Source organism: Sinohyriopsis cumingii, chromosome 10 (assembly GCF_028554795.1).
Source record: "Sinohyriopsis cumingii isolate HCF-2022 chromosome 10, ASM2855479v2, whole genome shotgun sequence".
NCBI classification, from domain to species: domain Eukaryota; kingdom Metazoa; phylum Mollusca; class Bivalvia; order Unionida; family Unionidae; genus Sinohyriopsis; species Sinohyriopsis cumingii.
Genome location: NC_142970.1, coordinates 113,776,015 through 113,847,293, shown reverse-complemented (window position 1 = coordinate 113,847,293; position 71,279 = coordinate 113,776,015). Strand labels below are relative to the sequence as shown.

General features: G+C 35.4%; 2 protein-coding genes across 6 annotated transcripts in view; one reads left to right on the top strand and one right to left on the bottom strand.

The window, feature by feature from the left end:
• The first annotated feature begins 14,155 nt into the window (after positions 1-14,155).
• LOC149791051 (pejvakin-like) lies at positions 14,156-55,920 on the top strand. 3 transcript variants are annotated; one of them, XM_089972960.1, is made up of 9 exons: positions 14,156-14,314; positions 26,953-27,140; positions 33,627-33,868; positions 37,743-37,893; positions 39,536-39,755; positions 43,546-43,679; positions 46,093-46,212; positions 46,996-47,145; positions 50,920-55,920. In XM_089972960.1, the coding sequence occupies exons 1-9, from the start codon at positions 14,296-14,298 to the stop codon at positions 51,118-51,120; spliced, it is 1,425 nt and encodes a 474-aa protein (XP_089829086.1). In that variant the 5' UTR covers positions 14,156-14,295; the 3' UTR covers positions 51,121-55,920. The 3 variants fall into 3 exon arrangements, with proteins under 3 accessions (XP_089829086.1, XP_089829087.1, XP_089829085.1); XM_089972961.1 differs by lacking the exon at positions 14,156-14,314 and adding an exon at positions 17,233-17,389; XM_089972959.1 differs by lacking the exon at positions 14,156-14,314 and adding an exon at positions 17,412-17,565.
• Positions 55,921-67,901: 11,981 nt separating this feature from the next.
• Positions 67,902-71,279, bottom strand: part of LOC149791050 (uncharacterized) — a 7,935-nt gene continuing 4,557 nt past the window's right edge. For all 3 annotated transcript variants that reach the window (XR_016423915.1, XR_016423916.1, XM_089972958.1), the window contains exon 2: positions 67,902-68,478. The gene's annotated coding sequence lies outside the window, so the exon portion shown is untranslated. The remainder of the gene's footprint in view (positions 68,479-71,279) is intronic.

Sequence of the window (71,279 nt, the reverse complement as noted above, 5' to 3'; positions counted from 1 at the left end):
CCTACGCTGGTTACATTACTTGTGCGACAAGGAAGACAAATGGATTCAGCATGCCCACAAAGGAGGAGGCGAAAAGACCATCGGAACGTATTCGGTCGATGGCTGGGACTTAGAAAACCCCAAGATCGTGTACGAGTTTAACGGTTGCTTATTTCACGGATGTCCCGTCTGTTACCCTGACCGTGACACTAAAAATCAGTTTTTACAACGAACCATGGAAGACTTGTACCAGGACACTTGTCAGCGGCGCCTAAAGTTAGAACAGCAAGGATACCAAGTGGTGGAAATGTGGGAACACGAGTACGATCACCGTATGAAAACCGATCCCGAGTTTAAACGCCTCGTGGAAAGTTACCAGTTCATGGAGCCGTTGAACCCGAGGGATAGTTTGTACGGAGGAAGGACCAATGCCACCTGTTTGCTGTACCAAGCTGACGAAGAGAAAGGAGAAGAAATCAAATACTTGGACGTGTGTTCGCTGTATCCATACGTGTGCAAATATTGTCGCTTTCCCGTAGGGCACCCGCAATTGCTGACGGAACACATCGACCTGAAAAACATTCGACAATACGAAGGCTTGATCAAGTGCAAAGTTTTGCCTCCCACGAACCTATACCATCCCGTCTTACCTCACCATTGTCAACGCAAACTGATGTTTCCCTTGTGCCGTACTTGTGCCGAAACGTGCAACCAGGACCAACCTTGCCATCACAGCCAGGAAGAACGTGCCTTGACGGGAACCTGGGTCAGCGTGGAATTGTTCAAAGCTCTGGACATGGGATACCAACTGTTAGAAGTGTACGAAATTTGCCACTTTCCCAAGACACAACAGTACCACAAGGGTGACCCTACTCAGAAAGGCATTTTCGCCGACTACGTGGATGCCTTTTTGAAACTGAAACAAGAAGCCAGCGGCTATCCTTCCTGGTGTCACACTCCCGAAGACCAAATACAATTCAAAGAGAAATACTACGAACAAGAATGCATCTCTTTAGACCACATCGAAAAAAACGAAGGCAGGCGATCGTTTGCCAAAGTGATGTTAAATTGCTTGTGGGGTAAAATGGCACAACGACCGTGTTTACCCAAGACGGAATATTTGACAGAACCTTCCCGCTACTTCCAGATGATTCACGACAAAACCAAATACATGAAACACGTGGACGTCGTTCGAGAGGATTTGATCTTGGTCAATTACGAAGAAGATCTGGACTTTGTACAAGACGACCCTTTTGGAAATGTCATCATTGCGGCTTACCTGACAGCTCATGCTCGCTTAAAATTATACGAAGCTTTAGAACTGTTAGAAGAACGCGCCCTGTACTTTGACACGGACAGTTGCATTTACATCCATCACCCGAGTCAACATCACCCTGACATCGAAGGAGACCGTTTAGGAGCCTGGACAGACGAGCATCCCGACGACAAGATTCTAAGTTTCGTCAGTGGCGGCCCCAAAAACTACGGCTACGAATACCGGGACAAACAAGGAGAAGTGCACACGACGTGCAAAGTGAAAGGACTGACTCTGAATCATCGTACCAGTCGAGTGGTCAACTTTGGGGTATTGAAAGAAGCCTTGCAATCGGGAGAGGATGGAAACTTTAAAGTGACCACCTATCAACCGAACAAGATTGTACGTTTACCCACTCACCACATCGTCAGTCGACCCTTGGAAAAAGTCTATCAAATTGTATACCAGAAGCGAGTGCGACTTCCCAATCACTTTACGTTGCCGTACGGTCACGTCGGTATTGGTCTGTATATGAAAAGGAACCCTAGGCAAGATCGATAGTTCATTGTTCATTGAAGTAACTTACCATGTCGTTGTCGAAGAAGAAACCAGACTGGTTAGGAGTCAAATGTTGGACATCACCGAGACCAGGGTTTTGAGGCTTGGACACAAGAGGTGGCCCAGTATGCACGAGAGTTATTCAAGGAAAAAAGTTACTTTTCAACCCGTGTTAGTGACGGTGCCAGAAGAACCCGTCACCCAGGACGGGACTGTCGTGGACAGGCCTGAAAGACCCTTTCGGGAGGACACTTGTGTGACTTTACCCCCTACTATAGAACTGGTTAGAACTTTACCCAAAACATGTGGTTGTTGTACAGACACTTGTGTTTATTCCACGTTCATGGTTATCATGTGCCTTTTATTCTTGTACTTAAGCCTTTGGCTTTTATGTATTTTTGTCTTTCGTATTCATGTTTGAAAAACATTCAATAAACGTGTTCTGAAAAAGTATATAAACTCTTGTCTTGTTTGTTTTTTCGTGTCACAAGTGACATTTCTCACACCATGGCTACCTCTGCTGTCTCTGCTCCCTCTTCCTCTACTGTCAAAGTCATCGACGAACACTTAGATCGTGCCAGTTGGGAGGCTTTGTATCTTCGCCATCCCTTTAACATGCTCATTGCTGGACCTAGCGGTTCAGGCAAAACCGAATTCGTCAAACGTTTGATCGAACATAAACATCATTTGATTGATCGGCCACCTCAGCGGATCGTGTGGTGTTACAAAGAGTGGCAATCGGCGTACAACCTCTTGCGAGAAAGTCAAGGCGATTCCATCGTGTTTGTGGAAGGCATTCCTAAAGAAGACGACGGCATCGTCTCTGACTCCCGTCAAACCCATTTGGTCATTTTCGACGACATGTTAGGAGAAGACGAAGAAGAAATTAAACTGTGGTTCACGCGCAAAGGGCATCACCGTAATGCCAGTGTCGTTTACATCACCCAAAATTTGTTTCAACGAAGTAAAGCCCATCGCACCATCAGTCTCAATGCGCATTACGTGGTCTTGTTTAAAAGCCCTCGAGATAAATCGCAAGTGCAAGTCTTAGCCAAACAGTTAGGAACGCCTTGGCTGACTCAGGCGTACGACGATGCCACTCAAACGCCACACGCCTATTTATTCGTCGATTTGAAACCTACGACTCCCGAGGATTTGCGATTTCGTACCCACTTGTTTCACCACTGGTGCCAAGACGGAGGGCCTGTCCTGTACACGTCTCCGTCCTCGACTTCATTTCACTCCCCATAAAAAAATCTATAAAAACCTCAGACCCTTTTTCGTCTGTCTCACTCTCAGTGCGAACATGACGTCCCTTCTGTCGCATCTTCCCGTCAAATTGATTCGTGCCTTGTATGGCATCAGTCGAGAAAAAGATCCACAAACACGAGCTCGTGTCTTAGAAGCTAGTCTCAAAGAAGTCTTACGATGGTTCACGGTGACGGCACGTCAATTACTCCAAGGAATCATTCAGATTCCTCATCAAACCAAACGCTTTTTCGATCGAAACAAAGTCACTTTGGTCCAACTGGCCGATCCCCGCATCGACACTTAAACCAAAAAACAAATCATTTTGAAACCTGGAGGGAGCGGTACTCTAGGAGGGGTCATCATTCGCTCACTCTTAAGATGGGATCCTAATGCCCCCAAAGTTATACCCAAGACAAAAGTCCAACGAAGCCCCAAGAAGAAAAAGACCAGGTCCCCACGGAGAACTTCTCCAGTGGCAGGACCCTCCTCTGACCAGACACCACCACCACCCCGGAAAAAGAAAAGAAGCCCCCAGAAAAAGAAACAGAGAAAAAGTCCCCAGAAAAAGAAAAGTCCACAGAAAACTAGTCGCAAGAGAGGCACTTCGGCCAGGACGCAACCTTACACTCGCAAACCACGATTTGCCACGGCAGTGACTGCGTCTCTGGCAGCCTCACGTTTGTCCACTTCTCCGTTGATGACACCAGGAACTGAAGAGTACTTGGAGACGTTGATCACACCATGAACTTCTCCGTTGATGACCCCCAAAAGAACTTCCCCAGTGGCAGGACCCTCCAATTTAGTGGCAGTGGCTGCTGCTCACAAAGTACCTTCTCCCAAAATCAAAGTTCAAGAAATATCGGGTATGTTACAAAGTTTACTGGATTTGTCCAAGCAAGAACTGGCTCGATTTAGTCCGTTACGTACCCCTGCACGACGTGTCATGCCTGTCCTCAAACTGATACGACGTAAAGACAATCAGTGGCGACGCGTTCCAGTATAAAAAAGGCCTGTGACCAAGTCGGGTATCAGTGTTTTTTTGGTGCTCCTGAAGACTCAAAGATGTCACCCTCCAGAAAACCCCAAGGAAAGAAAAGGAAAGGACTGCCGCCACGTTTAGCCAAACATGGGGACATGTTATCTGTCCTGTCCAAAGCTTCTCCACTCCTACGAAAAAAACTCATTCAAACAGCCTCCAAAGAGGTCATCGATACCGTGTGCGAATGTTGTTTGAACGTTTTGAAAGGCACGATCCCTTTGTCCAAACACCAGAAACAATGCTTAGGCAAACATCGTCACGTTCTTCGCCAAATGGTTCAAAAGAAAATTCCCATTCGTCAAAAAAAGAAGATGTTGGTCCAACGTGGAGGTATTTTACCTCTCTTGTTAGGCCCCATACTGAAAGGAGTCTTGGGAACCATGTTGGGAGGACTGGTGGGAGCAAGATAAAAAGGCCCTCGGAAGTCCCAAGATGTCAGAATCGACCCCTGACAACCCCATGGAAGGACGAAAACTAGCTTTAGTGCCTTACAAACGATGGATGGAATACCATCGGTGGCAAGAACAACGCACCCCGCATTTACCTCCCAATCCCCATTTGAGCGAGATGTCCCAGTTACAACACGAATTGCAGTCCTTGATGGATCGCCAAGATTTGTCCGAAACAGAAAAATCGCAAAAGTACGGTCAACTCTTGCAACGACTGCAACTCTTTCACCAGAAAGCTTTAGACGAAACAGCTCTACCCACTCTGAAAGATTTTAAGACCTTGATGAAAAGTCCAGCACCATCACCAGTACCACCACCACTACCAGTGACCAAGACAGAAAAAGGAGAAGAAGGGTTTCAAACTCCACCAGAAAAAGTACGCAAGTTAACAACACCACCTACCTCCAGAATTGGATGGATTAAAAAGATGATGGCCACCCCTTCTTCATCACAAGAGAAAAAGAAAGTGAAGACAGAAGTGAAACAAGAACCGATATCCCCCGCTCAGACATCCTTCTCTTCGACACCTGATGCCGGCCGCACACGCAAAGCATTGCAATCCAAGAAAGTACCCCAAGAGAAAAAGAGTAGCATCCTCCAAGAGTGGGTGTCTTATTAACACACCAACCAACACAAAAAATGGAAAAAGTCTTAGCCAGCATTTACTACGATCCCTCCCATCCTGCAGGTTACGCAGGAGTTCAAACATTGTATCGTGCTGCCAAAATGCGACTGAAAAGTCTCCGTTTACCTCAAGTGCAACGATGGTTACAAGAACAAGCTACCTACACTTTACACAAACCCATTCGACGCAAGTTTGCCAGAAGTCGCACCCTAGTGGAAGGCATCGATCATCAATGGCAAGCCGATTTAGCCGATGTCTCTCATTTGGCCAGCTACAATCGTGGCTACAAATATTTGTTTTGTGTCATCGACGTCTTTTCCAAATTTGCCTGGGTCGTGCCCTTGACTTCCAAATCGAACAGCAAGTTAGTGCGAGCCCTGCAACGGGTGTTGAAACAAAGCGGTCGTCACCCTCTTCGATGGCAAACGGACAAAGGCACCGAATTTCTGAACCAAGCTTTCCAAAAAGAATTAAAGAAACGTGACATTCATATTTTTACCACCGAGAATCCCGAAACCAAAGCCAGCATCGTGGAACGTTTTCAACGCACTTTGAAAGAACGCATGTGGAAATATTTTACGCATCACCACACTCTGAAGTACATCGACATCTTACCGCACCTGGTGCAAGCGTACAACCAATCTTACCATCGAAGCATCGGACGTGCCCCGCAAGAAGTGACTCCCGACAACGAAGTGCTGGTGTTTGAGCGTCTGTTTGGTACGTCCCCGACGAGGGCTGTCCCCAAGAAAAGTGGAGAGTTGGCCGTAGGAGATTGGGTGCGCATTGGCAAAACCAAACGCACTTTCGACAAAGGTTACTTACCTAACTGGACGACCGAACTGTTTCGCGTCACTGGACGAGTGCATGGCCGTCATCCTGCCGTCTATAAATTGGAAGACATGAACGGAGAAGTGCTCAAAGGAACGTTTTATTTGCCCGAGTTACAACGTGTCACCAAAAAAGAAGACGACGTGTACGACATCGAAAGCATTCTCGAACGCAGAACCCGTAAAGTGGGCAAACGACGTGTCAAAGAAGTCAAAGTACGTTGGAAAGGATATCCGCCCAGTTTTGATTCTTGGATCGACGCTTCGCAAGTCATCGACTATAAAAAGAAGTGACCATCATGCCTTTTCACACAGACGCAGCTACGTCGACCACTCCTCCTTCACCCAGTTCTTCTGTGCAAGATTTACAAAAACAACCCTTGTGGGTGTGGTGTGGAGAACGTGTGCCTAAAACGCAAATCGTCTTTTTCTGCCAAATCTTCGTGGTGTATTGTGTCATCGGGGCAGCCATCGCCAATTTGAGTTTGCAACAAGGAGACAAACAATTGTGGACCATTTTATTGAGCAGTTGCATCGGTTACCTGCTTCCTAATCCCTCCCTGAAATTCACCTCGAACGGGAACCACGGGAACCTTGTGTCCAGTGCCAGTGCCAGTCACCACTCCAACCACAACCAGAACCCCATTTTGGGCGGAGACACGCCTCTGACGTCCACTAACCCCTCGGACAGCCACAGAACTCTGGAATTATGAGTCACCAAAACCAATTTTACTTAACTTTACCCAGTGACAGTTCCATGGAGGTGTTTCCAAAGAACACGTTGTGCTGTTACACGGCCAAATTACCTCAAGCCATCCAGTTAGATCACGAAGCCCATTGGGAAGTGGCTTTAGTAGAAATGATTCACCCGACCCAAGTCCTCAATGTCCTTCCCAATCAAAATTTTTTTGATGTGGAAGTTCATGACGAGCAAATGCAACAGTGGATGGATAGCAATGTCAAATATGACAAGAAAACCCGTACACAAAAGTACACCACCTATCACTTGTTCATTCCCCCAGGCTATTATTTTAGTGGTCAACATTTGGTCAGCACCATAAGCTCTAGGTTTAATGTCGTGTTTCTGAAAGCTTTGGAGCATGTCAACAAAAGTGTCACCATGGAGTACCACAAAGCAGCTCGTCGCTTCTTGATGAAATTTGAACGAAGTAAAATCATGTCCATTTTATTTTGTCCTGAATTGTTTGACATGTTGGGCGGAGACATGGACATGAGAAAGACCATGATGAAGAAAAACGAATTACCCATCGTTTACGACAACGAGTCTTTTAGCAAGTTATTTCGTGCCCCCGGTAGAACTGAACCAAGGACTGAATTTGATGTTTGTGTACTCCGATGTGGTGGAGTATAACGTGGTGGGACACACCTCCGTATCGTTACTGCGTGTCATTCCTTTCAAAGTGGATTCTGCCACGAACGCTGACGAGGAAGGTGGAAACACTTACCACGTCCACCGCGAATTTGTCCATCCTCACTAATTGCCTGTCAGTAAGTCGTATTTGGACACAGTCAACATTGCTATAAAAGGAGATCTGGGACAAAATATTCCATTCACCAAAGGAAAAGTCACGGTGAAACTCCATTTTCGAAAACGGTTCTCTCACGACTCGTACGTAAGTCATGTATCCAGTGTACCGAGGGGTTGCTCGACAGCGAGGACACGTTTTAGGAGACATGTTAAAATCGGCCTTTCGTTCGGTGGCCCCGGTGTTGAAACCGATGGTGACACGCGGATTGCACGCCTTGAAAGATGCGGCACTGACGCAAGGCAAAGAATTTCTCCAAAATGTCATCATCGACAAACAAAACCCTAAAGAAGCCTTCATGAGGGCAGGCAAAAATGTCTTGCTGCAAACGGGCAAAGACATTTTAGGCCAACGAGAAACACCTATAAATGCCCTGCACGCTACCGAGTCAGGCATTCAGCAAGGACAAGGCAGAAAGAGACGACGAAGAAAACACCCTTTCACCAGACTTCAAGCGAGAAAGGCCAAGAAAAGAAGAACCGTTCGAGACTTAGACGTTTTCGATTATTGAGAAAAGAGACAAAAAAAAATGATGCACCGAGAATCTTGCGCTTGTTCCAAGACGGAACTGGATCTGTTTGCCATGCCCCCCACGATGATGACGATGCAAGAATCCCAGTGGGTGGAATTTCACCCTGTCTCCTCACTGACCGATTCCGCTCCCGTCGAGTTTGAAATCAAAGGACAGCCCGAAGATTACATCGATCTGAATAGCAGTTACTTGTACCTGAAAGTCAAAATTCTAGATAAGACTGGAGGTGCTATAGACGATGAAGCAGTAGCTCCCGTCAACAATTTCATGCATTCCTTGTTCAGTGGAGTGGACTTGTACTTGAATAACAAACTGGTCAGTAGCAGCATGGATACTTACCCTTATCGTGCCTACCTGGAAAATCTCTTGACGTACGGAATAGATGCCAAGAACACTCATCTCAATGCCTGTGTGGTATGGGAAACTGACGAACCTACCAAGTTTGAAATATTGGAAACTGATGAAAAGAAAGACAACAATGATGGATTTGTAGAACGAAGAAAGAGAATCACGGGAGCCGACACAAGTTTAGAACTGATGGATCGTTTGCATTTGGACATGTGGTTGCAAGAAAAGTATTTGCTGAACGGGGTGGATGTCCGCCTGAGACTGAATCGTAGCAGTGCCGCTTTCCATTTGATGGCTGATAGTGACGGTTACAAAACCAAAATCCTAGAAGCCAGACTCTACGTACGCCGTGTGGAAGTGTTAGCTAAAGTGGGAAACGACATCAGTCAGACGTTGAGCAGAACGACTGCCAAGTATCCCATACGACGCGTGGAAGTGAAAACCTTCACCATTCCCAAGGGACAGCGATCCATGATCGAAGATCATCTGTTCCAAGGACAGTTACCCAAACGTTTGATCGTTGGTATCGTCGAGAATACAGCCTTCAACGGAGCTGCCGAAAAAAATCCTTTCTACTTTCAACACTTTGGCGTGTCCAAAATCGAAGTCAGTCGTGATGGCAAGACCTTGTGTACCCGACCTTTCGAACCTGACTTTACCAAGAAGAATTACTTGAGATCGTACTTGTCCCTGTACGAAGCCACCGGACAGTTAGGAACCAATACCAGTCACGGTATTACGTACGAGGATTATGCAGGAGGCTACGCTTTGTGGGCTTTCGATTTCACTCCAGACCAAGGCAGCGACGAGGGACATTTCCACCCTATAAAATCCGGACAGATTCGTGTGGAAATTCAGTTTAAAGACCGAGACCCTGATGAAACGGTGAACGTCATCCTGTATGCAGAATTCGATAATACCATAGAAATCAACAGTTTGAGAGAAGTCATCCTAGATTACTAGAAACCATGGAAGACTGTTATCCCTCTTTACCTAGTGGAGAAACTTTTAGTGTTGGATTATTGTTAAAAATGTTAGAGTTGTTGTTGTTTAGTGTTAAGTGATTTTTGAATAAAAAATGTTGTGTTTTGAAAAAAATTGTTTGATGTTATATTGTTGGATTATTGTTAAAAATGTTAGAGTTGTTGTTTAGTGTTAAGTGATTTTTGAATAAAAAATGTTGTGTTTTGAAAAAAATGCCTTTGTCTTTTGTTTAGCTATAAGAATGTTGGATTGATGCTCTTTCATTTCTTACTATCCCTCTCATGACACTCACTAAACGTTGCGACTCAAAAACCGTGTGGGGGATGTTTTCCTTCACGTCCGGGCTTTGACTTTAAGAACCGGGTTGTTTCCAGTCTAACCATCCATTGTCGACTCATCCTCCTAAGAAGATGTGCTCCAAACTAGCTAAACTCAACGAAGCCTACGTGAATTTGCATAGGGTCAGACACAGTCTGATACCGAAGCCAGAAGAAATAGAGAATGTGAGAATGTTAAAAATCACTGAAGACCTGATAGAAGAGCTCTTCATAGAAGAAATGAACAGGGAAAAAGAAGAATGGACAGAGAAGTACAGACTTCAGAGACAGCAGCAACAACAACAACAAGAGCAGCAGCAGCAACCTGAAGCTGACAGAGGCTTTGTCGATTGTCGTATCGACACCAAAGAGTTCTTCTTCTCTTTCCGAAGAAGCAGACCTATCGCCAGAAAGTCTATCCTCAGAGGACATCGCATTCTTAGAAACTAAAAAGAATGCCATAGCAAACAAAAAAACAGCCCTTTTCAGGGCTACCCAATACTCTAGAAAAGAAATAACAATCGATTTGCCAATGTGTGTAGGTAGAGTAGTGTGAAAATAAACACTAACTCTTTTTTAAAAAAATGTGAGGGTATGTGTTTGTGTGTTTGTGTTTGTAAGTGGTTAAGTAAGTTGGTATGGATAGTAGATTAAAATGATGTCTTTTTTGGTGTTTGAGGTGTATATTTGGAGTTAGATTGGATTGCTTTGCGTATGTGGATAGTCTATTGAAGTGATTTATAAAAAATTTTAAAATAGTGATGGGTAGCATAAAAAAGTGAGTGAGTGTTTCTTTTAGGTCGGCGCGTTGTTTTATGGTCATGATCTAGGTAAGATCAATTTTATGTTTTTAGGGGGATGTTTTCGTTCACGTCCGCGCTTTCACTATAAATTGAAACTCGTTCGGCAGTCCAGCTACCCTTGTTGATTGATCAACACCAAAAATGAACACGAGACTGAAGAAACTGTTGGAACTTCATGTGCATCTGGAATATGCCAGGCGCATATTAAATGAACTGGCCGCGGAAGCCATTGTGGAGGAGGGAAGGATAAGAGAGGAGGAGGAAAGAAGAAACAAAGAAGAGGAGGAGAGAAGATATAAAGAAGAAGAGGAAAGAAGATACAAAGAGGAGGAGAGAAGATACAAAGAAGAGGAGGAGGAGGAGGAAAAGGAGAGAAGAAGAAGAAATTTCAGAATCCCAGAGAGCGAAAATTGGGATTCTGAAGCGACATATCCTGCCTCTGCTCTCTCCCCCCAAAAGGTAAAAAGTAACTGGGGGATAAGATGTGTATGCGGCGCCAGGCCTGGAAGGTGCCACCATTAGCCAGGTGTCCATGAAGTTCCAAACAAAAAAACAGCCCTTTTCAGGGCTACCCAATACTCTAGAAAAGAAATAACCATCGATTTGCCAATGTGTAGGTAGAGTAGTGTGAATATAAACACTAACTCTTTTTTAAGATAGTGTGAGGGTATGTGTTTGTGTGTTGGTGCTATTAAGAGCTAAGGTATGTTTGTGTGAATAGTAGATTATGGGTTTCTTTATTGTTTCTTAGCGTAGGTGAAGAGTATAGTTAGGGTTCTGTAAGCGCTCACGTACGATTGTGTGGATAGTAGATTATGGATTTTGTTTATTGTTTCTTAGCGTATGTGGAGAGTATAGTTAGGGTTTTGTAAGCGCTCACGTACGATTGTGTGGATAGTAGATTATGGATTTTGTTTATTGTTTCTTAGCGTATGTGGAGAGTATAGTTAGGGTTTTGTAAGCGCTCACGTAAGATTGTGTGGATAGTAGATTATGGATTTTGTTAATTGTTTCTTAGCGTATGTGGAGAGTATAGTTTGAATTTTATTTTATGAAATGAAAAAGTAGGGGATGTTTTCCTTCACGTCCGCGCTTTTCGTATAAGAACCCACAGTATTCGTCGTTCAAACCATTCTACAAAGAATAATCTAGACAAGATGACGCAAGTGACTGATTTATATAATCAATTGAGGCATATCTATTTCTGGATAATACATGCAGAATATGCTATAGAAAGGATACAAAAGGAATGGGAGTATGAAGATAAAGAACACTTGGTAACCAGTCAAGTCGAACGTATAAAGGCCGCCAGACATATAATAGAAGGAATGATAGAAGATGAAGTCAACAAATCAAGAGGATTTATTGACCCACCTTATGTAAGAGTGGGGAGTTTGAAGGAAGCACTGGATTATGTCATCCAAGTCCGGTGCTTCCTAGAACATATAGTGTATTGGACGGAGTTGTCATATATGAAGAGGGGACTGAACAGGTTGAAAAAAGGAGAAGAAATAATGAAACAAGTGATGACCCAAGAAGTAGAAAACATAAAGGAAAGGTGGACTAAAGAAAGAAAGGAAGAACAGAATAAGAAGAAGAAATTAGAATTCGACCAACTGAATAACAACTGGATGAAAATACAGGCCAAGTTCCGAGCCATGGGTCACCCGAACTGGATACCAGAAACAGAAAAGAAAAAGAAGAAAGGAATGATGGACAAAATAAGAGGATGGTGGAAAAAGTTAAGAAGTTAAAAGAAGAAGAAGAAAAAACCCAAAGGCCCTTTTCAGGGCCAGCCATATTTCTCGAAAAGAGATGGCCTTTCAATTGCCTACCCCTTTTTTTAAATTTAAATTTAAATTTAAATTAAAAAAAATTAAAAAAAAAAATCCCATATTCAATTCCCCTTGTCCCTAGACAGACCCAAACTCTATTCCCCATGTTCAATTCCCCTTGTCCCTAGAGTGACCCACGATTTTTCTCCATGTTCTATTCCCCTTGTCGCCAGAGTGACCCACGATTTTTCTCTATGTTAAATTTCCCTTGTCGCCAGAGTGACCCACGATTTTTCTCCATGTTAAATTTCCATTGTCGCTAGAGTGACCCAGGGGTCTCTGTAATGCTAATTCCCATTGTCGCTAGGGTGACCCCATTTACTACTGACATCGTAGCGATATGACTGAAAACTTGTTAAAGATACGTTAAAATTCCAAATCACACACACACAAACAACGATTCGACAAAAATAATGATAGAATTTATGAAGGAAAAAATTCGATTTAAATTAGCATTAGGTAACTCGGTATCCACAAATGCTGAATTTGAATAAAAATTTCAACATTTTATATAAATCAGAAGTCATTTAAACCCTTGAATGGATTGACGAGATGTTTAAAATTGCTGAAAATAAATTTCCAGTTTTTGATGGGTGTCTGTTTGCTTGTTGATAATTCATACAGACAATATTGCCAACGCAGAGTACTGTCTGGATCTTCTATACCGTTCTAAATGGCTTGGCGTCAAGGAATTTGCAGATCACGACATATAGTATTTAGGATATCTTTTCTGTAACTACAGTTACTTGCACAAATGCTAATCAATCGTGGGAACAGATTACTCGAAACATAATAAAATAAAAAAGACGAATGATTAAAAGAACAATCTGCCCACACAATAAACAAGCAAGTAAGAAAAAATACCTCCATACTGAAATGTACGTACACAGAAGTCTTGTGGATGATCAGAGGCCAGACGATATTACTAACATAAAATTTCACGTATTTGAAAAATACGATATATACAAATAGTTTTTTGACAGGGATATATATATATATATATATATATATATATATATATATATATATATATATATATATATATATATATATATATATATATATATATATATATATATATATATAATTTAAACATATGCTTGGGCCGAGAAAGTTAAAAAGAAAATTGGATATGTTATTATATTTTGGGAAACAATTCGACTATCCGTTGTTCTGTAACAGATTTCCATAACACCCTACCATCGATTTTGGTTATAACTTTGCAACGGAAAATGAATGTCATAAATTATATACTGACCTGCTAAATTACTTTAACTATATACTGAAGTACTGACCGAAGTATTCTTATAAATGCATTCCTGCTATATATATATATATATATATATATATATATATATATATATATATATATATATATATATATACCTTCCTTTGTTTCACGTGTACAATTGTTAATATTCACGCATGGGGGGGGGGGCTTCATTTATATGTGTTAGTGCTTAATACTTTGCCTTTATCACCTCACACGTGGGTCCTGATAGTGTTGAGTTCTTTTTGGTACTAATATTTAGATGCGATCTTTAGGTATCCGATTCGACTGGAATAATATGTATTTAACCTTCCCTCGCCTCTCACTATCTTATCAAGATTTAGACACTCGATGTGTAGAACGTATGTCACAGGTAAATCGGCGATATCACTAAAATTGTATTGAATATGACCTGATTAACACTGGAACCATGAGCTTATAATTGTATACTTCGTTTTGAAAAGTGTTAGATAAGTTATCGAATGAATTTATTGTGTCAGCATTAAGAATAAGTGCTATATTTATTGTGTATTTTGGACTAGATACACATCAGCTGAATGAATGAACATGTAGTCCTAGGTATAAAAGCCGAACATACGTTGCAGCTGTTGTGCAAATTGACCCACCATATTACAGAGATTACAGCTATTTTGCAACATTAATCTGAGAGAAAATGGGCGATTCCTTTAAAGGTAAGTACTTATTCAGGAAAAAGGTTATGCTGTTAACTGCTGTTGGACAAAAAAATCGCCTTCCTTGATGCCTCATAGTTTAGCTTAGGTGCGAAGGATAAAGGTAAGTACTGATTCAGTAAAAAGAATGTTGTTTATTGATGTTGGACTAAACAATCGCCTTCCTTAAGGCCTCATAGTTTAGCGTAGGTGCGAGCGATATTGGATACATTTCTTTGAACCCGTCAATATTTGAAATTGCGATTGATAGACATAAACAGCTTTCAATAAACTGATTTGCCGGGCATCTGCAGATATATGCATGTGAAGCAACATAGGTAAACAACTGTAACGAAGTATATAGCTGGGGTTTGGTGCAACCACTATTTGATCTAAACGAGTATAGAAGTCCCACCCAGGCTCTATTTTGTTGAAAGTTAAATTTAGTGAAAGATTTACAGCTACGCGCCCCCAGTCAGCAATGCCGACGGTTAGATGGTTGAAGATAACCCTAGTGCATCAATTGATTAGCAGTGTGATATTGATTTCCACCCTCCTTGTATTTCTACTCATCTGTTGTATCATTTTTCTCGCCTATTTCTCCCAATTCCTTCTGTCTCAGCTGCAGTCCCAATTCCGTCTCCAACTCTTGAAGACTTGGGACCCAATGGAACCGGAAGTTTTCTGTCCTCTAAAAAGCTTTCTGTGAAAATACAAGGACGGCACAATATTTTTTCTTAGCCCTCTCATCTTATACTGTACACAGCCTATTATCAGAAAACGGCTATTAAATTTTCGTTCACATCGAGATATCCATACGTTCTTGAATGGTAAAACAAACGTCATAATACAGCATGATATCAATAACTTCTTATACATACATCAATAAATTCCGTCACATCAGTACATATTCCTAATCCGGTTATACTCACATTAATCAGACGCATTTCTTTACCTTAAAACTCGGGGGCCCCGTGTGGTCTAAAGCGCTCACCGTTCCGGATCACTGCCATCTCACCTCTGTCTGCGTGGGTTCCAGTCCAAGGCTCGGCTAGCGTGGGTACGTGGGAAATCCTGCCAGTAGCTTCTCGTGGATCGGTACTTCTTCCCTGGGTTTTCCAGGGTTCTTCCTCCACTAGTTATACTGGCCGCCATGTATAGCCTATCTTGTGCTGAAAAATGGCGTTAAACCCTAGAACAACAACAACAACAATTACCTTAAAACTCATACATAACATAAATAAATGCACTGGTTTACTACGAATTAACCTAACGACGAATTACAAAATTAATTCTAACCACAAGCTACCAGTCTACATAATTCTCTATGTAACTCTCAAGACCATTTCTCCAATACGCATGAAAATGAAACACTGCAATGGTAACTATACATAAACGATCCTAGTAATTAAGTATACATACTACAAATAATTACAATTTATGATGCCGTAATAGTCTGCAAAATCGAGCAAATAACTTGCTGACCTTTTCGAAGTTTTGTCTTTCCTTAGAATCTACCTCTAAGTTCTGCCACCAGATTACGAGTAGCTTCTTTCTTGGTGTAAACCCTATTGATTTGCAGTCCTTCCAGGCGAATAGTACATTTCCTGTACGATTTCGGAAGGTATCATTCGGATCTGAATTTTAATCATGCCCTCTCTATCTCAATTTCAATTGGATATCGCTGTGAACCGATCCAATCAAACTTAGCGGACAATGTCCCTCTCGCTGTCTGTCAACGTGGGCACGGATATGAACACGCCTCGTTCATCCCGTGGACTTTTTCTTTGATCCTTAAATAACCTTTAACATATAGGTGTAATAACGGCAAGCCTTCGTTAAATGGCGCTTCAGGTGGCCTCGGCTGACTCAAATTTCCGGTCTCTGGCTGGTCATGGTAAACTTGAGTAAAAGTTCAACACTAACGCCGCGGTAATCTTTAGAGATCAAACACAAGGTCGGCAAGCCTCGAGTGGAGACAAATAATATAGCCACATGACTGGGATTTCCTTGTCTCGGTGCAAACCCCAACATAGATTATATTAATACATCTATCTACGTCCTGTGTGTATTGAACTTTGCCTTTTAGACACTTATTACGGTTGGCATTGAAATGTACCCATTTATGAACTCGTTTAATGTTATATGTGTACCTGTCAGCTTTAATTTTTTTATTTCGTTCTGGTAAAACACCCCGTCTACTGACGTTATATATATATTAAAAAAAAAAAAAAAAAAATTGTTGTATAATGCATCCTTATAAATTTCCATTTCTTGGTTAATATATATGTTGAGGACACGGCTTTACTGGCTTCATAAGAAGGCCTAACGAACTTTTGGAATGCAAGTGCTGAGCAATATTTTCTTCATCATTGAACAATATATCCAGATACGAGCGTTCTCCTGAAATGTACTTGTTTGTCAGCCCTGTTTATCAGGCCTATCTACAATAGTCACGTGTACGGACCTTCGGAACGATGTCCGGGTGGAAAAAATATTAGAGGGACTTAGCGTGGTCAGGGTATACAATTTGCTCAAATTCAGGTTTTCAAGAATAGACCAGACTATTTCACTTCATATCACATCTGTGTCATTATAACTTGCCAGATTGTTTAGCCTGAAATGAGTTCTTTGTCATTTTAACTGCCAGATTAGATTAGTAGAAATTGCTTCTGTGTACTTTGATTGCTCCGGATTATTTCACTTGAAATCATGTATGTATTACTTTAACCCGCCGGATGATTCCACTTAAATTTATTTATGCGACATTGTTTATTTTCGAGAACTTACGTGCTTCTTCTAGCTTATCGTCAAGACCATCACATGATTTCCGCTCTAGAATTTTGTTCTTTGACCCCAGTAATAAATTAGTTCCGTGGACAAAGAAAAAAAAAAAAAAGAGAGAGAGAGACTTACGGTAGACTGGTCCTTGGAGATTTCATTTTACTTGTCAACTCTATATCGAAAGATTCAAACGACCGGGAACTAGGTTATCTCCTCCCCGCTTCCTTAATTATCCAAACAAACAATGCTAGACTGGGAATCAAATGGTCTAATTTGAGATGCTTCAGCGGCTGCAGTAGCAGACAGACTCAGGTATGAAACAAAGATACGCGACAAACAACGTTCTTTTATGAACCACTATTTCCATATCTCACAATGTAACGGACACAACTGCTAGCCTATAACGAGGAATGACAGTGGCATTAAGCTTATGGACATGGCATTCTCTTTTTGCGAAGACTTGTACATGTTGCTTCCGCAGGATACATGTATGTACTAAACCCTCAATTTCAGTACATTAGTCATAAGTCAGTAAAAAAATCAGTTTGACGAATGACAACACCTTCGGGAAACATTGCGCCTGCGTGCAGTGAAAAAAAAAAAATAAAAGCATATGTACTGTATACAAATTAATTTCCTTATGCCCTGTGGTAGGGCCTAGAAAACGGATATGAAAACTAAAATACGGGTTACTAGAAACACCGAAAAACACTCAAAAACTGAAATAGACCTACTTTGACCATAATACACATTAAAATAAATGTAATGTGATTTACATGTATTTAAATAATGATTCCCAAAAAAGCAAAATAAAATTTTATTTCAATGATTTTTAGAGGAAGTAATACATTTTTTTTTTTTTAATGCTCCATTTGTGTAATGCAGTTGCTCAGTCGTACATGGTTTGACAGTTTTTACTCGTTTTATATGTCAGTTATCGCTTTAAAAGACATAGGTATATGTAGCCCTACAACGTAAGACACATCACCCAATATTTTTATTCTAGGGGGTGATGGGTCTTACAGCCTAACTAACGGCACTTTTTAGCTTGTTTTGATGTTGTCTAACAGTGTAACAAAAGTCAAATTTTCAGAAATGTCACACACAACTGGCAACCAAGAACAATTCTTTCCTACAAAGTAAAGTTATAATGTTTTTCTTCGACTTTTTTTACTTACCCTGATGTCTTTTCTCTAATAAATTCAAATTTTCACAAAAGAAATGGACCTGTTTTCAAGTTTTGTTGGCCTACATTTCCGTTAGCTGGAAACCGATGAAAGCTTGGGATGCTGAAATCGGGTTGAGTTGAAATATTCTTTAACGAAATGAATACATTATTCCCATTGGAACTGTAAAGCAACTTTTCATTTTGTTTAAGAAACATATCTGCCACATGAACCTACTTAAACATACTTTTGCATATGTCGACTACCATTGCATTGCAACAAATTCAAAAGTTTGTCAACAGTACAAGAAAATATGCCCATTTACTAGTGTCATATTTTCATTCCGCCAGGATAAAGACGGCACAGTAAGTATATTAATTAAACATAAATTAGTGGAAGAGTGTCAGTAAATGCTGCCAAATGTGTGAGATATTCCTGAAACTTTGACTACTCTTTCCGATGTCAGCCGACATTGGAACACGCTATACAAGACTGTTATTTGGATAGCAAGACATAGCACTTAAACAAAAACAACATGTGCTATGTATTACATTGTAAGACTACGGTATAATGAGATTTCCACTAAAAAATATGTAAATACATATTCTGGATTCTCACAATCATACTTCCTCATGTTCTAAACTCTGACCGATTCATCATTTATAATACCTATCCATTCGAATAAAATAACGTGCGACAGAGTAAAGTCATTACATGAATTCTGCTAGAAACTGGTAAAAAGTAAATAATGCATGTCAAAATCACTTAAATCTAAGTTTGTTTTGCTTATTATTATTATTATTATTATTATTAAAACAATTACAAATTATTATATTGGGGGGTGTACCAATATATACACATAAAACATGTAAATAATTGTGTATTTTGCTATTTTTGCATACTTCATTGTTTCTAGTAACTGCTAAAATACAGGTATTTTCAACAAAATCAAGCTATTTTTTGAGGAGATGCATCTCCAAGAGTGACAAAATTAAAGTTTGGGGCCCTGATTGGCCGAGTGGTCTAAAGCGCTCACTGTTGTGGATCATTGCCATCTCACCTCTGTCCACGTCGGTTCAAGTCTCTGGTTCGGCCAATGTGGGTATGTGAGAAAGCCTGCCATAGCTTCTCATGGGCCGTTAGTTCTTTCCGGAGTTTTCCCAGGTTCTTCCTCCACCATTTATACTGGCTGCCATGTATAGCCTATTTTGTGCTGAAAAATGTTAAACCCTACAACAACAACAGCAACAAAATTAAAGTTTACTTGGTTTCTCTGATGCTACTTGGCCTGATTTATGGAGGCATAAGGAGCAGATGTATGCAATTCTTAAAATGCATTTTGATTTTAGTTTTCAGGAAAACAAATTCCCACCTGATTGAATGAGAATGAATATTGTGTAAGTCTTGATAGTAGTAAACACACATATATATATAGCTTAAGTTTTAATTAGCACAAAGAATTAAAGCTATAGTAAGTGTTTGTTTATAAACTTATTTTAACATGTTTAAGTATTGCTACGCTTTAAAAATGAAAAAAAATTATTTATTCAGGGACCAAAATAAGTGGAAAATAATGGTCTCTCAAAGTCGGTTGTCACTCTGCAGACTGGGTCTCCAGCTCTACTCAACTTTCATGTTGGTACACTGTACCTTCAATGCAAAATAATGGTTTCTCAAAGTCAGTTGTCACTCTGCAGACTGGGTCTCCAGCTCTACTCAACTTTCATGTTGGTACACTGTACCTTCAATGCAAAATAATGGTCTCTCAAAGTCAGTTGTCACTCTGCAGACTGGGTCTCCAGCTCTACTCAACTTTCATGTTGGTACACTGTACCTTCAATGCAAAATAATGGTCTCTCAAAGTCAGTTGTCACTCTGCAGACTGGGTCTCCAGCTCTACTCAACTTTCATGTTGGTACACTGTACCTTCAATGCAAAATAAATATTGCACTGCTGGTTTGCATTTATTATTTTGTTTGGAATTTTGATTATATAAGGAAGAGTTTTGGTAGAGATGAATTTGATATAAATGAAAGAAACCATTTTTCTTTTTTCATTCTGTGTTATTTTGAATAGAGCTTTCTTAAACTTTGGAGGACATGCTTCATCCAGGTATAATCTTGCCATGACACTGTTTCAGTGAAAAAAATTAAATAAATTCCCAGAAAAGAATAATGAACATTATTTTGTTTTGTATACCAAATAGGACTCCTGAATTGAAATTTTGTATGGTTGAAACCAAATAGGACTCCTGAATTGAAATTTTATATGGTTGAAACCAAATAAGACTCCTAAATTGAAATTTTATATGGTTGAAACCAAATAGAACTCCTAAATTGTAATTTTATATGGTAAAAAATATTACTCAGCCATATGAAATATACATGGATACATTCAAAATGGTTTGCACCCAGAGACCTATGGTGTTTATGATTGTTGCCCCTTTAATATATTGAAGTTGTACAATTTTGAATGATTCTAAAAAAAATCTAGTTTTTCATCTACAGGCCACTTAGTGTCATAATCTTGTGTTCAAATCTTAATTCTGTGGAGTTCCAAAATTGTTACGTCCAAAAATCTCCAAATTTACAATACAAAATTAACCCTAAAAGAAGACCACCGTTCAGGAACCTAATTGGCTTGAGAAAATGGAAAGCAAACAGTTATCTCCCCTGAATATCTTTTACATGTCCCTACTTATGGTATCCTTGACATGCCATAGTTTGTTCCCACAACATGAATTTTAATGCTCATTGTACAGTATTACAAACTATTAAAATCACCATATAAACTGTTCAACGATGGTATTCACTCACCCTCCTTTTTCCTACTTGTTTGAATCCCCTGACAAAATTTGAATCAAAGGATATTAAGCATGCACAAAACTGAGTTACAGCATTCAACAGTTTATAATTTTAACTGGATTGTTGCCAGGAGGCGCCCCCCCCCCCCCCCCCCCAACTTGTCACTTTATTGGCAATTCAGACCAAACGGAAACTTCATGTAAACTGTTCACTGTCCTTTTCTGGTTTCTAGAATAGTAGCTTTCACTAAAAACTCTTGTCTGTATCACATATTTGCAATATCGAGTTTTAATATTTTTAAAACACATTAAACAAATAAAAAGGAGAATGTCTTGTATACATGTGGTCAAAGAGATGTAGCTATAAAATTTACAGACTGATTGAGATTATCAAAGTTGGTGAAATACATTACATCTTTTACTTGAAAACAGAGACCTGCTCATACAAATATAATATATTTGTATTACTAAAGAAACACCCATTTGATTAAAAATGCCAACAAGTTGACAGTGTTTGGGACCATAATAAATGAAGGATGTGTGAACACCGTAAACAAATATAATATATTTGTATTACTAAAGAAATGCCCATTTGATTAAAAATGCCAACAAGTTGACAGTGTTTGGGACCATAATAAATGAAGGATGTGTGAACACTGTAAACAAATATAATATATTTGTATTACTAAAGAAACACCCATTTGACTAAAAATGCCAACAAGTTGACAGTGTTTGGGACCATAATAAATGAAGGATGTGTGAACACCGTAAACAAATATAATATATTTGTATTACTAAAGAAATGCCCATTTGATTAAAAATGCCAACAAGTTGACAGTGTTTGGGACCATAATAAATGAAGGATGTGTGAACACTGTAAACAAATATATTTGTATTACTAAAGAAACGCCCATTTGACTAAAAATGCCAACAAGTTGACAGTGTTTGGGACCATAATAAATGAAGGATGTGTGAACACCGTAAACAAATATAATATATTTGTATTACTAAAGAAATGCCCATTTGACTAAAAATGCCAACAAGTTGACAGTGTTTGGGACCATAATAAATGAAGGATGTGTGAACACCATAAACAAATATAATATATTTGTATTACTAAAGAAATTCCCATTTGATTAAAAATGCCAACAAGTTGACAGTGTTTGGGACCATAATAAATGAAGGATGTGTGAACACCGTAAACAAATATAATATATTTGTGTTACTAAAGAAATGCCCATTTGACTGAAAATGCCAACAAGTTGACAGTGTTTGGGACCATAATAAATGAAGGATGTGTGAACACCGTAAACAAATATAATATATTTGTGTTACTAAAGAAATGCCCATTTGATTAAAAATGCCAACAAGTTGACAGTGTTTGGGACCATAATAAATGAAGGATGTGTGAACACCGTAAACAAATATAATATATTTGTATTACTAAAGAAATGCCCATTTGATTAAAAATGCCAACAAGTTGACAGTGTTTGGGACCATAATAAATGAAGGATGTGTGAACACCGTAAACAAATATAATATATTTGTGTTACTAAAGAAATGCCCATTTGATTAAAAAGCCAACAAGTTGACAGTGTTTGGGACCATAATAAATGAAGGATGTGTGAACACCGTAAGCAAATATAATATATTTGTATTACTAAAGAAATGCCCATTTGATTAAAAATGCCAACAAGTTGACAATGTTTGGGACCATAATAAATGAAGGATGTGTGAACACCGTAAACAAATATAATATATTTGTATTACTAAAGAAATGCCCATTTGATTAAAAATGCCAACAAGTTGACAGTGTTTGGGACCATAATAAATGAAGGATGTGTGAACACCGTAAACAAATATAATATATTTGTATTACTAAAGAAATGCCCATTTGATTAAAAATGCCAACAAGTTGACAATGTTTGGGACCATAATAAATGAAGGATGTGTGAACACCGTAAACAAATATAATATATTTGTATTACTAAAGATTTGCCCATTTGATTAAAAATGCCAACAAGTTGACAATGTTTGGGACCATAATAAATGAAGGATGTGTGAACACCGTAAACAAATATAATATATTTGTATTACTAAAGAAATGCCCATTTGACTAAAAATGCCAACAAGTTGACAGTGTTTGGGACCATAATAAATGAAGGATGTGTGAACACCGTAAACAAATATAATATATTTGTATTACTAAAGAAATGCCCATTTGATTAAAAATGCCAACAAGTTGACAGTGTTTGGGACCATAATAAATGAAGGATGTGTGAACACCGTAAACAAATATAATATATTTGTATTACTAAAGAAATGCCCATTTGATTAAAAATGCCAACAAGTTGACAGTGTTTGGGACCATAATAAATGAAGGATGTGTGAACACCGTAAACAAATATAATATATTTGTATTGCTAAAGAAATGCCCATTTGATTAAAAATGCCAACAAGTTGACAGTGTTTGGGACCATAATAAATGAAGGATGTGTGAACACCGTAAACAAATATAATATATTTGTATTACTAAAGAAATGCCCATTTGATTAAAAATGCCAACAAGTTGACAGTGTTTGGGACCATAATAAATGAAGGATGTGTGAACACCGTAAACAAATATAATATATTTGTATTACTAAAGAAATGCCCATTTGATTAAAAATGCCAACAAGTTGACAGTGTTTGGGACCATAATAAATGAAGGATGTGTGAACACCGTAAACAAATATAATATATTTGTATTACTAAAGAAATGCCCATTTGATTAAAAATGCCAACAAGTTGACAGTGTTTGGGACCATAATAAATGAAGGATGTGTGAACACCGTAAACAAATATAATATATTTGTATTACTAAAGAAATGCCCATTTGATTAAAAATGCCAACAAGTTGACAGTGTTTGGGACCATAATAAATGAAGGATGTGTGAACACCGTAAACAAATATAATATATTTGTATTACTAAAGAAATGCCCATTTGACTAAAAATGCCAACAAGTTGACAGTGTTTGGGACCATAATAAATGAAGGATGTGTGAACACCGTAAACAAATATAATATATTTGTATTACTAAAGAAATGCCCATTTGATTAAAAATGCCAACAAGTTGACAGTGTTTGGGACCATAATAAATGAAGGATGTGTGAACACCGTAAACAAATATAATATATTTGTATTACTAAAGAAATGCCCATTTGATTAAAAATGCCAACAAGTTGACAGTGTTTGGGACCATAATAAATGAAGGATGTGTGAACACCGTAAACAAATATAATATATTTGTATTACTAAAGAAATGCCCATTTGACTAAAAATGCCAACAAGTTGACAGTGTTTGGGACCATAATAAATGAAGGATGTGTGAACACCGTAAACAAATATAATATATTTGTATTACTAAAGAAATGCCCATTTGACTAAAAATGCCAACAAGTTGACAGTGTTTGTGACCATAATAAATGGAATGGTGTGTGCACACTGTATGTGTACTTCATTTATTCATCTTTGAAAACTATTTATAAACTGTCCAGATTCTTTGGAAGCAACCATTTCTTCCAGGTGTGTCAAAAATTTTATATTTCCAGAGTAAGCTCATAGTTCATTCCCCAGAAAATAAACACTGTCTGACAAGACAGTGTGTAGAAGTTGATTATTTATGAGGTCCCTGAATTATTTTCATCTGATTTATATTTCACTTCTTTCTAAAACCTATTGACTATACCAAAAACCCTTATAAGTCATGATGTCAAAGTTTTCAAAGAAAGAAGTATGCACTTTTTAATTTCATTTTTTTCTTCATATTTTTCGATAAAGTTATTATATTTTAATGATGTAATGAATAACTAAACGTTTTTCCTGCTATTTCATAACACATTTTTGTCCTTATATTAAAGAAAATATGATTAAGAGTTTCAAAATACATAGTTTTTTGTCAGTTTTAGTTTCTCCAACATGATACATGATGTGCATATTACGGTAACCAAGTTCATACATTGAATTTGCCATCTCACAAATTGAGATTTATTGTGGCTTTCTGCTAACAAAAATTAAAGAAACCAGCTTGTAAATAGTGCCTCTGACCTGAACAACTATTGTGAGTCACTCCAGGGCTACAAACTTGTCTCAAATATGGCATTAGTTAAATTTGACATTTTCATTTTTTTTTCTTTGATTTGAATGGTAGTATGTACTTAAATCTTATCTCATTTAATATGTCCTAATCGGTACTTACTGTTATGTCCTGGATTTCAGATTTGAAGGTATTTTTTAGTAACCAGTCTTGCATTACAGAAGAAGACTTAGACCATATTTATCACAGGCATTATGGATTACAATGCCAGTTACTGGCAAGTACTTTAGTTAGTTAGTGGCATGTACTTTAATTAGTGGCAAAGTACTTTAATTAGTGGCAAGTACTTTAGTTAGTTAGTGGCAAGTACTTTAGTTAGTTAGTGGCAAGTACTTTAATTTGGTTTACAAGTATTAAATCAGGGTCATTGGCGCTTATGTTATGTTTTTGCAATGTGATTATTCATAGTAAAGTCAAAAACATATTTGGCCAGAAATATTATTGCTGGTCACGTTCTTCAGATGTCATTTACAACAGTGAGTTTATGTAATAAATTATTGTTGATATCAATGTTGTTATGCAGTTAAGAGTATGATTTCTTATGAACAATAAAATAGTTACCATGTGAATAGCTTTTATCCGTCTGCACGAAAATGTTTGTGATATTTATGAGTCAAGAAATATTATATTGACTAGATCAGATTTTTTAGCTGCTACTAGAAATGGGACGTTATGTTTGGCTTTTAAAGTTAGCATATAATGTCTCGGCACATGCAACTTTATCCATAATTGATGCAGATTCCATGGATTTCGGTGTTTTCACAGTTATTATACATTTATGAGATGGGGTTTATTCATGACATTTGATGCCATTCTTGCTACATGCTTATTCATGTTACTATGAACTTCATTCCAAATTCCCATTTTCAATCATCAGTGAATTTTGTGTGATGTTTTAGTTGCTTGGGTTTTGTTATTTGGCATTGGTACACTAAGACATCTTGACAAAACTTAAACAACAAATTCAAACCAACCCAGTATTACACCACATGGGCACTTGAGTAAACCGGCCATAATCAGTTAACATCCTGTCCAGAATTCTGTTGTTGCAACTCTGTTCTTTTTGTAATATCAAGCATTTTTATCCATGATGTATCTGGCTTATTTTTGATTTTCTTTTGTGGAATATTTTTCCGTACTTTGAAATGTGGCACTTCTAAATATAATCAAGTTGTTTTCCACTGATTGTTACTACTTGCTTCAAGGTACATAACCATGGGAGACTGATTGTCTCTACTTGCCTCAAGGTACGTAACCATGGGAGACTGATTGTCTCTACTTGCCTTATGGTACGTAACCATGGGAGACTGATTGTTTGACTTTTAATATGCTAATCATATTCTGATGATGTTCAGTGTCATAGATAGATTTTGTATATATACAGTCTCAGATTTAAATCCATTGTCTTGGTGTTGTAGTCCCAAAGTAACATTACCTCAGATTCTTATGTAAATATGTATTCCACAACGCCACTTAGGTTATAATGGGATTCATAGTGGTGTTGAAGGAGGGATAGGGCCACCATACGCACCACTCCACTATCATTAACTTATAGTCCGTTTTGTCCATCAGCCTTTATATTCATACAAGAATGTTGTATATTTGGATCTATATAAAGCTGCAAATTATAACCTTCAAATTTACACCTTATTCATATATCTGAAATAATTGATACAAAATTATATGATGTATTATTAGTTATTGTAAACTTTAAAATTGTCATGGAATTTTTTTCCTTCTGGACTGCATTGCCTTTTGCTTCATTTTAGTGCCTGGTAGCGTCATGTTCTCCGCAGCCTGTCACCAGTTGGTAAATTCCGTGGGAAAGGACACACTGATACCCGTCCCAAGTCTAGATGAACAGGACAAGGTGAAGCCGCTACAGCTTGTTGTCATGAAGAAAAAACGAAAATTCTTTTTCTCCACCAAGTGCTCTTATCATCCAACAGAATTTCAGGTAGAAAGTATAACAGATTCATATACAAACTTACTGGGGGTCAGGGGGTAACATTTGATATACACTGTCACTCAAACATTTGTATAGTGACCCATGGAGGGAGCAATACAAATAATGACCACTTCAAAGGAAAAAAATAAGATTTTTTTCTTATTTGAAAGTACAAACTTTGTGTTATTTACTGGAAAGTTTATTTGCCAATCAAGTATTTCTAGTTGATGCGCATAGGAATTATTTTTTCTGATGACTCCTTAGTCTAATAGGACCATCTGGAAATAATTTTTAAGAGAAGGTGGTCTTTATATACAGATAGGTGTACTATATGGATTACTGTATAAACATGACCAGTAGAGCTTAATCTGCATACACAGTTAGTCCTTTTATCCCGATGGTCACTAAAGCAGATTTGACTATGTGTTAGTTGCGAAACAGAATTTTTTTTCTTACTCTGCATTATGTTAAAAATAAAACCGTCACATCAAGATGAAATATTTATCATAACATAATCTTCTTCTTTAAGATTACAAAATCTATACCCAAATAGTCCTTACCCTCATTATAATCTTCATTAGCATTACAAAATCTATACCATAATAGTTGTTACCATCATCATAATCTTAATCAGCATTATTAAATATATACCATAATATTTGTTACCATTATCTTCATCAGCATTACAAAATCTATACCATACTGTATTTAATATAATTTTTTGTACACAAAAAAAATAATTATTAATTTCAGTGTACGAAAGATTTCATGTAAAAAAAAATAATTATCATTTTATGATACTGACTGTGTACGATAAATAGAGGGATCATACCTGAACAGGTTCTCCAGAACACACGCTACTCAACAACCCAACAGTACAAATGTACAAAACTAACATATTTTCTGTCTCATTCTGCTCTCAAGTCAAGAATCCAAATACAATAAATATAAAAGTACTCAAAAAGATTTTTCTCTTGTTTTTAGAGAAAGATAGGGACAGAGAGACCATAATGTCTCAGTGTGCAAGCTTGTCTGCATTTAGGGCATACTTCCTTGAATCTGTTATGTTGTGTAATGTTGGCAAAATGGTTACGATGGGCTGGACATTTAAGGGTATTATTTATTGGTTAATTGTATGCAATGATTAGACTAACAAGTAGGTCTGCGCAACAATCTGAGACCATGTTGTCAAGAAACTTAGTGCAATTTGTATTCTTAAAGCAACAACCTCGTTTTCAATTTTCAATTTACAATAAAAAATATAAAGAACTTAAAAACATATTTTAGTTAATACACACGAGCATGTGTGTGTGAGAGAGAGAGAAAATTTGTCAATGTACAATATCATATTCATGGCAGTTTTTAATTGTAACTTTTGCAAAGAGAAAAAAGACTATTTCCATTTACCTGACAGTTGTGATAATCCTCATATATTAGGACACAATTATATTCCATTATTAATAAAAACATCTAAATCGACAATTCATTCTTGTTTTAGTTACGTTATACATTGTTATTTTAACTGCATGGATATGCAGTGTTATTTACACTTAAATATGCTTAGAGCTTTCGTTAGTCAAGTTGAAACCAGATATAGGGCAAGATTAGACAGAAGAGGTCAAATCAGTGGGGCTGCAAGTAGGGAAATGAAGCTTTTAGGGAAATGAAAATCTGTCAATGTCCTATCGAGGCCTGTGTCCATACAGCAGATGTTGTTAAGACCTGCGATCATGCGCATTACTTGTTATTCGAACTTGCCAATAAAGATAACAGTAGAAGGGTATATAGTGGAATAGATTTGTAACAAAATGTTAATTGTACCCAAGTCAAAACAATGCAAGCATTTAAAAGATTGTATGTGTACGAATCAATTTAATGGAGCTATGACTTTCAAATTGACAAAAGAAAATGACGGGTTTTATAATTTATTTGTGTATGACTATAATGAAACAATAAGACTAGTTCATAATTGGTCTGTGGTGTTAACTTTAGCATGTACTCAGACATAATTTTTGTTGTATAAGAAAACATCACAGGGCTTCTGAACTCATTTTAAAATGCATGTGGTGTTTTGTTACGGTGATGGACTTAAAAAGAAGAACTAATTATCGATAATTAAAGATTATGTTCTGTGAAGGCCTTTGTCCAGTTATTAATAACACCAGTAGATATTTCAATGGCAATATGAGAGCTTATGCATCAATCAGGGATGGTCCTGGCTTTTAAAAAGCTGTCGCCAAAAAAATCGCCAACCTCAATATTTGTCGCCAATTTTCAAAAAGTGTCGCCAAAACAAGTAGTGTACATTTTTCCAAGTGTTAATTTAGTCTATTAATGTAACAGGCAATGAAAATTACAAAAGATGGGTTAGTTAATACTTTAATTACAACAAGCATTAACAAAATGTTACAAAGTGTTGCATGAAGATCCGTCACGATTTTAGAGCTGCCCACTTGTTGAATGCAGTTTCAAAGTCTAATTTTTCACATCTGTACATGCTTATTTCTGATGTCAGTTTTTATGAGGTTCATCTTACGGAATCCACGTTCACAGTCCACAGTGCTGACAGATGACACCAGTAGTCTCTCAGCAGGCCCCCCCCCCTTTATGGCTAGCTTCACAAAGCTTGTAGTGAATTGCTTCCTAAATCCCAAGAATGATCACTGAATGCTGTATAACTTTTCTCGACAAGAAAAATAGGATCTCCATTCCCACGAATGAAACTTACACGGGTGAACACCTGGCAATATTGGACCGTATATATAAGCATAAATTCACACACAATTTAGGGATTCTTTCACTCATGTATTTTGAGAAATAAATAATTATTATTAATTATGCAAACCTGTTTTTTTTTTTGTTGCTATTTCTTGTTGCGGAGTTTAAGTCTCTGCAGCCATAACACGGGACTGATGGCAAAAGGAAAAGATCAATGAGTAAAATGCTGCACTGGCGACAGATGTAATTGTGATTGAGATTTTTTCCATTTGCTTTGTATTTATACACAGTCGGTACTTCAGAGGTTATCAGTTTTCTATGAAGGTTCAGCAAAACTGTTGTATTGGTATATGTATAAAAAAAAAACGGATTAGCCATGCAATTAATTGTATCTGTTCTATTCGCGTCTTCAGAAGTCGGTCAGTTGAAGGTATAGTGCGGTAGCATGATTGACTGTATCACAGCATACAGTACTCAGCCCAGATGTCAGCATAAGCAGATTATGATGTAACAATGCACTGTAAAGATGGGGTTGTCAATAAGCAAAGGATCGTTTGTGTAACAGATTGATTCCAATGCATTGCTTAGTCAAGTTTGTGGCTTCCTTTCGTTCTGCCTTTTAATTTATCCAGTCCAAATCCATGATTGTATGTACAAATTAAATAACCAAAAAGTATGTCACCAAAAAAATCGCCAGATGGGATATTTTTGTCGCCAATAAGGAAAAAAAATCGCAATTTGCGACATTGGCGAAGCCCAGGACGATCCCTGATCAATCTTTGTATTTTCTCAGCAACAATTAATTATTAAATTTTGTAAAAACGAAATGGTTATACAGTATCTTCGATTTTTTTTGCAAACATAAATCTTCTTAGTAGAAATGTTATATTCGATAATTTAATGGATTTTTTTGAAAAATGCAAAGTGATATGTACGAAAAAATATGATCCATTTAAATAATTATTGGTTTGATACTAGATTGTTGACAAAAAAATTAAAGGGTACGAGAAAATACATGAAATACAGTAATAGTCATTATCATCATCATAATCTTTGTTAACATTACAAAATCCAAACCACACCTCTCCGATGGTCTAGTGATAAGAGCATCCACCTCGGATGCAGGAGGTCGTGCATTTGATCCCTGGGTAAGTCATACCAAAGACTTACAAAAATGGTACTAACAGTAGCCTCGCTTGGCGCTCAGCATTAAGAGATTAGTGTTAGGACTGGTTGGCCTGGTGTCAGGATAATGTGATTGGGTGGGACATCATACTACATGTCTGCAGCATGATGCCCCAGTGCTAGGCATCACTATAAACTGCCACACTGCAGACATTGTAGCGATATGACTGGAAAATTGTTAAAGCTACATTAAAAATCCAAAATCACACACTCATACAAAATCCAAACCATAATAGTTGTTGTCATCATCATACTTTTCATTAACATTACAAAATTTATAGCATAATAGTCGTTACCATCATCATTACAACATTACAAAAACTGTACTATAACCATATTCATTATTATCGTATTACAGATGTCAAAATTTTTGGAAATTTCTACTGGGTACCCATCAGTCCTAACGATCGGTTACCTGGGTACCCAATCAAAGGGAAATTGTATTAAATGTGAACCTGTGCTGCTTTGTTGTAGGTTCACACATGCCGACCACCAAGAGAGGTATAAGCATAATTATTACTAATGTCAGTAATCTGAGCATAAAAAGAGCAATCTTTTGTATTACATGCCATCATTACAAAAAACTATGAAAAATATACAAATTTATTTTATTGAACATGCATTTATATTTACTACTTACTGGATCTGCCCTTAATTTTTTCTTCACAAATCAGCTAAAGCCATGTGGATTGTTGTTGTTGTATGGTTTAACGTCATTTTTCAGCACACGAAAGGTTATACATGGCGGCCAGTATTAATGGTGGAGGAAGAACTGGGGAAAACCCCGGAAAGAACCACCGGCCCACGAGAAGCTACTGGCAAGCTTTCTCACATACCCACATTAGCCAAATCCGAGACTCGAACCCACGTAGACAGAGGTGAGATGGCAGTGATCCGTAACAGAGCACTTTAGACCACTCGGCTGTGTGGATTAGTAGTTTGTACAAGAGTACAGACACAAAAGAAATTGATAAATTTTATTTATGCATAACACTTTTAACTAGTCTAATTGTCTACAGTAACTTCTGCGAATATTCATAAAGTCCACAATTCATGACTGTTGTACTATCCTCGGCCTGCCATGGTTTGTCTCTTAACGATGGTCTGGTGCAACATGTTTGTAAGTTGAACAAAATCCCTCTCTAACATTTTTCAATCATATAACATCAGTCACACCTATTCCACCCATTTTTATGATATCTGGCACCATTTATTTTCAGCTTAGACTGGTCCGCTACATATGTAGCATCAAAATAGAATGAATCCATGACAAGTGGTTTCACATTATAGAATCCTGTCTGTTTTCTTAGAACAGTTTCATGTAAAATTCATGCAAAACTTACCATATTTACACACGTAAAGTTTTATTATATTTTTTTCTTCAGTTATTAAATATAAAGATTTTTTTCCCTTATATTTAAATATTTCAGTGAAAAGTTTCATTCTGTACAGTTGTCCATTTTGTTAATTTTTTTCCTAACATGGTATAAGAAGTATATGTTACCGTAGTCAAGTTTTTGCGTTGCCTTTGCCATGACAAAAATGTCTGTCTTGGGTTTTCCGCTAATAAAAAAAAAGGACCAGTAAACAAATGTGGCTCTGACTTGAACAGCTAACACTCACTGCCATCACCATCATTTACCACTGACACCACCATGGTAATTTTGATAAAACTAATGTACCGTTAGTGGTTTAAATATATATTGATGTATAAGTATTCATAAGTAAACTACACTATCACAATTTATGTTGTTACAAATTCTTCATTATCTGTATTTTATTCTAATTGACAATTGGTTAGACCAGTGTTTTCCAAACTTGTATCATTCGCATACCCCATTTGGGACATGGTCTTATCGGCATACTTTCCCCAGTGCTCTGGTGGGGATTTTGAGTGCAAGTTTTTATTTTCTCCTACGTATTCACAGAAACCGAACCAAATATTCCAGGTGGTATGAGTACCACACTTTTGGAAACAATGAGTTAGACTGGTTGTGGAACTAGTTTTGTTTACTTCAAATATTTCTTGGTATTATAAAATTACACAGTAACCAGCTGAAACCCTGGTTTAGTAATAAGTGACAGTCATTCACTATTGAATAAACCTGAACCAGACTTTATACTCAGTAACAGGCAATGAACACTGATTGGAATCACTTTGACTTTAGATGTAAGGAAGATTGTGAAATTAAGAAGCCATTAGCAATATTCAGTAGTATGTCTTTGAGCAGTTCTAGAAGGACACATGTATATATGACATATCCATCTGTGAAAGTTAATATTATCTTCAAGCTGAAAGCTCTCATCTCTTAACTGGTTAAACACACAAACATCGTGGGGTTTTTTTCTCCCCAGAATAAAGAAAAATACAGGTGGTTGATGCTGTTTATTATCATAGTAACTTGGAGGCTCAGAAATCATGTTGACAGTATCATGTGGGTCAGTGGTTCAAATTGGTCAGTTTGGTAGCAGTATATATCAGTCCATACTCCAATATAAGCATTTTTATTATTATATATCAATATCAACAAAAAAATTTAGAGGACAAAACTCACTCCTGTGTACCAATTTTGTATTTTGCTTTCCATTAAGCTGACAGAAGTATTACAGGACAGTTCTCCAATCTCTGTGGCAGTGGAGGAGGAAGTCCTGAGTTCCGACTACCAAAGGACAACCAAGTTTTCATTGAAAGGAAAGTTTGGCTTTGACTTGGTTCAAGACATCATGGATGTTGATCTAGAAACCTCTGACACTGTGGCAATACAGGTCAAGTTTGGGAAAGTGGCCAAGTCTGAGGTCGACAAATCGGTGCTAATGCAGGAACTCATGAAGAGGTGATGTATCAAGATGGTTATATTAGACTGGTTTTCCATTTGTCCATTATGTAGATGTCAGCAGATAATGAATGTAAAAATAAGTGTCATCTAATTGAGCACGAAGAGAGCAAAAACAGTGATTAGTATTTGTCTGCATGTGTGATAGGTAATAAAAATGATGAGGGATGCATGTGGCAGAAATGCCCCTGACTTCAGGCGATGAATTCTTTTAGTGGGTGTACGTGATGAATGATATAGCAGGTATTGGTGGTCTGTTGTTTCCTATTTGAACGGTTGATGTAATGAACTTATAATCCAGATAAGTAATTTTAGACCATGGCAATTTTTAGTGTTTGATTGTGTAAATCAGGTGACTGAGCAAACATAGTTGCTGTTTATTGTTTGAATTTACACACTTAGAGAACAGTGATTTTTGTTATTTTACTAATAACCCATGCAACATTATTAGTGTTGCATGAAGAGGTCTCATAGCACTTCACACCACATATGTCTATTTCTATGTTGGCAGCTGTTTACACATCTGGGTACTTTTGCTTGACCTGAAGGGATGTTAAGCTAAATTCGATTCACATATTAGGCCGTGGAACAAGCATTCTGTTATAGTTTTAACCTTGCATTCATCAAGGAAGTTTTACAAATGTTATAAATAGGGGCTGCTTAGAAAACTGACTCCCAGTGTGGTTCTGCAAATACTGTCTAATAATAGGCATGGTGTCAATGATTTGTTTTAAAGTTTTGAAGTAAATTTGATGATTGGAGCTGAAAAATCAGTACTGGAAATAGCAGTGAGTTATTTTGAACCTAAACTGATCTTGAATATATGTAAGGTGTACATGCTGGATGGACAAAAACAGACTGCATGCTGGTCAACCCGTCACCATTCAGCAGTATTTCAAAATTTGTTTTTTCTCTCACTCCATATTTTTGCATATTTTGTCCCTTATGCACGAGAAGGGAGGTGGGAAGAGAAAAAAGGATTCTGATGAAAATGTTTACCATTTTAATTTCATTTAGAAAACAGGGACTATTAATACATTTTATTGTTATTTTCAAATTTCATGTCATTTATGATGAATGAGTAGAAATTCATCATTGGTCTATAGGCCTGCAGTTGAAAGAATGTTTATATATTCATATTATTGTGCCATGGGCAGATCACAATTTATTATGCCAATAGTTTTGGTATATCAAATTGTGACCCACCCATGGTGCAATAATACACGTATACATTCTTGCAATAGTGCCCTTGCAACTGTTTGCTGTCAACTCATTAATCATTAGTGACATATGAAAATAAAGATAAAAAGTATTAATAATCCCCATTTTCTAAATTAATTTAATATGGTAACAATTTCATTGCAATTTGGGCTGGATGAAAACCTTGAAATTGAACTTACACCAGGTAACCTACAAGAATATGGTTCATAGTAACGGTATGTGTATGCATTCCTTAGGATTTATCTACAGTGTTCACAATACAATGATACAAGATTGCAAACCCTGTTGACATTATATGTTAAATTTCTTGGTTATGTGGTACACACACTGTGATGTATTTAATGCTTTTGTTGTTTCATAAACCTATTATAATGTTCCAAAAATTAATTATTATTAATTAAATATAAAATGTCCAAAGGCTACCCCACCTATCTCTATCTGTCTCACTCCCCCTCTCTCTCTCTGGACTATCGTAGAAAGATATGGGTGAAAATCTATGAAAACATGAGCCTAGAGGATTTTTGCTTCTGTCATCCCATGATATCTTGACTTATGAATGATGGTAAAAGTTTAGTCAAACTGACCAAAGGATGAGAGAGAGTTTTAAAGTCAAACTGACCAAAGGATGGAGAGAGAGATTTAAAGTCAAATTGACCATAGGGAGAGAGAGTGTGTTTTATGGTCAGTAGAACTGTTACTAAAGCAGAATAATGACTTAGATCAACTGTAAATATATTAAAATATTTTATTTACCTCTTGTTGGTTATACCACTCCGGTGTCCTAGTGGTTAGTGTCCACCTCGGATGCGGGAGGTCGTGGGTTCAATCCCTGGCCAAGTCATACCAAAGATTTATAAAAATGGTACTAACAGCTGCCTTGCTTGGCACTCAGCATTAAGAGGCGAGGACTGGTTGGTTGTCAGGATAATGTGACTGGGTGGGACATCATGCTATATGTCTGCGGCATGATGCCTCAGTGTTATACATCACTATAAACTGCCACACTGCAGACATTGTAGTGATATGACTGAAAAATTGTTAAAGCTACGTTAAAAATCCAAATCACACACACACACACCTTGTTGGTTCATCATTTTGCTTAGTTTCTATTCCACATTAAATCCGTGCCCCGGTACGTGAATGGCAGAACTAACCATGTATTTGTAGTGATCTACTTTCTTCATTAAAACCATCTTTCATGTTTAAATCATAAGTGTGTCTTATATTGATTTAATTATTGTGAATTAAAATAGAAACTCAAAAAAGAAAACAACTTATCAATATGCAGAGGTGATTGCAAATAGCAACAAAAGGCACTGAACTACATTTTGTAGCAGAAACACTCGAAAGGGATGTGAGGAGTTCATTCACTCAGCCAATACACAGTTGCCCATAGTCAATCTTACACTCCATTCAAAGGGCAAATACATGTATTTGTATACGATATAAATAAAATATATGTACATTATGTATGCAGCATCAATGATATACCACTCGTTCTATAAATTTTTTATTAATAGAAAACCCGGCAAGCCTCGTTTCGTTTTAATGAAAAATGTATGCATCTAGGGGTATGTAATTGATACAGCATACATACTTATATATATATATATAGTAATCAAAATTAATTTTCCCTACTTTGGTCTAGTTCATTTCTTGAGTGCATAGGAACAGCCAATTTCAATTTTCTGTCATTGTTATTTGGCACATTATTTTCCTAAGATGTAAAAGTAGAAGTCTTTTTTTATCGATGATCTCTCAATTGTATCTGTTGCAAATACAACCAGCTTCATCTTACAACTGTCCCTGTTTCAAAAGTAGCTGATAGCTGACTGGAAAGGAAAGCTGAAACTACCAGAATATGTGTGTCAAGCACTTTTAGCTTGTCACTTTGGAACTGAAGAATTGATCAGGTTAGTTATTTTCATCCATGACTTACTTTTCATCATGGGGCCCTGAGTGATCTAAAGCACTCTCCATTACGGATCACTGCCATCTCACCTCTGTCTGTGTGGGTTCAAGTCTCAGATTCGGCTAAATTGAAAGCAGCTTCTTGTGGGTCGGTGGTCCTTTCCGTGGTTTTCCCGGGTTCCTCCTCCACCATTAATACTGGCCGCCATGTATAGCCTATCGTGTGCTGAAAAATGGCGTTAAACCCTACAACAACAACAACATCTTTTGATCTTGGAAAGGGGGAAACAGTCATATTTTATCATTTAACAAGAGGCCAAAATATGACTGAATATCTCAGCTGGTTTATTTGACTGGTTTACAGTTGACGATTTTACTAAACAGGTCCATTTAGTATTGTAAGAACACTACCAATGTAAACTTCTGTCCTCTTGATTTTGCCATTTTAACTATGTCCTGATAAAATGGTTTTGAAAGAAAAAGGCATAATTGATCAGTTCTTAATCATTATCATCCAGATCTTGATGATAATAAATGCAACAGATTACAAATATAGTTTCAGGAGCCAAAGTTAGATATATCACATCATGGATCTCACTTGCACTTGAAACTGACAAGTTGTGATAGAAACCCCTTTTCCAGTTATCATCAAAATCTGATAATCTCATAAATATAATATGCTGTATATGGCAGTTCCCTTTCAAAGGTAGTATTCTTTGTAACCTATGCATTATATTTTCAGGAAGTTGAATCTGCACCACCCCTTTATTAAACAAGTGCGGCAAAACAAGAACAAAACTCTTTGTCTTGTAACTGGAGTTGTCCACTTGACAGAAGAGGGCCATATTAACAGGGACACCTCACTGGATGCAAAAGCTGAGGCTTCTGCTAAGGTATGGTCAAATCTGCTATGTAGCCACTTGTAAATCAAACTGTATTGTTTCACATTAGTGATACAGGAAACTGTTTCTATGAAGACTTCTGGCTTAGCATGTTCTGAATCTTAAATAATGATTATACTCTGTAAAATATAATATATGGGTTTTTAAAAAAAAAATATGTTCAAGAATCATGATGTTAACAAATCTGTTAGCTTTATTCAACATCTTCTAGGTCAAGCATTCTGGCAGTCTCCATGTTAGTTCCAACCATGCATTATGGGTATGTCAATGCACATGTTGGACCAGACAGAGCTTTCTTGTAGCCTCCATGCATACATTAGCCCTAATAAAGCATTCTGGTAACCTCCATGCATACATTAGCACTAATAAAGCATTCTTGTAGCCTCCATGCATACGTTAGTGCAAATAAAGCATTCTGGTAGCCTCCATGCATACATTAGTGCAAATAAAGCATTCTGGTAGCCTCCATGCATACATTAGCGCTAATAAAGTATTCTGGTAGCCTCCATGCATACATTAGCGCTAATAAAGCATTCTTGTAGCCTCCATGCATACATTGGCCCAAATAAAGCATTCTGGTAGCCTCCATGCATACATTATTGCTAATAAAGCATTCTTGTAGCCTCCATGCATACATTAGTGCAAATAAAGCATTCTGGTAGCCTCCATGCATACATTACCTCAAATAAAGCATTCTGATAGCCTCCAGGCATACATTAGCCCAAATAAAGCATTCTGGTAGCTTCCAGGCATACATTAGCCCAAATAAAGCATTCTAATAGCCTCCAGGCATACATTAGCCCAAATAAAGCATTCTGGTAGCTTCCAGGCATACATTAGCCCAAATGAAGCATTCTGGTAGCCTCCATGCATACATTAGCCCAAATAAAGCATTCTGGTAGCATCCACATATATGTTAACCTAATCCAAGCATTCTGATAATCTCAGTATACAGCCCAGACCCAGTATATATTCCCAATTATACAGATAAAATTCCAGCAAGTAGATAATGTTTTTCTGTTCTCATGTTTTGAGTCAGACAATAAAACTTTATTATTCCCTTAAAAAGATACACACGCTGGTTGATTCAAACTATGTTTAAACCCACTGGTGAGTCCAAATGAGTGTACATATCATGTTCTGCAAAACTTCAAGCCATCCATTAGGGGCATGTGGGCATTTCAAACTTTTCTCCTTGAACCACTTACTTACATAAGCTAAGGTGTTGTATTTGAGGTTACAGTGAAATTTGTAACTAGATGCATATAATGAAGCCAGGGACTTGACAATTTAGTGCCTGATATAGTTGTCAGTATTTATATAAGATACAGAAATTGTTTTCGTTTGCTCTGGAATAAAATAAATTAATTTTAACAAATATTTCATTTTATGTGATGCTGTAATTGTGAAACTTACTATAATTTTGTTTAGTAGATTAATATTGTACAAATAGAAAGCACATGCTAAAGCTATAATACTTTTATAAGTTCATGAACACATGATACAAGCATAGTTTTAGCATAGTCCATGAACACACAAAAAAATTATGACATTACATTTTTGTGTTGAGAAACTTATTTATTGTCATGCATGAACTGCATATCCTAGATAAATGTATGAATTTTTCTTTCAGGTACTGCATAAGTTATCAACAAATGCTGAGGTTGACGTTGAAAAGAATCGAGAGCTTGGTCTAGCGAGCAACACAGCTCTTGCCTACAATGTTAATGAACTGAATGTCAGCCTTAAGGATGGTTCATTGGAAATGATCATGGCCTTAGGGTTACATGGAGGATTTCAGGATTCCTTGGATTATGATGAGGTTGATGCTTCATTTGACCCGCATAAGCAAGGTGAGACTTTTTAAGTTTATGTATGTATGTATGTATGTATGTATGTACGTAGGTATGTATGTATGTATGTATGTATGTATGTGGAAATCATGAGCTGGGTGGAAAACCAGAAAGAAAATATGCTTTTTAAATTTGCATCTTTTTTTCCTTTAATTTACACTCATGTCTGCTGGTTTTCATGCTTCTCATTTCCATGTATGTTGGATTGCACTTTGTGCATGAAGTTCATGCAAAGATTGTTGGCTATTTGTTTGCAGTAACATGTTGGCTATTTGTTTGCAGTAACATATGATGGTTATTTGTTCCTGTGGGATTTTGTGGTGTCCATAACATATTTTAGCATGCATATTTACATCTGATATCAGAAATTTTCTTTGTGTCCAGGTTCTATTTTTCACACCTCTTTATTCACTCTGTCCGATGTTTTTGAATATACACATCTGACTTGATGAATTGTGACAGTGAATCACATTGGATACTGCAAAGGGGAAATGTTTGCATATTGATGGGATCAGATATGTGGATAATAAGCATTTAAATAATTTGTTTAAAAATAATATAATCCATGATTTTCTTAACTGTTTATTTGATTAATTCCCTGGTAACAAGTGAGCTAAAATCCTTGTAATGATAGGTACTTTCAGAGTTGTCTCCCATGCTAATCAACAGCTGTGTTACATGACCATGCTTATTAAGATTTTTATGATTCCTGTTCATGCATTCAACAAACAGCCAAATAATGGCATTAGAATGGTGAAATTTTAATTAATGCGTGTAAAATGGTGTGAGAAATATTGTATCGAGATGTTTATATTTTCCCAAGGATTTGTAAGACTGGAATAAGACTTTATATTTTACCAATGGCTTATAAGACTGAAATAAGAGGTATCTTAATCGCTGTGTTTCTTATTTTTTTATTTTGTATTAACGTAATCATGGAGTCACAACAGCCCAAAATAAGGCATCAAGATATAATGGAATCACCCACTGTCAACTTTTGGTCAATTACTACTGTACCTCTAGGCGGTCCCAGTGGTTTGCTGATCATCTGTAAATCGTTACGTAATTACCACTGTATTGCTTTTTTGCCAGAGTCTGGCCATCTTGATTTAAAAGCTTAGGCAGTGTTCCCTATAAAAGACATACAAAGTTATATTTTCATCACTGACATCTTCTACCCAAAGTTTTTGCTTGGTTTTGTTGGCTTCAGTGGGAAATTGAACACATTTTTATCATGCCAAGGAAATAGGATCAAAGTTGTTTTTTTATGGTCATAAGTCTACCAGATCTTAGAAGGGTGAGCTATCATACGTTGAAAAGTAGAATTCAAACTGAGTACCAGCTTGAATACTTTCTAATCACTGTAGGTCCTCAGTATCTCGTAACTATGATAAAACAACAGCAAGCAAATCCAAATCCAACCTTTGTATATTACTGTTTCACTTCTTGTCATAGGGTACCAGTTTTCCTAGGATTTGATACAAGCCATGAATTTATGAATAACCCAATTCAGATGTAGAAAAGAATAAAAATAATAAATGAAAGTTGTATAATGGTTGTAATAAAAATACAAAATGAAAGAACCCAAAATTCTCTTGATTGATTCTGAGAACAACATTTGTTGTATCACTTGACTATCATGTTGACATGTGCCCTCAGCTTAATGAATCTGACTATTCAGATTGCTGCGACAGTGACAGGTTTCTTGTCATTGTTCTCAAAATAAATATGTTGAGAAATATATGTTGTCTGGTTTTACCAAAGGTATCTGACTTTCATTTAATATAATTGAATTTTTGAACAGCAACATTGAAAAAGAGTTTGTTGTAGATATCACTTGACTGTTTAGATTTGTGAATTCATATGACTAGTAATGCAAATGGCGAGTACCAGGTCAGGTTTCTTCTATGCTTTAATTTCGTCAAGTCTGTCAGCAGAATAAAGACATAACAATTATAATACTTGCCATTTCTGAGCAAATAAATTATTTTTCTATCAATTTCATGCAGGTATGATCGATACAACAGCTGTTTAAATTTGCTAGGCCCACCGGTAAGCGACTACCATATGCCGCTACCGCATGGTGTCGACAATTTCCAAATTTTCTACATGCATTTTCTCTGACACGGGCAATTTCCCAGCCGAAATGTCCAAATGTGAAAAATAGGGTGGGAATATGTGGAGAAATCTCATATTAGAAAACAGACTGCTGTTTATTTTAAGCAAAATTTCTTGTCCAAAATGTTTAATCTCTGAGCTGAATTTTGGTGCGAAACTATTACACTGTGACATGTAGTTCGAAGCATTGGTTTCAGATCTTAAATAGAATGTCGGGTAAATGGGAAATTGTCATTCCTTGTATTATATATTAAAACACAATATGAGCTCCTGTATCAAGACAGGTTTGGGGACTGGTTTATTGAATAACAAGAAAAGTTGATTTTACCAAAAATTCAGTCCTTGTATATGCAAGAATTATAATTTTTAAGGTCTTGTATCAAAATTTAAATCAACCCCATTGTAAATGTTTTTTAAATGATGGAGTTTTAACCGAAACTTTTTAAGGAGTTAAGGATGTTTGAAAAATCTTGTTTGGGTTTTATTGGCACAGATAAATTCAGCGAAACACATTTTTTTGTTACAAGATAAGATTCTAATACTTTGCATGTATTGTTTTTTATACTGTGAAAGGAAATGTTATATAACATGCATATACATTGCTATATAATTCTTTAGAATTAAGGTTTGAAAGGACACAAAGCTAATTTATGTTTATTTTGTTGTTTCCACTTAGCAACTTAATGCAGGTCAGCAAAATAAAGTTAGAATTTTTATTCTGTACATTGTAATGACCTTGCATGCCATTTTATAGTCAAACTTGTTTCATGTGATACATTTTGTGGTTTTGTACATGATCATCTTTTCAGACTTAGATGTTTTTTCGAGTTTTAAAATAGAAACATCTTTTGATTTAGAAAATGCATGTTTTATAATCTAAAATGTTCTATAATTCCATTCAGTAATGGTCATATGAAGAAATTAATTTCATTTTGGAAAACCCCTGGAAATTTATCTTTGGAAAAGCATGAGAACCCCGAACATATTTCTGTTCTATTGTATTCTTAATTTTGGGTATTTGAATTAAATACCTTTAAATATGCAGACTTTGACAGAGAAAAATCCACAAATTTAAATACAAAAATACATTTTTAAAAACAAAACCTTGAAAATTCATACCCTTGAAAATAAATGAAACCACATTATAATAAAGTGTGTTGAGAGATTACTTTTTAAAAAAAATTGGTTACCCTCTGAACCTAAACATCATTATCATTATTATTATTGTTATTATTATTATTATTATTATTATTATAGAATCATGGGATGTTCCTAGTTAAAGATATTATATATATCATTAATTTACAATCCCTAGAGGGACAAGTGTTGTATATCAGTTTTACAATTACTTACCACTGCTTTTTTGTATTCCTGGTCTCCTACACACACACTCCTCTCTTGTATCCTCTAGCAAGGTTGAGATCAAAGCAATTTGAATATGAAAAATATATATCAAGCAAGGAAACAGGTGAGATATAGTTCTTTGGAATTTAAGGGTTTGGAAAAATTAATTGTTCACCAGCAGATGTTTAAAATTTTGTTTCAATTTTTTGTAAAATATGAAAGAAAAGTAATACTATGCACATATAAAAATAGTGATTGAATGTAAATGAGCTTCATTTTGTTTTTTTTCTGGCAGTGTAATTGTGTCCATTTTGCTTTCTAATTTCAGAAGTAGATTTTCAGTACCCAGAGGAGGTTTTTCAAGCGATTATGGACTTATCAGATAAAGACAGGACTGAGTTGACATCAGTAATACTAAATATGATGTCTGTTCCCAGAGATATTCAAGTCTTCATAAAACTGGTATGTTGGCATATTTTGAGCCACAACATTTGTATCCACCAAGAAGTCTACACCAAAATAGAAATAAAATGCTTCTCTTATCATTGTTACCAGTGGAAGGTGCTTTGTGGAATCAAAACATGTATTTCTCACAGTTTCAGTTACATTTGATATTCCATTATTCCTCGTGTACAAGGGGACTGATGTTACATTGATAGGTTACATTCCATTGTCAATTAACACCTGATGTATAAGGACACCAATAGTTCATGGATAGGTTACAGCCCATTGTCAATTAACACCTGATGTATAAGGACACCATTAGTTCATGGATAGGTTACAGCCCATTGTCAATTAACACCTGATGTATAAGGACACCATTAGTTCATGGATAGGTTACAGTCCATTGTCAATTAACACCTGATGTATAAGGACACCATTAGTTCATTGATAGGTTACAGTCCATTGTTAATTAACACCTGATGTATAAGGACACCATTGATAGGTTACAGTCCATTGTTAATTAACACCTGATGTATAAGGACACCAATAGTTCATTGTTAGGTTACATTCCATTGTTAATTAACACCTGATGTATAAGAACACCATTGATAGGTTACAGTCCATTGTCAATTAACACCTGATGTATAAGGACACCATTAGTTCATTGTTAGGTTACATTCCATTGTTAATTAACACCTGATGTATAAGGACACCATTGATAGGTTACATTCCATTGTTAATTAACACCTCTTAATAAACAGCTCATTGATGTTTTAGTTAGAAGAGTCAGTTATTGCATGAATGAATATGCCTAGAGATTCGACTGTTTCCAGAGTTACGGTTACATTTTGGGAATTGTGGCCATCGGTAAGGAAATGAAAGCATATCCAAGCTATAAGGGCCATTGTTTTGCTGTTAATGAACAGTGATAGAAATTGTTTTGCTGTTAATGAACAGTGATAGAAATTGTTTTGCTGTTAATGAACAGTGATAGAAATTGTTTTGCTGTTAATGAACAGTGATAGAAATTGTGATGACATGGATGACTGGTTTTGATGATAAAGATGATAAAGATAAGAATGGAAGATGATAGTAAAATAAAGATAGATTATGGGTTAAGAAAACAATTAACTTTTGAAATTAGATTACAGAATACCTTTCATCATGATTATAAATTGTTACATTTTGTTATTTCATCACTGGTTTAATTTTTTCTTAAAAAGTTATAACTTCTGTATCATAATGAATACATGCTACATCTAACTTGGCACAGATATTTTAAACTTGACTATACCTGTAGCCAGCATAAATTTTTAAAAAATGACTAGCCTGAAATTAGTATCTGTCAGCTTGAATAAAGTATACAAATATTTTTGCTTGATAATATTGATAATGGCATTAATGGTACTATAGATAATGAGAAGGATGAGAACAAGGACGAAAATGTATAACATGTTGTAAAATATAACATGCTGATAAGATATAACATGCTAATAAGATATAACATGCCAATAAGTTATAGCATGCTAATAAGATATAACATGCCAATAAGTTATAACATGCCAAAAAGATATAACTTGCCAATAAGTGATAACATGCTAATAAGATACAACATGCCAATAAGTTATAACATGCTAATAAGATATAACATGCTAATAAGATATAACATGCTGATAAGATATAACACGCTAATAAGATATAACATGACAATAAGTTATAACATACCAATAAGTTATAACATGCTAATAAGATCAGACAACTGTGCATCATTAGTGGCAATAAGATATATGTTCTGCCTTTTGTATTCTATGCCTCAGTTAAATACTTAAAGGTAACAAATATTTATGCTTTACATATGTGTTGAAAATCTTTTGATAGATTAGCGTGTTTATGTCTCAGGAAGAATTTCCAATTTAAAATTTACTATAGGTTAGGATAAATGCATATCAATTACTATCAAAATGGCAATTTAAGAAAACAGTTCTAACTTGAAATAACAGATGTTATGTCAGAATGTGTCTCTTCTTTTTCAAGTGTGCTTTCTACCAGCAAAATGTAATTTCATTACTGTGTCATTTTGTACAGTTTTAGATGATGTGCTTTTGTACAAACTCTATCGATTCCAGTTTATGCCAGAAAAAAATGTATAAATTGAATACGATTGTACGTGTCTTTTTCTTGTGTATATTTACCTGGAATATTTTTGTCTGAATGGGTTTCATTTAAGATGAATTTTGTCTAATTTGTCTTTAAGGATGAAACCCTCATCAACCAATTTGCAAACTATTACTTGGGTGAGGTTTCTGAATCAAGTCTTGCATAAAAACAATTACAGTGCTAAAACTTTTGGAGAATTAAAACGTTCTATTAGATTTAACATTTTTTAAAATTCTGACTTTTAATGAGCATTCTGTGCTGTTAATATTTTCAGGTGGAGAAACTTGAGTCACAGGAAGCTCAGGAAATAAATGTGCAGGATTTACAGAAGCAACTTCTAACACCAAAGGAGAGTTGGCTTTACCTGCTTGAGTTGGCTGGGATCACTGTGCAGGTTTGCTATGCTCAAACATCTATGCTGAACAGTAATGATTTCTTGAAACAATTTTCATCATTTATGGTGGATTTTAGCATCACTGTCTACTATGCTGAGGCTAAAACATTGTTATTAAAGCTGTTCCCAAATGAACATTTGCTTTATAGCATAATTCAAGAGCTAGCAAAAGAAATTAAAGTGCATTAGCATCGACTGTATGATTGCAGAGATGGCTTGTATAGTGCTCATTTTATTTGCTGCAAAATTGCATAAGGCAACAGAAAATATGTCTTTTTACTTCAGTAGTTCAGTAACAACATCCAGCATATGAGTACTCTTCTGTTACTGATATCAAAAAGATGTCACTTGTCCTAAATCATGGCTGGTCATAAATTGTGAACTTTATGCTCTCTGATATAAACTGTAGTCACCAAGTGAATAGCTATGTTCTGTGGGTATAAAGTCTTTCAGATTTGACAAGTACAGCTAATGCTACACTCAATCTGAACTGACTGTATTCAGTATTTTATCAATATTGTATTTAATGGGAAAATTAATATGGAGTCTGTCTCATTATTTTTTACAACTAAGTAAAAATGCAATGAATTAAAATTTGCAATGATTAACATTAAGTTCTGTACTAGAGAATTTTGTTTGTCCTGAAAGATAAACCAACAAAATATGAAAGCCATTGAATATTGAATAACGTGAAAATTAAATCTATTATTTACAGTCACTCAACCATTAAAGATGATGGTGATATGTGAAAGATTAAGATAAAAGTGAAATTTTTGTATACAGGCATCAGGAGAGCTCTCTGTTCCAAGGGAGGTAACTCCACTGTTGACATGTTTTGGTGTGCTGTTTGATGCTTTATCTGGGCTGCAAGAAGAGGAACTGGACCTAATACGAAAATGTGCACCACAGACAGTTCCAGCTCTCTTTGTCACTGTAAGTTAAATATTTGTATGAAAATATTTTAGAATTTCAAGATTTTAATTCATTGATAATCAGCAGATTTCACACATTTCTTTTTAAAATTCTTTTTCATGCTAAGAATTACCAAAGTCTAAAGTAAGTTGGACTTCATTTCATTTCTAAATCTCTTTCACATTAGTCTGTGCTCATCAGTACAACCAAAACTCCTAAGTCTTTTAATTTGTTTTCCCAATTGATCCAACAATCTGACATTGCCAGTTGTTTATGTACCACACGTACATCCATATATCTAAGCTTAGCATATTTATACCGTCATTTGCACCACATTTTAAGTCTAATTTAAAATTTGGTAGTTTTGTTTTCAGGAGTTTGAATTCAAGACTAATATTGTACATATGGTATAGCAGTACAGTTGTGGCTGTTGTTAATCACATATCAGTTACCTATTGAGATATGGATCCATGACCTGATTGAGATCCATGACCTGATTGAGATCGATGACCCGATTGAGATCCATGATCTGATTGAGATCCATGATCTGATTGAGATCCATGATCCGATTGAGATCTATGACCCAATTGAGATCCATGACCTGACTGCAGATTTGATGGATGCCTAAAATGTATATCACAGTAGTAGACTTTAGAGTTGTTTGGTCTTTATGACACATCTGCACATGGAGATATGTGTCAGTATTTTTCAACCATTCATCAGCAACTTACTTCCCTGGGATACTAGGTCAGTCTTAAAAGGCATGCAATGTAGGTCACAGTGAGCTACATGTGGCAGAGTTAAAATATGATATAGTATGAATCAGATCTAAATATTGTGCAATCTTTTTAAATGATGTGGATGGAGTTTGATTGGATAAGGGAGGTAAGTGTTAAGGAGCAGTAAAAGATGTGGATGAAAAGAATTGGAAAATCATGTTCACAGGTTTGTTTTTTTGGCTGTTTTTTTTTAAATGAGAGGTGACAGTTTTGGGGAGATTTTACTAAAATAATATGTTGGTGTTTTGATTGGGTTATATAATGGTTGTGTTAATTCTCAAGTTATTATTCCAGTGCTTTTATCAACAACAAAAAAGCAACAGGTATATTGTGAAATTATCCATTCATTCAGTGGTCATCCATTTGTAGTAAATCCTTAAAGATGAAAATCCATGAATCTTTGTACTTATATTCCTATACAGTAACCATTGGGAGTGAGGAGTGTAATCATTGCATTAGTTTCTCCATAATTTTCCCACAGGGAAGAATTACCCCATTAATTCTCATTAAGGAGGGGGTGAGGTGGATTTTCATTTCTTAAAAGATAAGAGTTTTATGAGAACAGTACATATAAAAAAACTTATAGTATGTTTCAACAAATGTGTGTAATAACATCTTGTAATGAAAAAAGATAAAACTTGTTGTTTGTCTTTATCATCACCACAGAAACAGTAATGACAATGACACAACATCATATGTTTTATAGCTGCATGTGATAATCAAGGCATCACCACTGAATAACAAAAGCTGCATGTTGGTAATTGAACATACTCACCAATTAAGGCTTTAAAATTGTGTAATTAATAACAGCACCTCAATACTAGATTGCCAAAAGTCTCTTAATGCTCCTATGTAATCAGATTGAATTTTTAAAAATATTATTGAATGTTACAAGTATTACTACACTAATGAAAAATATACTGCATGACTTTCAGGCACTCATTCTTTATAAACTCATTAACCCTTTTAGATTCTTGTTTTTTTCTCTCACCTGAAATGGGGGTTGGCGATGCATTTTTTTAGGTTACTTATGAATACCTCCAAAAACATCTGCTTCTGAGAGATGCCTCACTGTATTAATGATCTTTTTGGATTGGCTGTTTCACTTTTTACTCCAATTCTCAAACTTGTCCTACTTTTTGTAAAGCTTCACCTGTCCATATGCAATTTGGAATGGTCTGCTTTAGATCTTTAGCCTAAAAAGTTGAGTCTCGAAAGTTAGGTTTTTCCAGCTCTGTTTTGTAAAGTGAGTAAAAAGTCTACCTTATTTTGTATCATTTTAGACCTCTATCAGTTTACTTTTGTTTAATACAATAAAACCTGTTATAAGAGACCGCCCCTTCTGCCAACAAAAAACAGTCTCTCAAGACAAGTAGTTTCTCATAACAGGTTTATACAAAAAGATCAGTTTCCAAGGTCTCAGTTTCAGAACAATTTCAAGACAAATAACCACAATCACTGCACATATAGTCTATTCTTTATTAATAGTTCTTGCTAATATACTGCATGCATTCATCTAAAAACAAAATTATATAGCAATAAAAATATACTTTTATCATTAAACATAAAATCACATTTACATTTGAAGATCACATTTTCATATATTAGCATATGAAATCATTTCTGATTTACTCCTTTTCCTTTATAACACCCAAAATTTGTTTTTGCCAACAATTAAACTGCTATTTTGCGAGTGGTCTGACATTTTTCACTACTGTCAGTTACAATAAATTACTTTCTCCAGCGTTAAAATTTGTCTTGTTTTATTTGGAGGTTCTTCCATTGTTATTAAGGTACTAGATGTTCAGATTATTAGTGCTCAGTTGTAATATCGACTGTAAAGACGGTTGTGGCTAGGTTTTGGGAAAATTTGAAAAATCTATACATGTTCATTTCATATCTAACAATTAATGGAAAAAAGGAAACAGTTATCTCATCCAAAAACAGAATAATTTACACAGAGACAAAATTCAGTGTCTTAATTCAAAGAAGACATACAGGGATTAACTCTATAAACAAAGCATGCAGCTTGGTTGGACAAACTTGAATAGACAACAGTTTGATGACGGGGATGTAATCACTGTAACATGGGGGGATGGAAACAAAAACAAACATCACAAGCTTTTAACATTATCAATCGAATCCCTCAAATGATTCTCATCACTTGCTGGTTTAACAGACAAACACCTTATTCACCTGCAGGTTATACAGATTAACTCCGAAGACAAACAGTATACGCTACCAATACCTTAATTTTGGCACTACCATGGCAAATTTGTGGCATCAAATTAGCCCGGTTTACGGACTGTACCTTCTGCCACTATGTACAAACCAGTAGCCAGAATCTTTATTTTTATCTTTTGTTAATTCATGGATGTTTTTGATCAGATCAATCTTTACTGCTCAAGCAATCGCTGTTACAAATGATTACATAAAGGTCAGCGGTGTCTGTCTCTGTTCTCAAGATATGGTCATTCATAGAGCTGAATCCTACATATACATATCAACAGTGGCTACAATGGTCCTGCTACAATAAGGCCAGGAACCAGGCTTACTACTTTCATCAGGTTTACAAGAGAAAATATTAAACTCTATAGACGTACCTTCAAGATTTCAGAATTTCAGATACAGGTAGCCAACCTCTTATTTTTTTATTATAGAACATATAAGCAGTCGTTGGATTAAATAAAGGTTGGTGCAGTTTATCTCCGTTTTTGCAATGTATATTTTGCCAGTACATCATGGTCGCTGGTCACATTCAGGTGGTCGCTCACGACAGAGCATTTATATAATAAAATCGATCCATGTGTTACGATTGTGATCAGAAATAACAGGTGGTCACTCATTGCAGAGGTCGCTCATAAAAGTTTTTGCTATACCACACACTTCAGTGTATCATTAATAATTTTGATTGTCATTCATCAGTGTACTGGCCACAATGTATAGCCTGTCTTGCACTGATGATGTTAAATTCAAAACAACAACAAAAACAATAAAACTTTCCACTTTGTTTCAGCTTCAGGCTGGGTTAAGAGAAACTAAAGTGACTGTCAGTGATGTTGAACCAGTCTTAAAAGATGCCGCAGCGATCAAGCTTCTAGAACAACTAGGATACAGTGTGGCTGAACAAGAAATTCTGCCACCAAAAGATCTTCCTTTTACCATCGATGAAGTTTACTGGGTGATTTTTGCACTTTGGGGTCAAAAATCAAAATGATATTAAAAGTCATGACTTTGCATGATACAATTCATCATTCATAAGAGAATATAAGAATTGTGTAGGGAGTGATGCATTTCTGATGTGAATTCATGGATATACCTTTATTAGTATATATGTTTTTCATGTTTGCTTACTTGTGTGATCCACTTTAGTGCCAATATTTTTGTTTCAAATGTTAATTACAGTTGTAAATTGTTTTGATATTGCTTGAAATATGAACAGCTCTAGGGAGCTAGGCTTAAGGGTTTTAGTAGGAATACAAAGACCAGTTTGCATATATGACTGATAGATGAGAATTATAACATCTACTGACCTACACAAATATTTGTCAAATGGATTACTGACCTACACAAATATTTGTAAAATGGATTACTGACCTACACAAATATTTGTATTTTAATATTCATGGATGTCAGATTGTAAAAAGTCAACTTACATCAATAAACATGATGACAGACATTTAACACAAAGATAAAAATGTGTTCATCTGAATAGAGTTGGTCTTTTCTTCCTTCAAAATTGAGTATCTTGCATAATTAAACACAAACAAACTAAAGCTTTGTAGATAGAATTACACTAAAAAACTACTGGAGGTGAACCCCAAAATACGTATGTGTTAATTAATTCTGCAAGACATCATTTAAAATGTCAGCATATACTTTGTCGATAGCACAAGCTAGTGCCGAAGTACAGTTCTGTGTTCTCTTGTACTAATAAACACATTTTGCACTTGGCAGTAGTTCAGTTCCAAAGCACAAGACCTGATTTGAAAAAATAAAAATTAAAAAAAAGATGCAGAGAAAGGGCAACATTATGTATGTTTTATTAATAATTACAATGTCTTTTTTGAATAATTGACTGGAAATTTTGTAGGACAATCCACAGATGAATTAAAAGCAAATGATGTAGGACATATACAACAAACATTAGGCTGACCTTACATGTATGTTACCATTATGTCAGTGTATAATTATAAGAGAAAATTTGTCTGACCCTATAATGGTATGTTACTGTTAAGTCACTGCATGATTATATTAGAAAAATCAGACTGAACCTACACTAGTGTGCTACCATTATGTCAGTGTATAATTATAAGAGAAAATAAGACTGACCCTATACTTGTATGTTACTCTTTTGTCAGCCCCTTTCATTTATAGTCAGTGTCGGCAGGCATTTAATCTGTAAATTAGTGTCATCTTGTCAAAGGACCATGAAGCCTTCGTCACTTGTCAATGTAAGTCCAGCTTAGTGAGGACCATTAAGTCCTCAGCAGTCGTCAACATAAATCCAACGTAGGAGCTAAGTATGTGGAGTCATTACAACTGTCATCTTTTTGTCATTTTGATTTTACAATGTTCTTGATACCATGGTAACTAGGCACAAGACTAAGTATAAATGTTATATGCTGATATTTTCATGTTTCTATTTTATTTACCCAATATTAATAAGACATTTTAACATTGAAAATGTATGCTCAACATGACTGAACTTTTACATTGTCCATTTTTTGTTGCCTTCTTCAAAAAGGATCCATCGATCTTATCATAAGCCAGTTTTGTATGTTTTCAAGGTGTTGATTGACAAGGGAGTGGTGAAGTTAGCAGTTTTGAAAAATCCCACATTTGAGCAGTTTTATCTTGCAACCAAGGAAACAAAATGACAGTAATATGTTGTGTTCATTCCTGAAAGATTGATTGGTTAGGGTTCTCTGTTGCTCCAAAATGAGTGATCAGTTTGTGTTAGACTTTGCAGTATTCTATGTTCCACTCTAAAGTGTGATCAGTTGGGGTTAGAGTTAGCAGTATTCTATGTGCATCCCAAAATAGTGATCATTGAGGGTTTGAGTTGACCGTATTCCATCTTCTTACCTAAATATTGATTAGTGAGGTTTACAGTTAGCAGAATTTTACTTAATCACTCCAAAAAGAGTGATTAAATAGGGTCAGGCTTTTGCTTGTGGTTAGTGATCAGTACACTATGGTATTCCCTAAAAAGTGATCACATATGATTAGCAGTACTCTCTGTTCCTCCCAAGATAGTGATCAATGGGCAATAAATCTGAAGAATAACTTGACACAATTGTGACACCTATATTTCATGGTTGCATGGACATTGCTTGCTTTCATTCTTATGCTCCTAGTATTATTTCATATTTGATAATTTTGTATAATTTTACTTTTACAACTTTCATTAATAGTAAATGTAAGAAAGATAAGTCAGGAAATAAATTTTTTAAATAAAAAGCTACATCAAAACTGTACACAGTATATTACAATTCCAATATATACTGATATGTGGGGAAATACACTGTACATGAATATGTACATATTTGTATTGTAATAGTTAATAATAGACGATGTATACAGAATAAACAAATCATGACTTGAAAAATTTATAGTAGTGCTACATATTCAGGCTCATAATATTTTGCATTAAACTTTTGTTGTATGCATAAAGTCAAACTTTGTTGTATGCATAAAGTCAAACTTTGTTGTATGCATAAAGTCAAACTTTGTTGTATGCATAAAGTCAAACTTTTGTTGTATGCATAAAGTCAAACTTTTGTTGTATGCATAAAGTCAAACTTTGTTGTATGCATAAAGTCAAACTTTGTTGTATGCATAAAGTCAAACTTTTGTTGTATGCATAAAGTCAAACCTTGTTGTATGCATAAAGTCAAACTTTTGTTGTATGCATGAAGTCAAACTTTGTTGTATGCATAAAGCCAAACTTTGTTGTATGCATAAAGTCAAACTTTGTTGTATGCATAAAGTCAAACTTTGTTGTATATATGAATGAGAACCTTTTATTATGTGTAAAGAACAACTTTGGCATGCATAAAGTCAAACTTTGTTATACGCATAAAGAACAACTTTGGTATGCATAAAGTTAAACTTTGTTGTATGCATAAAGGAAAACATTGGTATGCATAAAGTTAAACTTTGTTGTATGCATAAAGAAAAACATTGTATAAGGTACAACTTTGTTTTATGTATAAAGTAAAACTTTGTTGTTGTTTGGGGTATAACACAAACGTTTCAAGCATATCAGAAATTGTGCATTGCATATTCTCATGTTCTAAAGCATCACGTGCGAAACTGACAGCAGAGTAGGACTGCTATGGTAAATGAACTATGGGGGAAAAAAACGGTGTTACTGAGAGAGAACTCTACCAATCCTATCTTATTAAAAACTTACTTCAGTAATACATAAATAAAATACAAAAGAACACATTGAATTTGAATAAAATATAACAGTGCAATAAGTGTAAAATATAGCTATCAAGGATTTGTTAGCATATTTTATTATATCTGTTCAATCAAACAAGGTATACAGTGACAACCAACAGAGGTCATAGCATCAATGTTAGTTGTTTTTCATACCTGTATGGACAAGAAAAATATCATAGATTGTAGCAGTTAAAAGTCAGTGTAAAGACTGATCTTGGATTATCATGCGAAAATCCTTTGATAGTGAATTTCTAACAGCAGCTTGAAAACAATTTCAAATCCATTCATGAAATGCATTCTTGTTTCATTTAGTTTTTATTTAATTGATAGTGTTCTGCATTGTGCATTTGCACTCAAATTTGTTTCCAAAAGCAGTTATTTTATTTACAGTTCATTTGTGTTCCATCTTTTTTTTACTGTGCATTCCAGTGTTATTTCACAGGTAAAATTACCCTTGTTCTTGTGTTAATAATTTCTTTTACAGTGTTGGCATAAGATGTGTTTATTTTTATGTCTGATATTGTTTTCTTTAATAATATGAATGTTGTATTTATATTGAGATTCTAGTATATTTTTATTACAACTTTATGAAGATTATTGTGTTTCATGGTTGCCGATTTTCTTGGTGGATACTGTCATTTTCATGGTAGATGCTATCATTTTCTTGGTAACTACTATATATTATATGACTGCAACACGCATACTTGTCACAGATTTTTTAACAGAACAAATATCAACATAATTGGATGGTAAAGAATAAATAGTAAATGTGATTTTTAAGTGAAACAAATTTGATATTTATTTATTAAATTTTTTAAAACTACTTTTTTGTTGCAAGATTCCTTTAATGAAGGGATCATTATGGCAGTTATTTTCTATACTTTAATTTCTGTTTGCTTGGAGAAATATGGGATAGTGGATTCGTTTCCAACATAATTTTTAGAAAAAAAAGTTTTAAATTTTGGTTACTTTTATGCTACAGATTGCAGATATGGGGTGGTTATGATTGTCAGAGATACATTATAACTAGTTTTTACAGATTTAATTGGGCAAAATAATAAAAAATTCTCTGGCTAAAAATACATGCCATATGGTATTGCACGTATTTACAAACCCTGAAATGGGTAATTTTTAAATTATTTACCTGGAAAAAAAACAACTTTCCAAATTTTCATGTTATTAAAAGTGCTGTTTGTAAAACAACAGGCATAAAATTGAAAATGCAAAATAATATTTGTGATTCTAAAAACATAATCCCATCTGCAATAAATACAGTCCAAGAAAATATGGCATCAAATTGTATTATAGGTCCCATGGTGCACTGGGAATGTTTGTAAATAACAATGTCAATAGCCTTTGCAGCTTGCTAAAATAGAGTTTATCATTTAGAAAAAGAATTGCTGGTAGTAATAACAAAATCTTGAATGAGTGCTTCACTTTGAATTCTGTCACTGTTTATCAATTAATCACTGGAGCAAATTGCTGTACTAATTTATTTCTGTCTTGTCTGAAATTGCTGGTTTTTGTCTGTGGACCCAATTCTGAAATAAAGTTATTATTATTATTATTATTATTATTATTATTCCATTACAAATTGTATAGATATAACTACCATTATCACATCACTGTTGGTTGTTAAAACGTCACAACTACTGATGATAATTTAATCACACGAGTGTTGGGTGTGTGTGTGATCTGGATTTTTAATGTAGCTTTTTACAAAAATTCAGTCATATTGCTATGATGTCTGCAATGTAAAATTTTAGTGTTGTTTAGCACTGGGGCATCATGCTGCAGACATGTAACATGATGTCTCACCCAGTCACATTATCCTGACATCAGGCCAAACAATCCTAACACTAACCTTTCAATGCTGAGCGCCAAGCGAGGCACCTGTTACTTCCATTATTGTAAGTCTTTGGTATGACTTGGTCGGGGATTGAACCCACGACCTCCCGCATCTGAGGCAGACGCTCTAACCGCTAGGCCACCAGAGCGGTCATAAGTGTTGGGAGCTAGAACAATGTCACAACTACCGATGATAATGTAATTACATCAGTGTTAGGAGTTAGAACAATGTCACAATTATTGATGATAATGTAATCACATCAGTTGTTGTTGTTGTTGTAAGGTTTAACACCATTATTCAGCGCAAAATAGGCTATACATGGCAGCCAGTATTAATGGTGGAGGAAGAACCCGGAAAGAACCACCGACCTACGAGAAGCTACTGGCAAGCTTTCTCACATAACCACGTTAGCCGAATCTGAGACGCAGACAGAGGTGAGATGGCAGTGATCCTTAACAGTGAGCGCTTTATACCACTCTGCCACTCTGGACCCCTAATCACATCAGTGTTGGTTGTTAGAACAATGCCACCACTACTGTTGATAATGTAATTACATCCATGATGGTTGTTAGAACAATGTCACAGCTTATAAATAGCGAAAATTTGTTAAGCATAAATAAATTGATCCAAAATTATTATGCCAGACCTGCCATCTCAAAAACAAGACCCTCTTATTCAGTCAATACTTGTAAATTTTAAATAATGTGTAATGAAATATCATGTACTGCAATAGTCCACTTGGCAAACTAATCCACTGCACTATTCCAATTGGAAAACTAGCCTGCTGCACTAGTCCACATGAAAAACAAGTCCACTGCACTAGTCAACTTGGAAACTAGTCTACTGCACTTGTCCCCTTGGAAAACAGTCCACTGCACTTGTTCACTTGGAAAACAAGTTTGAAGTGTTTACAACAGTGGAAGCAATGTGGACCACATGGATGTTATGTGTAATATGCAGAGGCAATCAGGAATATGTGCAAACAACATTGTGTTCACTTAATCAGTTCATAAAGATTATTTCAGAAAACATTCCAAAGACAAATAAACACATTATGTCCAGTAGATGTAATTATTGCCTTGCCGTGAGCAGTACTCAAATAAACACATTATGTCCAGTATGCGTAATTATTGCCCTGCCGTGAGCAATACTCAAATAAACACATTAGGTCCAGTAGATGTAATTATTGCCTGGCCGTAAGCAGTACTCAAATTAACACATTATGTCCAGTAAATGTAATTATTGCCTTGCTGTGAGCAGTACTGTTGTTGTTGTAGGGTTTAACGCCATTTTTCAGCACACGATTGGCTATACATGGCGGCCATTATTAATGGTGGAGGAAGAACCACTGACCCACGAGAAGCTTCTGGCAAGCTTTCTCACATACCCACACTGGCTGAATTCGAGACTCGAACCCATGCAGACAAAGGTGAGATGACAGCGATCCGTAACAGACAGTGCTTTAGACCACTCAGGGCCCCAGTGAGCAGTACTCAACTAAACACATTATATCCAGTAGATGTAACAATTGCCAAGTACCAAGTCCTGGCTATCCCTTTTTTCTTGAGCATATTTTCATTTGTTGGATGGCAAATCTAGATAATGCTGGAAGATAAAAAGCAAAAGCATGTTGCATTAACAACATGGGTAGAATAAATCATACGAATTAACCCTTGTAAAGTTGGTAAGGTTACCTAATCAACTCCGACAAGTCTGATATGGAACACCTGGATCAAAATGAACTTGGATAAACCTAGATCAGGATTTTACTACAAATGTAATTTTTTAATACTTTTTTATTGTTTAATAATCATTAATTTTAGGGTTATATCATGCAGCCTTATGGTAAAATAATAAGGGTTGGCAGATGTGTTATTTCAAAGGGCTTTTGATCATGGCAATTTAATAACCTGCCTGAAATGATCTCATCAACTGTCATAAAGAAAACAAAATTCACTCACCATCATACCAATTTATTGAGTACTTGCTAAGAGGAGTGTACAGTCCTCAACCTGTGCAAATTTTCATATGCCAGCCATAATGCAGAGCGCCTTGTAATGATGTTGCCCATTTGTCTACTCTGTTACCAGGTTCATTTCTGCACAATAACTAGAGTTGTCATTTGTAAGTACCAGAGCTTGTGACCAGGTTGCACTAGGGGTAAGGAAGAAACCTAGTGTTTCCACAGTCGAAAAGTCAAATGTTACAGTCACCATGGCTGACAAGAAATAAGGTTTCCACACAAAAACTAGGGTTCTCTCACAATTTGTTGCCAAACTTTTTGCATGTTTTGCACTTGGGGTAAGGAAAAATCCTATCAACAACAGGGTTGAAGGTTAAGGTTACTATTACTGAGGTGCAGTGCACAGAATTATCACTATCTAATTTCATGGTGGACTAGAATGAAAAATAACTAGCCAGTCCATCTGGCCTGTTAGATATTATTTAGGTACACTGACTACACTGAATCAACAAATTGCAGGCTTTTTTTAACAGAAATAGAAACCATGTAAAATGGCGACTGACCCAAAATGGCCTGGGCAAGTATCAAACCAATATCCCTTGGATTATGAAGCTAATACTCTACCAACCGAGCAACCATGGCTTTTTCATTAATGCTTCAAATTTTCAATGGAATAAACACATTTATTCCTTGATCAAAATGCATTGGTTAGAAACTTAATTTTTAGTTGGCTCTATATAGACACTTTTATGCTGTCGTGCCATAAAACATTACTGTACTACATGTCATACAGGTAGGAACAAAATACACTGAAATGTATGCATAAAGGTACTACATACGTGATACAGGTAGGAACAAAATACACTGAAATGTATGCATAAAGGTTGTGCTGTTTAGTCATACTACCCTGGTATTGGGCAGGTGGGAAAAAAATAAAGGTTCTGGGTCATACTATTACTCAGGTGAAAAGAAAATACAAGTACAACTAAAAGCAATACCATATTAAATACAATTAGCTTTATTCTGAAATGTAATTTTTCACACTGCAACAAACAGGAGTTTTTGGAAGGGACTAATGCTCCACTTGGATACAATTAAAAGACTTTCATCATTCAGATGTGAATATCCATGACGAGTTTTTTAATGTGTTCATTGTTGAAGTCATATTTGAGTTCAGATCAGCACATCTGTTTAGGACCAAACAAAATAATATAATTCACCTTCTGGTGAAAATCCCACGTTGAAAAGCCTTCTCTTTTATGATGAGTAGCTGACGATCAGAATGGATGTCAGATTGGCAGTATTTTTATTTAGTACCAACTAGATGTAAGAAATCATTTGTTGATCACTCAATATCGATATGACTTTCCATTTAGGAGGAGTAGCGATAAGATTTTAAAGATGACCACATTGGACGTCAGATTGGCATGATTTTTATTTAGGACAAACCAGGTATCATGTCTTGTTTTCAACCCAAATTCTAATAGGACCATTTATTCTGGTTGAATATCTATAAAAAGAATTTCAAGATGGTCACTGTGGTGGCCACACTGGATTCTTAAACAGAGTCATTTACATTAAGATCCAACTAGACATCATGAGAAGCCTTCTGGCGAAAACCCTATGTTGATATCATATGACTTTCTGTTCTGGAGAAGGAACAATACCAAGTTTTTTTTAAGCAGGTTGCCATGGTGACTATAATGGAAATAGACTGCCACCATTTTTATTTAGGACTAACAAAACATGGTAAGAATTTTTTTTGGTGAAAGCCCCATGCTGATATGACCATACACTCTGGAGGCATGGTAATGATATTTTGAAGGCTGCTTTGGTGGCTATATAAGATCATCAGGCAGACCAACCCCTGGCACTATGACTTTCCACCAAGGAGGAGTAGCAGTAACATGATTTTAAAGATGGCTACCATGGTGGCCATACTGGACATCAGATTGGCACCATTTTTATTTAGTATCAAGTAGACATCATTAGAAGGCTGTCAATAAAAAAACCTATGTTGAAATGACCATCCATTCAAAGAGTAACAAGACTTTTAAGATTGTTACTGTGGATGTCATGATTTTCATTTAGTAACAACTAAACCATGTTATGAATGTCCGAGTCAAGTCTTGTGTAATGTAGAAAGAATAGTGTTAACGAACTTGTGTTAACAGATGAACGTACAACAGGCCATCCCACAAGCAAAAAGCTCTCACAGAATTTAATGAACCACATCATACCGTGAGACAGCGAAGATTTGTTCCTTGTAATATTATTTAACCAAATAACCCTATTTTACAAATTTTAGAACAAGTCTAAACAAACCTGCTGATGGAATGACAGGTATATTATAGAATCTACAACTTATTCGCACAAGAGCACCCAAAATACAATATTATTGCATTTTGTAACAATGCACATTATCTCAGAAAAATGTATATGTCTGTATGTTATGTGCATGTGTGGCTGTATGTATATAAGTATGCTATGTGTGTATATCTGTATGTTATGTGTGTGGCTGTATGTATGTATATATGTATGTATGTTGTTGTTGTAAGAATACGCCATTTTTCAGCACACAATAGGCTATACATGGCGGCCAGTATTAATGGTGGAAGAAGAACACGGGAAATCCCCAGAAAGAACCACCGACCCTCGAGAAGCTACTGGCAAGTTTTTTCACATAACCACATTAGCCGAATCCATAACTTGAACCCACGCAGACAGGTGAGATGGCAGTGATCCATAACGGATAGCGCTTTAGACCACTCGGGGCCCTGTATATATGTATGTATGTTATGTGTGTGTGGCTGTATGTATGTATATATATGTATGCATGTTATGTGTGTGTGTGTAGCTGTATGTATATATGTATGTTATGTGTGTGTGGCTGTATGTATATATGTATGTTATGTGTGTGTGGCTGTATGTATATATGTATGTTATGTGTGTGGGTATATATGTATGTATGTATGTTATGTGGGGGGGGTATATACGTATGTTATGTGTGTATATATGTATGTATGTTATGTGTGTGTGACTATGTATGTATATATGTACGTATGTTATATGTGTGTGTGTGGCTGTATGTATGTATGTTATGTGCATGTGGGTGTGTGGCTGTATGTATATGTATTGTGTGTGTGGCTGTATGTATTTATATATATGTATGTGTGTGTGTGTGTGTGGCTGTATTATGTATGTTATGTATGTGTGTGTGTGGCTGTATGTATGTATGTTATGTGTGTGTGTAGGGTTGTATTATGGCAAATAAAAATGTAATGGTTAAAATGTTGCAAAAAACATAAACATGATGAGAAAGGTAAAGATATAGTCCAACAAAGAAAAGATTCAAGGTTTGAAAAAATATTCTTACAATATACTGTATATATATATATATATATATATATATATATATATATATATATATATATATATATATATATACACCACATTCTTTAAAAAAAAAGGTTTTCTTCACTGCTATATCAACCAAAACTTTAGCTGAGTTCATAGAATGGAAAACGATATCCTTAACATGAATGTGTTTTACTTACTGGATTCCAGAAAAACCCTGGTATAAGAGATTATGAAAATCTGACAATTTTTAATTAAATCTTTTGGTCAAACACTGTACAGTAAAGGTATCTCAAGTGTCAAGCACTGTACAGTAATGGTATATCTCGCGTGTCAAGCACTGTACAGTAACGGTATATCTCAAGTGTCAAACACTTTAAAGTAAAGGCATCCCAAGTATCAAGCACTGTACAGTAATGGTATATCTCAAGTGTCAAACACTTTAAAGTAAAGGTATCTCAAGTGTCAAGCACTGTACAGTAATGGTATATCTCAAGTGTCAAGCAGTGAAAAGTAAAGGTATCACAAGTGTCAAGCACTGAAAAGTAAAGGTATATCTCAAGTGTCAAGCAGTGAAAAGTAAAGGTATCACAAGTGTCAAGCACTGAAAAGTAAAGGTATCTCAAGTGTCAAGCACTGTACAGTAATGGTATATCTGAAGTGTAACAACTTAGTTGGACTGAAGCACAGCGGGGGCTCCCTGTGATACAAGTAAAGCTACTGCCCTTCATACTGGCTTATTCAGTCGAGTCCTGCTATTACATAATAGAACTGTTCTGGTCCAAGCAGGTTTTAGGAGTAATCTGTAGAACAAATAACACAGTCTCTTATCTGCTGGTGCATCACAGTCTATGTTGTATGCAGCTGGATTCAACTTATAAGTGAAAAACTGTATGTTGAAAAACACCATTTTACAACATTCAATTATTAGGCCTAATTTACAGCAATGTGCATAAGAGACATTGAATTAATGGTTTGCCAAAATATAAATGCAACATATTTTAGCTTCATTATGTTATATTACCCTAAAAGCTTAAATTCTGATGCACAGATGTACAACCCCCCAAAATTTTTTTTTTATATATGTAGAATAATTCAAAGAAAATTTATACATATAGAAAGTTGTACATATTAAACATTATACATAAGGAAAATTATATAGAAAATTATACATGAAGAAAATTATGAAGAAAATTATACATGAAGAAAATTATGATAAATTACAATGAAAGCAAATAACATTCAAGCTAAATCCCTACCACTATAAATACTGTAAAAACATTTGCAAATAATATGCAGGTACTCAAGCAGACAAATACCTGGAAACTCCTAATTATACATAGACCATTTCCTCAAGAAGGTCTATACTTGAACTACATGCATTTAAATATGCATCTAAACGATAATAAATAATATCATAAATACTTTATTTATCTGATGAGGGTAATTCAGTTAAACTTTGCTACCCTGAGGCCCTCAGGATGAAGAAATTATTGTAAATGTAAATAATAATTTTAGTTTAAAGTTCTGTCTAGCGTTAACAGACAAGTTCTCAGAACTTTAAAATTATTATTTGCGCAGAGGCCAAATGACGTAGACAGTGTATGCACATACAAAAAGGGTATAGTTCAGATCCATCATAGAAGCTGGTGTTAGAAACGACATTTTTCTTCCAATAAGTTAATTGTTACTGTACCCTGATCAGTCAAAACTTTTGTACTTTAAAGAAACTTGCATCTTTCTGTACGCATGGATGGCTGGAAAACCTGACAATACATGTACCACAAATAGGCATTGTCCAGAACACTTTGTATTTGCATTCACTTTCAATGGCTAGGGAATAAAAATGAATGGTGAATATATAAACAGTCAAAACTTTTGTACTTTAAAGAAACTTGCATCTTTCTGTACGCATGGATGGCTGGAAAACCTGACAATACATGTACCACAAATAGGCATTGTCCAGAACACTTTGTATTTGCATTCACTTTCAATGGCTAGGGAATAAAAATGAATGGTGAATATATAAACATTTCTGCTAATGTGTGATTTGTGTATATATATATATATATATATATATATATATATATATATATATATATATATATATATATATATATATATATTGTATCAATATTTCCATGTACATGCTTCTGTCAAGCAGGTCTCCATGTAACAATCTACATCCATCCATCTAAATATCTAACATACAATCAATTAATGGTGTCATGATCAATAAAAATAAAAAATTGATAAAGAATTTAAGTGTCAAAGGATTTCAATATGATCTCCATTACTGAATATAAATTAAAAAATTCTTTTTTTTCCACTGCTCGACTTTTACGATAAAAATTTTCAGAAAAAGTAACATATGTTAATAACTGCCTCTAGCCTTCCACTGTTCAGTCTTCATGGTAAATGACACATTTGCCAGTAGTCTATGAAAATTTTTTGCAACAGTAAACCATTCAACTGTGCAGGATACAAGCAACTCAGTTAATTATGATTAATGACAGTCTATGAAATTTGTTTACAACAGTAAACCATTCAACTTTGCAGGATACAAGCAACTCAGTCAATTATGATTAATGACATTATCTATGAACATTTTTACAACAGTAAACCATTCAACTTTGCAGGATACAAGCAACTCAGCTAAGTATGATTAATGACATTATCTATGAAACTTTTTTTACAACAGTAAACCATTCAACTTTGCAGGATACAAGCAACTCAGCTAAGTATGATTAATGACATAGTCTATGAAACTTTTTACAACAGTAAACCATTCAACTTTGCAGGATACAAAACTCAGCTAAGTATGATTAATGACATAGTCTATGAAACTTTTTACAACAGTAAACCATTCAACTTTGAAGGATACAAGCAACTCAGCTAAGTATGATTAATGACAGTCTACGAAATTTGTTTACAACAGTAAACCATTCAACTTTGCAGGTTACAAGCAACTCAGCTAAGTATGATTAATGACAGTCTATGAAATTTGTTTACAACAGTAAACCATTCAACTTTGCAGGATACAAGCAACTCAGCTAAGTATGATTGATGACAGTCTATGAAATTTGTTTACAACAGTAAACCATTCAACTTTGCAGGATACAAGCAACTCAGCTAAGTATGATTGATGACAGTCTATGAAATTTGTTTACAACAGTAAACCATTCAACTTTGCAGGATACAAGCAACTCAGCTAAGTATGATTAATGACAGTCTATGAAATTTGTTTACAACAGTAAACCATTAACTTTGCAGGATACAAGCAACTCAGCTAAGTATGATTAATGACAGTCTATGAAATTTGTTTACAACAGTAAACCATTCAACTTTGCAGGATACAAGCAACTCAGCTAAGTTTGATTAATGACAGTCTTTGAAATTTGTTTACAAAAGTATGAGAAGCTTGCTTGCTACAAGTCCTACATCATTTACAAGCATGGTAGGTTGCCATCCAAGGACAGAGACATGAATGCCAAAGGACACATATATGTATGCAAAAAGACATAGATATGTGTGCCAAAGTACACATATATGTATGCAAAAGGATAAAGATATGTGTGCCAAAAGGATATAGATATGTATGCAAAAGGTACATAGATATGTGTGCCAAAGAACAAATATATGTCTGCAAAAGGACACATATATGTATGCAAAAGGACATAGATATGTGTGCCAAAGGACACATATATGTATGCAAAAGGATATAGATATGTGTGCCAAAAGACATATGTATGCAAAAGGACACAGATATGTGTGCCAAAAGGATATATATATGTATGCCAAATGATATAGATATATATGCAAAAAGACATAGATATGTGTGCCAAACAACACATATATGTATGTCAAAGGACATAGTTATGTGTGGCAAACAACACATATATGTATGTCAAAGGACATAGTTATGTGTGGCACAGTTTTGTGAGAGTCTCAAGACATGTATGATTTGTACATACAAGTAAGTATGAAATGAGAACAAGATCTGAAATTTGTTTTTTATTTTATTTTGACTTCAGGAAATAAAAATGTGAAATGTGAGAAATCTGTCAATTCCCCGATGATCATATGATATCCGATGGTTTTTAATGCAATATTTCTTGATCACGATACCAGACCTGCCAACCCCAACGAGAGTCCTCGAGGGAGATTTTGAAACATTTTCAGGGAAAGTTCAATTATTTCAGAGAAAATTTCATCAAGGGAGAAACATTTGTTTACAAAAAGTGAATGATACCATACTGCCTGCAAATCTTGATCTTTTGCTCAAAATGTATCAATCTCCTCTGAAAGTACTGTATTTTCTGGCCTATAAGTTGATACAATCTCATCTGGGAGTACTGTATCTTCTGGCCTATAAGTTGATACAATCTCATCTGGGAGTACTGTATCTTCTGGCCTATAAGTTGATACAATCTCATCTGGGAGTACTGTATCTTCTGGCCTATAAGTTGATACAATCTCATCTGGAAGTACTGTATTTTCTGGCCTATAAGTTGATACAATCTCATCTGGAAGTACTGTATTTTCTGGCCTATAAGTTGATACAATCTCATCTGGAAGTACTGTATTTTCTGGCCTATAAGTTGATACAATCTCATCTGGAAGTACTGTATTTTCTGGCCTATAAGTTGATACAATCTCATCTGGAAGTACTGTATTTTCTGGCCTATAAGTTGATACAATCTCATCTGGGAGTACTGTATCTTCTGGCCTATAAGTTGATACAATCTCATCTGAAAGTGGGATTCTTCTTATCATTGAATTGATTTGAGTGTCACTAAAACTGCTTTCTTATAATTTGAATTGACTTCTATATGGATGATGTCACTGAAATTGATTTGAGTACTGCTAATACTGTGCTTCGAGATGTAATCGGCAAAATCAATAATTTTACAAATTCTTGTTCAACTACCAGGTCAGTAAATTGGATTCAGTAGGACAGCATTTAGGTTACTGTGAAGTATCGAATTTTGAACTGCAGTGAACTTTAAAGTTGAATGAATTGAGCATAAAATTTTATTGCATTTAAGCCAGAAAAACCATAGTGAAGGGTCACTTCGACCTTTCTTCGTTCATCTCCCCCTATGTCAAAGTAAACATCAAAGGGGCAGTATTCCAACTCAGTGAAATTGACCAGGGTATCTTAACACGGTCCTTAGAAAGTAAACATTTGAGCTACCAACCCTAACCACTTGGTAGGAACCTATGTCAAATTATCACTTTTTCAAAGGGAAATTGTTACACACCGTTGTTCACAGATTCTGAGCTGTCTGTATCTGATAAAAGGAATTATTTCTTTGGGGAAAATTAAAGACAGCTGCCTACGATTGAGCAGAATAAATTAGGGCATACACTTTAGAAGCAACCAGAATTTAAAGTGACGACCATAGTCAAATTTCTTTAGTCTGAAATTTCCTGAAAGAGGAAAAGTAGTCTCGACTCCAGGGGAGGCCTAAAGAAAATAGTGCTTTCCTTGTTAAACATGAAAGGGACCAGGTGGCCATCTTGGAAAAAGAAAGACAGGTTTTAGTGCTGGGATGCACAGGTTCTGAAAGAGAACAGCAATAAGGTACGCAAATTTAGTTTCACGTAATATTCTATTATTTGATTGTTTGTTTTATGCAAATATGTTTGCTATGACTAGATTCCATATTATGTATCATTGATGCTTTGAGTTGTTATGCAATTTATTTTATTTAATTTAATGGAAATGTGTTGACTAAGAGGGTGATGTTGCAGTTATAATTATCATTGTTTCATGTGTTCTTATTCATGGATCTTGTGATACTTATTGTCTATACTCTGTAGTATACTCTATTTACTCAATGTGTATCATTTGTTACTAAAAAAATGAATGAATTTTGCTTCATTATCTTTTTTTATATAAAAAATATACCTTATTCTTCCTTATCACATTTAAACATAGGTCCACTGATATTTGTTCAACCAGTATTTTATCTGATGTACTTGAGCAATTACCAGTACATCTTTTCATCGATATAATTAGTACTACAAAGGGATGAAATCCATATTAATGACATGAATATTTATAACATACTGTAGAGTATGCATATAATTATCATGATATTTCATAGATACATTATAAGAATAACAAAAAGAGATTTTTTTCTAATGGTGTGAGTTTATGTGTTTATCTGTCTCTATCCTCAAAGTTCTATACACTTCTCCTTTCTTTATTGGTAGCCATACTAATTTGAAGTCATCTGTTGAATCTTGCCCTCAAACAGGTGTCAACTTGATTAATCTGGCAAAAAACTCTAGCAATAATTAATTAGTATATAAATAACTACCGAGTCATGTGGTTCTTGTGACAATAGTAATTAAAAACAAAGACAAAATGTTTATTCAGAGGTTTCAATTGATGATGGAATACAGCAGTACTCTTGTTTATGAGGAAGACCAGTCATCAAAAAATGTACAAATTACAATCACCCTGAAACCACCCTCTCTCTTTCTCCAAAACAAGACATGTTTCCATCAGTGTTTTCAATTTGTTAATTAATCTGGAACAGCATACAGTGATACTATTAATGTTCATGAAACTGGAATTCACTAATGGAAAAAATGAAGCCAAGGTGTTTGTCTGGTTTCCTTTTATACTCCAAATTGACTTTATATAAAAAAAGATGGAAAATTTATAAAATTAGTGAATTTGACTTGTACCCCACATCGACTTATAAGCTGAAAAATAGAGTACATGACTTTCTCCAAAGACCAATATGACACCATATTATACCAAACACCAAAATCATGTTTGAACTGAATGTTCGTTGTTTGACACAGTAAATGTTTTGAAGATACGATGATTTTCTGCAGGAAATAATATTTTCCTTGAAGACCCCCAATACATGGAGCAATGTGTCCAATCATAGTTCCGCAGCAATCATACTGTGCATGCAGCTGTAAGTTAGAACTTTCTGAAAAAAAGGAAATGTGTTGTGCAAGTTTAAGAAAATTAGAATTAAAGTTTACGTTTGAAGAAATATTTACCACCAATACTTAATACACCACTAATTAATGTACTGTACTTGCAATTCAATGTTGCTAATAAATTCCATTTGGCTGTGGAAACATGGTCTCCTTAAAATATATCATGATACTCTGTACAATTAATGACAGTATGTCTAACCAGTGATATTGTAGAGGTAATAAGTAAATGAAACTGTATAACTAATGATCATCTATATATTAATGATACTCTCTGTAACTAATGATATTAAAAATGATACTACATATCACTAATACCAAACAAGGATTGATACCAGTATTCAGTAGCACTAATGATCCTCTTTATAGCTAACGATACCATACAAGTAATGACACTCTCTATAACTTATAAGCAAGTAAATGTGATAATCTGTAATGAATGATAATCCATGCCTGTAAATAAATCTCATACTCTATAATAAGTGATACTCTGTAATGGATGATAATCCATGCAAGTAAATAAATCTCATACTCTGTAATAAGTGATACACTGTGCAAGTAAACTTGATACTCTGTAATGAATGATAATCTATGCAAATAAGTAAATCTCATACTCTGTAATAAGTGATACTCTGTGCAAGTAAACTTGATACTCTGTAATGGATGATAATCTTTGCAAGTAAATAAATTTCATACTCTGTAATAAGTGATACTCTGTGCAAATAAACTTGATACTCTGTAATGAATGATAATCTATGCAAGTAAATAAATTTCATACTCTGTAATAAGTGATACTCTGTAATGGATGATAATATATGCAAGTAAATAAATCTCATACTCTGTAATAAGTGATACTCTGTAATGGATGACAATATATGCAAGCAAATAAATCTCACTCTGCACAAGTAAATAAATCTCATACTCTGTAATAAGTGATACTCTGTAATGGATGATAATCTATGCAAGTAAATAAATTTCATACTCTGTAATAAGTGATACTCTGTGCAAATAAACTTGATACTCTGTAATGAATGATAATCTATGCAAGTAAATAAATTTCATACTCTGTAATAAGTGATACTCTGTAATGGATGATAATATATGCAAGTAAATAAATCTCATACTCTGTAATAAGTGATACTCTGTAATGGATGACAATATATGCAAGCAAATAAATCTCACTCTGCACAAGTAAATAAATCTCATACTCTGTAATAAGTGATACTCTGTAATGGATGATAATCTATGCAAGTAAATAAATTTCATACTCTGTAATAAGTGATACTCTGTGCAAGTAAACTTGATACTCTGTAATGAATGATTATGCAAGTAAATAAATTTCATACTCTGTAATAAGTGATACTCTGTGCAAATAAGTAAATCTGATACTTTGTAATGAATGATATTCTGTGCAATTAAATTTTATACTCTTTAACTAATGATAATATATGCAAGCAAATAAATCTCATACTCTGTAATAAGTGATACTCTGTAATGGATGATAATATATGCAAGCAAATAAATCTCATACTCTGTAATAAGTGATACTCTGTAATGGATGATAATCTATGCAAGTAAATAAATTTCATATTCTGTAATAAGTGATACTCTGTGCAAATAAGTAAATTTGATACTTTGTAATGAATGATATTCTGTGCAATTAAATTTTATACTCTTTAACTAATGATAATATATGCAAGTAAATAAATCTCATACTCTGTAATAAGTGATACTCTGTGCAAATAAGTAAATTTGATACTCTAATGATATTCTGTGCAAGCAGGTAAATCTGCAACTTTGTAATTAATAATACTCTGTATCAGCAACAATACTCTGTACAAGTTGTTATGTTGTGGACTTTACTTCATTTTTCTGCACATGATGTTCTATCCATGGCAGCCACTATACATGGTGGAGGAAGAACCCAGGAGAAACCCCAGTAAGAACCACCAACCTACAGATACCTACAGGCAAACTTCTCACATACCTATGTTGGGCAGGCCCAAGAATTGAACCCACGCAGGTGAAATCTCAGTGATCTGTAAAGGCAAGTGCCTTAGACCACTTGGCCACCTGAGGTCCCACTCTGTATAAGTAATAATACTGTATAAGTAATCTTACAGTACAAGTAATTTTGATAACAGTATGACTAATGATACTGTATTAGTCATTTTGATAACAGTATGACTAATGATACGGTATTAGTAAGTTTGATATTCAGTATCACTACTGATACTGTATTAGTCATTTTGATACTCTGTATAATAACTGACTATATCACTAATGATACTCAGTATATCTAATGGTACTCAGCATAAGTAATGACAATGTACATGTAATGATCCCTTTAACACTAATACCACTAAGTAATAACACTGTATGACTTACAATCCTCTATAACTAACAGTGTGATGCTTAATTCAAATAAATGAAGACCGGCCAGTAAAGTCAAATAACCAAGCATTTTATTAAGTCAATCAGTGATGTACTTGCTAGGAACTATCATAACAGCCTTATTCCTTTAAGAAAATTGTTTTATATCATTATGTCAAATGAATGTTTTGGCTGTGTTATAATCTGATGATATGCCTATTTTATATGTCCATGTTGTAACCTGAAGATATGCCTATTTTATATGTCCATGTTGTAACCTGAAGATATGCTTATTTTATATGACTGTGTCATAACCTGGCTATACACTTATTTTACACTTCTGTGTTGTAACCTGGAGATATGCTTATTTTACATGACTTGTAACCTGGAGATATGCATATTTTACATGACTGTTGTA

What these genes read in the sequence shown, in the direction of transcription:
- LOC149791051 (XM_089972959.1), top strand. Translation starts at nt 17,508, where the DNA reads ATGGACATGGCATTCTCTTTTTGCGAAGACTTGTACATGTTGCTTCCG. An exon ending in ATGCAGGAACTCATGAAGAG is followed by an intron (nt 33,869 to 37,742) that starts GTGATGTATCAA and finishes TTATATTTTCAG; the next exon opens with GAAGTTGAATCTGCACCACC. An exon ending in TTCCAGCTCTCTTTGTCACT is followed by an intron (nt 47,146 to 50,919) that starts GTAAGTTAAATA and finishes ACTTTGTTTCAG; the next exon opens with CTTCAGGCTGGGTTAAGAGA.